The following is a 72,089-nucleotide window of genomic DNA, read 5'->3' on the forward strand; positions in this document are numbered from 1 at the left end:
GATTGGAAATTAGAAACAAGAAACAAAAACCAAACTGGTCACCAGAATTAGTTTGAGACACACTGGCCTACAGTATAAGAGAATCTTCCCTGGGCCTTCTGGAGTGATAACCCAAGAACTGCAATCCTCCGTCATACCCAACAGTGCCCTAAGACATAAAAGTATAGTAAGGAGATCTTCCAGAGCCCAACAATAAAGGCTGGCACAGAGAGAGTAGGAAGTTGATTCCTGGCAAACCAGAAATCCTGTTAAATGGAAATTTTCTTCCTCTAAGCATTTTAATTTAGAAAATTTTTGCTGTAATTCTAAGAAATGTGGGTCCTCATTACCTTTGGGGAGAAAAACTGTATACTAAGGAAAAGGCACACAAAATCCTTATAAAATGTGGACCTAGAGTACTGAGCTAGATCTCAAGAGGGGTACAGTTGTGTCAGCTGGAGTCGCAGTAAGCTGGGGTCGCAGTAAGCTGGGAGCTCACTTGGTGTGTGAGAGGAGTTTGTTATAATCTATCTAGGAAGGCACATGTGGCATGAAGGTTAAAAATACTTAACTCTGGAGTCAAAAACACTGGCTTGCCACTTACTATATGACCTTGAGCAAATTATTTAACCTCTTTTACATTCAACATACCTGTTGCAGTAGAGAATCTCCAAAAAAGGAGATTCCTCCTCTACCTGTAGGTGCTTGCCACTCCTCACATCAAGAGGTAGAATCTAGCTCCCTCCCCTTGAATCTGGGCGGGCCTTGCGACTTGCTTTAGCCACTGAATGCAGGAAAAGTGACATTCTGGGACTTCCAAGCCCAGGCGTTAAGAGAACTGGCAAATTCTGCTTCCTCACTCTTGAAGAACAGCTGCTATGCTGTGAGAAGTCCAGGACTGACTCCCTGTGATTAGATACCTGGCCCATGACAGGCCATGTTGGACATTACAAACCCAAGTGAGCTCCCAGATGACTGCGACTCCAGCTGACACCACATGGAATAGAAAAACCAATCAACTGAGCCCAACGAACCCCCAGAATCGTGAGAAATAGTAAGTTATGGTTTGCTACGCAGCAATAGAGAATTGAAACATCTCTAAAATGAGGATAAAAACAGAAAAAAAAAAACAGTATAAAGAGTGGTGGTAAGGAATAAAGTAAAATAATGTACGACAAGTGCTTATAATGGTGCTTGGCACATAAGTGCTCAACAATTGGCAGCTGTTACCATTTGAGGAGCTAAAATGAACACATGTGCAGTGTGTAACTGCAGGCTGTCTGGGAGGGAGATTACATTCAGGGTCTGCTGCCTTGCAGGCGCTGAGCACCAGAAGGCACAGAAGGTGGCAAGGCAAGGCTTTGTGGTGAAACAAGTATTGGACCTGAAAGATGGAGACTGCAGAATGATGGTTTCTAAACCTCTGATACAAGGAGACCCACCCATGGACTGCCGGGCAAGAACATGTGTCTGCACCAAAGGCTGAAGACCGCCCGGCAGAACCCCAGAGGTCTCTACAGAGTAGATGGGTGGCTGCCCGTACCTGGGGGGAGGGCAGCGAGGGGGAATGGGGAATGACTGCTAATGGGTATGGGGTTTCTCTGGGAGTGATGAAAATGTTCTAAAATTGGCTCTGGTGATGGCTGTACAACTCTGTGAAAATACTGAAAATCATTGAACTGTGCAATTTAAAAGGGTGAAATGTATATAAAAAATGTCTCACTAAAGTTATTACTACATAGTAAAGAGGAGAGTAAAAATGAAGAGGGTGGAGATGACAAAGGAGCAAGAAGCATTCCATAGGGTTGTCTGGGGCTAACAGATGCCAGCCTATTTGGCGTCAAGAGGAAGAGCAGGCATTTTCAGATAGTGAATGAACCCAGTGCCAGCCAGGAGCTGTGTACCCTGGAGACACACCCTACTCTTCCAAAGGATCACGGGAATTTTGCATGACTATTTGACGGCTGTGTAGCTCACTCATACCTGTCTTCCTTTTGCTTAAGCCACAACCTGACCTCTGCTAATCACATGGCTTTTAAAAAGAGGAAAACTTCCTAGTCAAAAAAGATAGCAAAAATGCTTCCTGATGGAAAAGCAGATAAAGGCCTACATTCAGACAGACCTCAGAGGTGGATGAGGGGGATTCCGAAGCTTAGCCTACCCCAGAGCCCCAGATGCCAACTCCACATTTGAAGGAGGTCACCTGAGATGTGAGATGGGCAGTGGGCAATCTCTTCCAGGCCACAGTCCCCCAAAAGCAGCTACTCCCAACCACAGCCACTTCCTGGGAAAGTTTTCAAATCCTTGGACTGCTGCCAGAGCCAATGCAGCACACCAATAGTCCCCCCAAACCAGGCAGTATCATCAGCAGCAGCATCCTGGGAGCTGAGTGCATTCCGAGTTATATCCTGTTAAATCCTCCCAACAAGGCCCACCAGACTGTGCACCAACATCCCCCAGAAATCCCCATCTCTTCCTGCTCAAATCAACCCTGCAAATCCTTGTTTTATAAGTCAATCCATATAATTCCTATAAAAGAGGGGATGTTCTTTTAAAAAAACCAAACTACTCCAGAAGATGGGGCATCTGAATAAGAGGAAACATCTTTTAATCTTGGAGAGAAAGAAGGGTTAGAAATAGAAATGAAAGAGTTTGACTACTTGTGTCACCAGGGTAGGGACATCAGAAGAGAAACCGCTGATGGTCAGGCAGACTTTCAGCGGTTTGCCCTGATGGTCCTGCCAAGTCCTAGCCCCACAGTGCCATCACTAAACAAGGCCAGAAGCCCCAGACCAAACACAACTTGGTGTCTTTCCCTCATAACCCATGGGTCCTTCCTAATGCCAAGAGGACCTGAGATGTTAATATGCATGCACAAACTCAACTTGCTCTTCTTAGGTCCAAGCAGTTTTAGAATTCAACTGTTCAGGGTGCCTGGCTGGCTCAGTTGGTGGAGCATGCAACTCTTGGTCTAGGGGTTGTGGGTTCAAGTCCCATACTGGGTGTAGAGATTACGTAAAAATCTTTTATAAAAAAAGAACTAAAGTATTCAAGAATAGTCTTGAATACAATTTTTAAAAAAGATGAAGAATTCTGATTTCTTGGGGACCTACTCTCAGCCTTTCCTACTCAGTCCCACCCTACTTTGGCCCCTGAGGGAGGGTCTCCTGAACTTTTGCACTCCTACTTTCTCCTGATCTAGGGTAGGGGATGGAAAACTTGCAAGTGGAAGGACAAAAGGGAACCTCATCTTTCCTCAAAGCAATTCTCTCATTACCAGGGAACAATGGGCAAATGAGTTCAACTCAATAAACAACATTCACCCATCGAATGCACCGGAAAACTCAACAGGTCTTAGGAAACATGTTTTGTAATTCCACTATCACAAACTCCACCAACACACTGCTTTCATCCAACTCATGAATATTTACTGAGCACTGGACCCAGTTGTAGCTGCTCCCAGCATAATGCAATTGTTAAACATCAGTTATAGACTTACTGTGTACCTGTATCAGGTGGCACTGAGAGAGGCACCTATAACCTAGACCTAGGCCTTGTTCTCAAGCCGATGATATAACAAGAAATAACTGTTAACCACCTTGACACTTACTGCATGTCAGGCACTGCTTTACAGATACTAATTCCTTCCTCAAAGCAGTGCTTCTGTCTCCCCATGTTGTTCTTTTTTTTTTCTTTTTAGATTTTATTTATTTATTTGAGAGAGAGAGAATGAGAGAGAGAGAGCACATGAGAGGGGGGAGGGTCAGAGGGCGAAGCAGACTCCCTGCTGAGCAGGGAGCCCGATGCGGGACTCGATCCCGGGACTCCAGGATCATGATCTGAGCCGAAGGCAGTCGCTTAACCAACTGAGCCCCCCAGGCTCCCTCCCCATGTTGTTCTTAATCCCATCTTAAAGGTGAGAAAACTGAAGCTCAAGATGTCAAATAATTTCCCTGAGGTGAGACTGCAGGAAAGTGGCGAGGTGGCATTCACACCCAGGCATTCTGGCGCTCCATCTCCTCAGCTTCAGCAGCAGCAGAAGCCACCAGCACAGGGTCTGGCTCACAGTGGGTACTCAACGGCGGCCTGCTGAGAGGAGCTGGATGGTTAATGTAACAGGCAGAATAAGAGTGTTTTGCTGGGGTGCCTGGGTGGCTCAGATGGTTAAGCGTCTGCCTTCGGCTCAGGTCATGATCCCAGGGTCCTGGGATCGAGTCCCGCATCGGGCTCCCTGCTTAGCGGGAGGCCTGCTTCTCCCTCTGCTTCTCTCTCTCTCTCTGTGTCTCTCATGAATAAATAAATAAAATCTTTAAAAAAAAAAAAAAAGAGTGTTTTGCTGAAGGTGCCTCAGGCACAGACAATAAGAAGTTCCTTAATTCTGACTGAGAGGAGCCTAGAGGGAGGAAGTGAACCCTGGAAAGGGAAAAGGGAAGAAGGGGGCATTTCAGGCTGAGGGGAGCACAGGATCTGTGTGACACTGAGGCAGTCTGACAGCTGAGATCCGGTGATTCTATCTGCCGGCTAAAGGTATGTAAGCAGATCCAAGCAACAAGGGTTTGCTCGTCATTAGTTAAACGGTGCATACAACAAAGCACTAGAAAGAACAGTAAATTTGCTAATTTCCATCCTGGGGGTAAATAAAAGGAAAGAAAAAAAGGATCACTGGTGGGTAATGGGAACGTGCAATGGATTTCAATATTGGAAGAACCTGTTGTTAAAGCAAACCACCAGAGGTATTCCCTAGTCACCTTCTACAACAGTTCCTAGGAAAACCACTCACCAACTCATATCCCCCAGATGTGCAGGTTGAATCTCATTAGGAATGGGTCCCAAATGATAAGGCCTCTGGGCAACCAAGAATAATCAGCATCCAGAACGGACTATAATAAAACCTCAATAATTCAGATTTTACTGAGGATATTATTTTTCTAAGTAACTGGCCTCACTAGCCCTCAAAAGAACAAACCATGGTACTACCTGGCCCCTAAATTGAACACTCCCAATTTTTCCACACCAACTGTAACGCATGTAAGTGTAATATTTTAAACCTTCACATGCGTTTCTACAGTTCCAGTTTCAAATAAAGGAAAACAGCTTTAAGCTAATCTTAATATCAGTAGAGAATGCATTAAATGGTTCTACAATAAAGTTTCCTACTAGGGCTTAGTAAGAATGCCCCCTTCTTAAGTTCCTTCAAAGAAATTTAAATTCCACAGATAAATTGCAAGCCCAACCAAAAATCCCCTCCCTGCCCTTAAAACATGGAAATAACCTATTATTTAAACTCCCAAATAAAACTGCAAACTTCAACAACCTTTCCAATATTTTCTTCTGCTAGGTTTCCCTCTCCCAAAGCTGATTCTGACGGCTGGGTGGGTTGGTGGGTTCTGGGTTCTTTCCTAGCAGACACATCTGAGTTTCTCAAATCAAGCAAAAAGAATGAAAATAGAAGTATACATATTTATAGTATTTATATCACTAACCTGTGATATTTGTTATATTCTGCCTTTAAAAATGCACGATGAAAAACGCAAATTGGGAAAGACTTAAGCCACCTCCTCCTATGAACGATGCAAATGAAGGCCCAATCAGAAAATACCTCCCACCCACCACGAAAAGCATGTTTTAAGTGACTAAAGAACATTTCCCTTGATTTCTTTCTCTTCCTTGGTTCACCTCATATAAAATACTCATATCTTCACTGTGTGATAATTCTTCGAATCAGATACTTAAGATCTGTGCGCTTTTGTGGTATGCATGTTATACTACAGTAAAAAATGTTTTAAAAATAGGTCACATTAACTTAAAAAAATAAGTGTTGCTAGGAAAAACAGCAGGAAATCAGTTTCCTCGCTGCTTGCACCCCCGCACTACCTGCAACCACTTTACAGAACGTCGAAGACATGAGACCTGCTTATCTAAAATTCTGCCATATGTCCTCAAAATCTCCCCCTGCTTCGCTCATTTTTGGGCAGCCCATTGGGGCACCAGCCCTCCCTAGCTCCTAGCAGTTGCAGCCTCGCGGGCTGGGAGACGCAGTGGTCGCGCTGCCACTCGAGGGGGCCTGCGGCCCCACCAGACCCCTGGGCAACACACCCGAGGCCTGCGGGAGCGCCTGCGGGTTGGCGGGGGAACCCGGCCCGGGGCTCGCGCCCGGCCGCCCAGACGGCGCTCCGCCCCTGTCAGTAGGTGATGTGCCGAATCTGCCCCCGGGATGCCGCGAAGCAAGAAGCCGGGCCACCTTCAGGGCCGGCTGCAGCTGCCGCTCGCGCGCATTTCCCAAGACGCAGAGTAGGCGAGCGCGCAGGCCCCGGCGACCCCCCGGAGCCCGCTCAGCTTTCCCCAGTGCCCCCCACGCCGGCTGCTCCCCGAGAGGGGGCCGGTCCCCCGGGACCCCTGGGGCACCCAGCGTGGGCCCAGATTCCCCACACCAAACATACTTGCCACCCACCCTAAGCCACCCCCAACTGCACCCACTCACTCAGGCCACCTGAGAGGGGCCCCTGCCACCGGCACCGCGAGCGTCACCACCCTGGGTACCGCACCCAGTCGACCGCCGGCCGGCAGAAGGGCGTTTAGCCCAGCACCGCGCTGCGTCCCAGCCCCGCGCGCTCCAGAGCCGCTGCCCTGCGCGGCCCACGGTGGGTCCGCCCCGCCCCCCGGGGGGGACCCGAAGCCCCCACGCGCCCGCCGCACCCCGGGGGCCCTACCTGAAGGTCGGTGGTTGGGCGGGGAGGTCCGCACCGCGCCCGACTCGGCCATCTTCCCGGAAAGCGGGGGTCCCCGCGCAGCCCCCTCCGTCCCGCTTCCAACCCCGCAGCTGCCGCCGCGCTCCATCGGGACCCGCTGGCCGCACAGGCGCACTGCCGGAGCCGCCGCGCCGCACCGGACCGGCGCGCACCCGCACGCGCACGCGTCCTCCTCACACAGCGTGCGCACAGGGCGTGCACGTGCGAAGTGCGCACCGGTTCTCACGCCGCGCACGCGCACCGCGTGCACATGCGGGGGGCACACCGGCCCTCACAGGGCACATGCACGCGGCGGGTACGGGCAGCGTGCGCGCTAGTTCTCACAGAACGCGCACAAACCGCGCGCACTTTCGATGTGCACACCAGTCCTCACACAGCGCGCAAGCATCATGGTTCCTCAGACACTGCTTACACGTAGTGTGTACACACCAGTGTAAACGCACCTCCCCACAGTGTGCGCACACCCAAACCGTTGTACACATAAGATGCAGTTTCTGACATTATGCACGCATCCTCACAGAGTTGTGAACACAGTGCACACATACCACGTGCACACGTGCTCACCCAGCACGCACGTGTTCTCACACACCGTGGACACACGTCCTCACACAGCATGCACACGTTCACACACACTAGGCGTCTACACACATACATACTCAGTACTGCTGCCCTGGAAACAGTTCCTGGGTAGGGCCTCAGGCAGGTGCCACTGGTGCAGACGCCCAACCGACCCTCCCGCCAAGCGCATTAGGTTTCAGTTCTCAAGGTGGATGGGCGGCCTGTGCTAGGTTCTCCCTCAGCCCAGCCAAGACGTGCGGCGACCCAGGACGGCTCTACAGTAAGCCTGCTGGTCAACCTTCAAGGCAGGGCAGGGGCATGCAATCGTAGGGACCTACGACTTCCAACCTTCCGCCTTCCAACCATGCCCTCACTCCCTGGCAGATTCCACCGACAGCTACTCTATGGTTCCTTTTTTCCGGGGGAGAAAATAATGCCCAGTTGAGAAATCTCTGCTGGGACGACACACAAGAAACTGTTAAACGTGTAGTAGCCTCAGGAGTAGAGGTCGGGAAAGGGTGTGTGTGTAGTGGTGATGATGGGGTTCTCCTGGACATCCTTTTCCCCTTATCACTTTTTCAGAAACATACATATTGAAAAAGATATCTTTGCATAGCGCCAGTTCAAGCTTCCAGGTGTTTACCCAGGTATAGCCTGCCAAGTGATAACTGATTTCAGTGGGGCCCCAGGCTGCACATTTCTCTGTTGGGACAGTGACCAGCCCTCTGAGGTTTTAACTCCCACCCCTGGGGGAGAGATAAATGCCTGATTAAAAAACGGAATTAAGCTGAATAAGAGCACAAGATTTCTATTGGGGATGATAAAAAAACGTTCTAGAACGTTTTTTGGCTCCATAAGTACACTAAAAACCATTAAACTGTACATTTTAAATGGGTGACCTGTAAATTATACGAATTTTTAAAAACCCACCAAACTCAAACCCTCAGGAACCAGCATCTGAATTAGTAGTGAGAAGCTTGGAGAGTCCCTTTGTGGCAGAAAAACATGACGAACGTGTTGGTGGCACTCCCAAAGGTGCGCTGGGAATAGGGCGTGACCGTGGTGAGAAAGCCAGAAGGGGATTTTAGACACAAATGGGCAAGAAAGCAGGCAAGTGGGAGCTGGTCCCTTGGCTGTAAAGAAAACAGTTTCTAACCCAAGTAAGATTGAGCCAAGTTAATTAGGGCATGGGAGCCATCTTCACTCCCCCCACCCTCATTTTTTCTTACAGACCTTGGGTAGTAGTTCATAATTCATCCAACTCTTGAGCTCTTGTCTTGCTGACATGCCGGAATAGCACCCCATCCTACTTTTATTCTATTTTTTCCCTATTTTTACTTTCTATTCCCACTTCCATTCCTCCAGTCATAGGCACCTCACTATTTTTGTAGCTCCATTTTCCAAATATATAGTGTCGTGAAGATATGCATGGCATTAATTTATATAAATGATAATTGCACAATAGCTATCATTGTTTTTCCTTGCTTGGAATCGTCAACATCTATTCATTGCAGCTGTATACAAATTAGAAATAGGTCATTCATTCTGGTTTACTCTTTTCTTTTAAAGATTTATTTATTCTAGAGAGAGAAAGAGAGCACACGAGCAGGGGGAGGGGCAAAGGGAGAGGGAGAATCCTCAAGCTGACTCCCGGTGGAGGAGGAGCCTGAGGTGGGGCTCGATCGCAGGACCCTGAGATCATGACTTGAGCTGAAATCCAGAGTAGGCAGCTTAACTGACTGAGCCACCCAGGTGCCCCTTGGTTTATTCTTGTTAAATTGCCTACTCGATCCTTGTCCATCTTTTTATTAGTCTACTTGTCTTTTTCCTGTTGATTTCCAGTTTTTTTTTTTAAGATTTTATTTATTTATTTGACAGAGAGCGAGTGAGCACAAGCAGAGGGAGTGGCAGGCAGAGGGAGAGGGAAAAGCAGGCTCCCCGCAGAGTAGGGGGAGCCTGATGTGGGACTCCATCCCAGGACCCCGGGATCATGACCAGAGCCAAAGGCAGTCGCTTAACCAACTGAGACATCCAGGCTCCCGATTTCCAGGAGTTTCTTGTATTCTAGATAATTCCTTATAGGTTTAAATGTTGCAAATTCACACTAGTCAATTAACCTTTTATTTTTTTTTAAAGATTTTATTTATTCATTTTGAGAGAGAGAGCACAAGCAGAGGGAGAGGGAGAAGCAGGCTTCCTGCTGAGCAGGGAGCCCGACGCGGGGCTCGATCCCAGGATCCTGAGATCACGACCTGAGCTGAAGGCAGCCACTTAACCAACCATCTGAGCCACCCAGACGCCCCAACCTTTTCTAAGATTAGCAAAATTCCTTAATTTTTATGCCCAAATCCATCCATTTATAAAGCTTCTTATATGAAAATAATGTCAAACTTACAGAAATGTTGTGAGTTTACAAAGAACACTCATATACTCTTAACTCGGATTCACCTATTGTTAACATTTTACCCCACTTATGTGATTTATCTTTTTATCCTCAACTGGTTTTGAGAGTAAATTGCATACATATGTATGGCCCTTTAGCCCTTATTACTTCAAAGTGTATTGCCTAATAAGAATATTCTCTTAGACAACCATACTAGTTATCAACCTCAGTAAATATAACATGGATACAATAATTTTACCTAATTGGCTGCCACTTTAACCACTGTAGAGGTACTAATACGCAATCTGTGGAGAGGCACTGTAAAGCCATGCAAATATCCTACTCCTTGTCAAAACTTCCTAAGATTTAGCATCCATCCATAATTCTTTTTTTTTTTTTTTTAAAGATTTTATTTATTTGACAGAGAGAGAGAGCGACAGCAGGAACACAAGCAGGGGGAGTGGGAGAGGGAGAAGCAGGCTTCCCACTGAGCGGGGAGCCCGATGCGGGGCTTGATCCCAGGACCCTGGGATCATGACCTGAGCCGAAGGCAGACGCTTAAAGACTGAGCCACCCAGGCGCCCCTCCATCCATAATTCTTGATCCTAGTCTTTCCCATCGTTAAAAAAATTAATCAACTTTTCACCTTATGGTTTGTACTTTGAGGTATTTTTTTAAATGCAGCTATAAAAGGCCAAATTATGGGATGTTTATTGCAGCCCTTCAATCCCCGTGGAGATGGGAGTCAAGGGGGAAAGGGATAAATTCAAACTGCAGTCCTCACATAGTTAGAAGGAAGTAACAAAGATCAAAGAGGTATTGTTTTATATTTCCCTGGCCCCGAGATCATCTATACCTCTACTCTAAAGCAATTTACTTTCAGTCTATGGTGTGATAGGGATCTTTATTTACTTCTCTCTGTAAAGTGTAGCTTCTCAGCACCATCCATTAAATAATCTATCCTTTCCCCCATATTTCAAAACCACTTTTATCATATATCAAATTATCATATATACATGGACTTGGTTCTGAGCTCTCTGTTCTGTTTTTGTTACTGCATCTGTTTGTCACTATGGTGTGACTTGTTATTTGACCAAGAGGTCCTCTTTCCCGTTTTTAGAATTCTTAGAAATTCATGACTTCCATATGAACTTATTTTAGAATCAGGTTTTTTTTTTTTAAAGATTTTATTTATTTATTTGACAGAGAGAGACACAGTGAGAGAGAGAACACAAGCAGGGGGAGTGGGAGAGGGAGAAGCAGGCTTCCTGCCAAGCAGGGAGCCCGATGTGGGGCTCGATCCCAGGACCCTGGGATCATGACCTGAGCCGAAGGCAGGCGCCCAATGACTGAGCCACCAGGCGCCCCAAGAATCTGTTTTTCTACAACACTCCCCCATCATGATTGAGTATTAATCGGGATTATATCTAAATCAGAGGGGCAGCTGGGTGACTCAATCTGTTAAGCGTCTGACTTAGGCTCAGGTCATGATCTCAGGGTCCTGGGATTGAGCCACATGTTGGGCTCCTTGTTTGGCGGGGAGTCTGCTTCTCCCTCTGCCTCTGCCCCCCGCTCATGCTTGTTTTCTCTCTCAAATAAATAAAAATCTTAAAAAGAAAGAAATCATAGATTGCTTTGGGGAGAATTGGAATTTTTTTTCAAAGAAAATTTTTTATTTAACATGTATTATCTGTTTCAGGGGTACGTCTGTGATTCATCAGTCTTACACAATTCACAGCGCTCACCACAACACATACCCTCCCCAATGTCCATCACCCAGCCACCCCATCCCTCCCACCCCCCTCCACTTCCGCAACCCTCAGTTTGTTTCCTGAGATTAAGAGTCTCTTATGGTTTGTCTCCCTCTCTGATTTTTTCTTTTTTCCCTCCCTTCCCCTATGATACTGTCTTGTTTCTCAAATTCCTCATATCAGTGAGATCATATACTTGTCGTTCTCTGATTGACTTATTTCGTTTAGCATAATACCCTCTAGTTCCGTCCATGTCATTGCAAATGGCAAGATTTCATTTTTTGATGGCTGCGTAATATTCCATTGTGTATATATACCACATCTTCTTTATCCATCTGTTGATGGACATATAGGCTCTTTCCATAGTTTGCTTATTGTGGACATTGCTGCTATAAACATTGGGGTGCATGTGCCCCTTCGGATCACTACATTTGTATCTTTAGGGTAAATCCCTAGTAGAGCAATTGCTGGGTCATAGGGTAGCTCTATTTTCAACTTTTTGAGGAACCTCCATACTGTTTTCCAGAGTGGCTGCATCAGCTTGCATTCCCACCAACAGTGTAGGAGGGTTCCCCTTGCTCCGCATCCTTGCCAACATCTGTTGTTTCCTGACTTGTTCATTTTAGCCATTCTGACTGGTGTGAGGTGGTATCTCATCGAGGTTTTGATTTGGATTTCCCTGATGCCGAGTGATGTCGAGCACTTTTTTCGTATGTCTGTTAGCCATTTGGATGTCTTTGCAGAAATGTCTGTTCATGTCTTCTGCCCATTTCTTGATTGGATTATTTGCTCTTTGGGTGTTGAGTTTAAGTTCTTTATAGATTTTTGGATACTAGGGCGCCTGGGTGGCTCAGTCGTTAAGCGTCTGCCTTCGGCTCAGGTCATGATCTCAGGGTCCTGGGATCGAGTCCCGCATCGGGCTCCCTCCTCCTTGGGAGCCTGCTTCTCCCTCTGCCTCTCTCTCTCTCTGTCTCTAATGAATAAATAAATAAAATCTTAAAAAAAATTTTTTTAGATTTTTGGGTACTAGCCCTTCATCTGATGTGTCATTTGCAAATATCTTCTCCCACTCTGTCAGTTGTCTTTTGGTTTTGTTGACTGTTTGCTTTGCTTTGCAAAAGCTTTTTATCTTGATGAAGTCCCAATAGTTCATTTTTTGCCCTTGCTTCCTTTGCCTTTGGGGCATTTAAAAAAAATTTTATTTATTTATTCGACAGAGAGGGAAAGATCACAAGCAGGGGGAGTGGCAGAGGGAGAGGGAGAAGCAGGCTCCCTGCTGAGCAGGGAGCCCTCTGTGGGGCTCCATCCCAGGACCCTGGGATCATGACCTGAGCCGAAGGCAGCCGCTTAACCGACCGAGCCACCCAGGTGCTCCAGAATTGGCATTTTTTATAGTATGTCATATCATCTATGAATACAAAGACTTTCTATTTGGGCCAATATGTTGAAGTATTAGTGTGCTGGGCTTTTTCCATTAGATTAACTTCCTAAAAATCTAGTTACACTTGAATGGTTATCTTCAAATCTATTATACCATCTAGGGGCGCCTGGGTGGCTAAGTCGTTAAGCGTCTGACTTTGGCTCCGTCATGATCCCAGAGTCCTGGGATCAAGCCCCACATCGGGCTCCCTGCTCAGCAGGAAGCCTGCTTCTCCCTCTCCCACTACCCCTGCTTGTGTTCCCGCTCTCCCTCCCTGTCAAATAAAAATCTTTAACAAAAAAAGAAATAAAATCTATTATGCCATCTAGTTGTTAGTCTAGTGCAGTTCTCACATTTTTTGTCTGAGACCCTTAACCAGCAGGGGTTGGCAAACTATAGCCCATGCATGAATGAAATGTAGCCTGCCACCTATTTCTGTTCACGTTTTATTGGAATATAGACACACTCATGTGTCTACACAAACCTACAAAACCTAAAATATTATCTGGTCCTTTAGAGAAGTTTGCCAACCCCTACCCTTATACCTAAAACGGAGACTCCTTTCCAAATAACTTTTCTATCTGCTAATAGTGGTGGATGTTGTTTTCCAAAACTTCTTAAAAAAGTAACCCAACCTTGGGCTTGAACTCATGACCCGAAGATCAAGAGGCATGCTCTACCGACTGAGCCAGCCAGGCACCCCAAATTTTCCAAAACTTTATTTTTTTTCGTTTTTTTGTTATGTTAATCACATTCATTTTTGAGAAAATGATAACCACAAACCCAGGTTTGTCAATTCTAAGTAAAAATAGTGTTCCATGAAAAACAGTGGCCAATTCAGCTTGCAACGCAATCACACAAGGGTTTTTCCTCGAGACAACTGTTACTATTCACAGTATGCAGAAGTGCTTTATGTAGCACTTCCTACTTTGTCACATTCAATATTAAAAAGGTGTGAACTCAAGGGCTGGATTTAATTAGAGTAATAATTTTTATTGCTACTGAGGGGCATTCTTAAGTAAAATTGACTTAAAAAGATTTGAGAGCGCGTATAAGCAAGCATGAGTGGGAGGGGCAGAGAGAGAGAATCTGAAGCAGACTCCTCACTGACTTCGGAGCCCAATGCGGGGCTCGACCTAATGGCCCTGAGATCATGACCTGACCCAATACCAAGATTCGGACATTTAACCAACTGTGCCACCCAGGCGCCCTGTAAAACTGGGCTTTTTAAGAAGATTGTTTCTGTATTTGCTTCTGATAGATAACCTTTCTTAACAAAATTCCAAATATTCTTAGATTTCTAAGGTATTTAAAATCATAAATATGCATTGTTTTTATTAAATTTGCAAAAATCCAACTAATTCTATACCTAATACTCCAGTGGACCAAATCAGCAACGGAGTATCAGGTATAGGGGACTTAAGTCAGATTTTGTCCCTACTTTTTGATCTGCTCATTATTAAGTTGTGAACTGAACAAAGCCCGGATTCAAACAGAAAAGACATTTGTATTTATTTATTTGACAGAGAGAGCATGAACAGGAGGAGGAGCAAGGGGAGAGGGAGAAGCAGGCTCCCCGCTGAGCAGGGAGCCCAATGCGGGCCTCGATCCCAGGACCCCGGGATCATGACCTGAGCTGAAGGCAGACACTTAACTGAGCCACCCAGGCATCCTGAAAAGACGTTTTTAAAAAAGTGAGCAGGTTGGGGAAAAAAAAAAGGTAAGCAAGTTGACCAGAGGATATCTGCTTCATCCATGGGTCTCTGCAGAGCACAAAATAAGGTCCGTTGAATGTGATTTGGGCAATTTGAGGTCATTATGGAAAACTGATCTACCATTAGGAAACATCTTCTGCACAGGTTTGTAACAAACTCACTCACCCACAAAAATGCAACCCCATATTTGGAGTCTGAATGTATTCATTCAAATCAAACAACCAAAAACACAAAAATAAAACACAAAGTATACATTTTCCCTCAATCACAATTGGTTTTCAGAAAAGAATCATGAAGTTTAAATAGTTAAAAAGTCAAACAGTGCAAAAAGAATCAACTGCATACGGTTAAAAGTTATTTCATATTTTATTTTCTAATTGTAATAGTTTGCATCCATTTTTTTTTACATAAGTCCAAATGATGGGACTTTTTTACATAAGTCCAAATCTTCAAATCAGTCAATACTAATTAGCTGTCATGAATCTATATAGTAAAAGAACTCATTAGACTTAAGAATGAAATATGACCAGAGCTATCAATATTAATAACTATAAACTTTCTCTAAAGAAATATAGTTGGTATTTTGCAAAACATCCATCTTTAAGCAATTTAGAGACTTGTTAGTCTTATGCTGAATTAAATGAGGGTGGTAACATTATTTTATATATTGTGTCAACATGAATATATGAATATATATATTCTACTAGTTTCTTTTATTATAGGAACCAAAGACTGCAAGTGAAAGAAATAGTAAATAGAGAATATAAAAGATGTGCATATTTGCTCTTACACAGTCCTGGATACCAAGTGAAAAGCGGCAGACACCGCTCTAGGTGCAATACACCTATGGAGACATAATTAATCCTCCCACCAATTCTGCAGGTACTATTCTCATCACCCCCATTCTTACAGGTAAGGAGCCTGAAACTCACACAAGTGAGAGAAGGTGCCCATGGTCACCTGGAGGTTAAGGGCAGAGTGGGGGTTGGGGCACAGGCCTCCTGACCCCAGGGCCCATGCTCCCTTCACTCTCTATCACACTGCCTCCTAAGTTCCCAGCAGCTGGGGGGAAGAGGATCCACTCCAATACTCTCCAAATCCCTTGGTTCACTCTGTACCTGAGAAGTTAAGTGTCTCAATGCAGCTGTAGTAAGACTTAAGATTTTGTTCTGAGTAGGAAGAAATAAGCAAGGATAAAAAGAATGATAGTTCAAGGTAAATCAAAAACACAAAAGTAGTGTGTACAAGTTCATGGGAGTCCAAACAGTATAAATGAAACTTCCTCTTGCTAAGCAGGACAAAGATCTAAACATCTCCTACCAATATGAATCTTAATTGTTAGAACAGGTAACATAAAGAACCTCACTTTCATTCTGATACTTTAACTGTCAAGCTACAGTTAATACTGGATACTTTAAAATCTGTAAACAAATCAAATCAAGTATAAATCCAGCTAGGTATTTTTATTTCAAACATGCTTTTACCTACTTGATTACTCTGTTGTTCTGAAGTCAGTACTCACAGCAGTTTATATCTACTAAAGATGTTATTCACCATCCTATAATTTAATATTTACACAAGATAGATGAGATTAAGTTAAACTACAAGTCACAACGAGTTTTGTAACCAACTATATTCACAGCCATGATTCTGTAGATGTGGTGAGTAAACCAATGGCCATTCCTTAATAAAATACACGAATTTTCATCATGCATAGTTTACAGGATCCTTAAGAGGATCTCTTAAGAGGCTGGATGTTCAAAAAAGAGTCAACAGTCAAGCAATTAAATCTTGGCACGTCTTTTTTCACACAAATGCTTGGTTTGGTTGTTGAGCCACCTTAGTAATACAATTTATTTATACTCTAACTGGTAGTAGAATCAACACTGCATGAAAAATGCAAGCCCATCAAATTCATTAGTAATAATTATTATACCCGCTTAGCAGGAAGAACCATTATTTTGGATTTCAAACATTTTATTTTCTTTCAGGGCATACCTTATAGCTCTGTTATGGGAATCAAAGAGTATAACCAAAAAAACCCCAAAACCAAAAAAATAAACGAAAACCAAAAAAATACCATACAAACCAAAAACCAACCAACCAAAGAAATTCAACAAAACACCACACATACACACACCAAAAAAAAACAAAACAAAAAACACCAAGGACTACTTCCATTTCTCATTTGAAATATAATCAATAAAACTATACAAATTTCACATTAAATTTAATAAAACAATCCCTCCAAGTAGTGTTGCGTATGACCTAGAACTTTACCATTTTATAATCATTATGATTTGAGATTTTCCAGGATGCAATGGCACTAGATTGAGCTTTTACTAGGTAGGCAAGGAAAAAAAAATATCACTAACACACACATAAATGGGGACCATAGTTGTAATTTAAGAATCTTTAGACGAACCATATTTGTTAGAGGAGGTAAGTAGAAAAGCTAATGTGTGAGCTGTACCATCCCTACCATGAACTGTACCACAGATGTAGAGTTACAACATTCTTGGTAAAACAACACGGAAAAAGAATCTATATATACACCACAAATTTAGCAAAACACTTTTTGTACAGAAGCCTAAATATCTTAGTTTAGATTTTGATGAAGGTAATCACTAAGTTGATTCTTCAAGGCTGGTTTCTTACAAGTCTTAAAAAAAACAGCTCATGGTCTCGGATGCATTCCCTCTAGGTTAAGTGTTCAGAACTCCAGAGAATAAGAAACATGAATTCCAACTGTCTACTCATTTCTATTCTTTGATTTAATAATGCTTTATAGTACCTCAGATTCTGATTCCAGAGTTTGCACACTTAGGAATAAGCATGAGATTAGAGAAGATTTGCTTATTTTCTGAAGCCACATGAAGGTTTATTTCCCTTTGTAGTACTTTTCATCATTGAAAACACCTCTGGAGACCGGGAGACTAGAAGCTTCATTACCTTAATGATGGACCTCTTCTTTTAAAGTTGCCTAAGATTTCAATGTGGCTAGTGAGGTCTAAATAGCCCAGCCATCAATTTCATCTTTGTAGAATTGAAAACAAAACTAAGTAAGGGAAAATCCAAATTCCCAATAAAATACAAGCAAAACAAATCTTTACACACAATAAAATACATCCTAAACACCAAGTAAGGGTATAATATACTCTGCAGATGACATTGTCTTTATTATATTTCTCAGCTGTAGCTCTCCCATTTAAAATGAGAAACCATCTTTTCAGTAAATTGTTATTCCCCTCCTCTTTTCCCAGCTTAGGGATAGTTTGAAAAAGGCTTAATTTGTACAGTTGTTAGGAAATTAAATTTTCATTTATACATAATTCAGTTGTTTATAAAGCACTCAAAATTGTAGCTTATAGGTATATGACTTCTGAAATAAAATGACACTTTAACAATATTTTTGTTCTTTAAAAATATTCTACATACATGCATATGATCCAAACAATCTTTTCTTGTTTGGGAAATTTCCTATGCATAGTAAGGAAAAAAACTGCCAACTATATATAGCAACGTTTCAATGTTAAGATGACTGGGTGCCACCTACTGTTCAATTCCTGTAACTACTAACCTTACAAATTAAAAATTGCTATTAAAACCCAGGTTCTAAAACCTGCATTTTGGAAATGCTTTTTTGCTGATACATTTATAGTGGCAAAATAAGATCATGAAAAGAATGTACATGATATCAAAATTAGTACAAAAATAGCCACATGCTACTTAAATATGAAAAACAGACCTAATCATTTTTACTTCAAATACAGAGTTCTGCCTCCTTTAAACTGTATCAAAATCTCAAGGGAACATCAAAGTAAATGGAATATACAGTCAACAGGCTAGTCAAAGTTAGGGCTTAATCATAATCCATAATGAGTGTAGGGCAAATAGTTAATTCAGAACATTCATTTACTTACGGGAAGGGGTCAAAGTAGGAAAGGCAGTAATGCATTTCTCCCCTCTTTTTAAAAATAGTAGATGTGGTCTTTTACCCATAAGCTCCAATACATCAAAAGAACAAAGGGGGTTTAACTTTTCACTTAAGAGAATTCAGCATTACCAGTTTTTAAAGAAATACCTTAGAAACAAATCAGTCTGCTTTAGCAAATTGCACTCATGCTAATTAAATTTTAATCTTCTTTAACAGGTCACAGCCAAAATCCAAATTGTTGGAACAATCCTCAGAGAAATTGGAATGTAAAATGTTGAATTCAATTTAGATCTGGAAGGGAAAAGAACATCAGATCAAATGAAAGAATTCTTATATTCCAACAGTCTACCACATAAGGGAGGCTTGCACACCCTAAAGCTATCTTTGAAGAGGAAATTCTACACACAGGGTTTTTCTCAATTACAGTTTGTTGCCAGTAAATCTTTACAACCATGTCATGCTATGCAAAATATTCTTAATAAAGTTTAGTGTCTCCTCCCTTTTGTGTTAGTGATGAAAGATTTTTTATTCTGGGGTGGGAGCAGACACAGGAGTATTATCTGAGAAAGGGGCAAGTCTGACAGTAACCAAATTCTCCTCTCAACCTGGGTACAGGAAAAAAGGCTAGTGTACCTATGAACCATCTGGAGAAATGTCTTGGAAAAGTAGGGTTCTCAGGTGGTAACAAGGCAACCCTCGCAAAACGTTCAAGATAACTCAAATTCCTTTAGTAGCCACCATCTTTTACCATCTCTTTCCCTGCCAGCTTACTGGGTCCAATTCCAAGGCATCACTGGCACAGATTCAGAATTTTTTTTCTTAGAAAATCTTAACCCTGTCTAGATCCTCAATTAGGAAAATGTAATACATTTTCCTAAATGAATACAGCTCAGTGTATTCAAATTCAAATTCATATTCAAAAGTGTTCTCTGATTAGGTTCTTAATTTCCAAAAGAGACCTTCTACCCCAGCTCTAAAAATGTTTGGATTGCCCCTTAATTTACAACACAATTCCATGTCAGGTTCTGGTCACAGAATATAATCAATAAATCTACTGTCAAAAGTATCATTAATAATTCAGTCACAAGAATTCTGTGGCTCAGGGTCTCTAAAGGGAGGTACATTAAAAAAAGAATGATGTATTTATGTAAAAATTCATAAACGCATATACACATGGAGGATATATACTCAAATCCTTAATTCACCCTGAGTATTCTAAATGGTCTGAAGATGCATCAAAATATAAGATGGATTGATGGATGAATAAAGATATAGTTAAGATAGGGGCGCCTGGGTGGCTCAGTTGGTTTAGGCGACTGCCTTCGGCTCAGGTCATGATCCTGGAGTCCCGGGATCGAGTCCCACATCGGGCTCCCTGCTCGGCAGGGGATCTGCTTCTCCCTCTGCCCTCTTCCCTCTCGTGCTCTGTCTCTCATTCTCTCCCTCTCAAATAAATAAATAAAATCTTAAAAAAAAAAAAGATATAGTTAAGATATATGATAAATCAGGTATAAAAATATTAATTATAGAATCCTGGTAGTGGGTATCACTTCTGATGCCTAACTCAGACTTCCTGAAGATCAGCCTTAGTATTTTTGAAAGGCTCTGGTAATTGTGTTGCACAGTCCTAGGAAATACTGCCCCAGGTACACTAAAATTTCATCTTTGAATCAAACCAAACATTAGCATAATTATTTTTAGAGTTATATACACCGGTGGGTTCTCAATGACATTTTTATTTTAAGGAGTTGAAAAAGAGCCCACACTGGAGTTAAGAATAACTTATACTACTACTACAATTATTTACATTGCCAGAAACTAAGTATGAATTTCATTTAAATACTGTTAACAGCAAAAGGGCATTTGTTCGTGTGAGCATCACTGCTTTACCTTTCAGAAAAATAATACATTTTCCTAAAACACACCAACTCCAAACCAAGAGTCTGGCAACAGTGCATATCCAACAGATTGGCATAAGTAATTGGCAGAAGGTCTCAACTTTTTAAAGATTATTTATTTTAGAAAGAGAGATCGGGCGCCTGGGTGGCTCAGTTGGTTAAGTGACTGCCTTCGGCTCAGGTCATGATCCTGGAGTCCGTGGATCAAGTCCCGCACCAGGCTCCCTGCTTGGCAGGGAGTCTGCTTCTCCCTCTCCCGCTCCCCCCTCTTGTGCTCTCTCTCTCTCTCAAATAAATAAATTAAAAAAATCTTTAAAAAAAAAAAAAGAGAGATCACACATGTGGGGGAGGGGCAGAGGGAAAGGGAGAGAGGCGCCCCTGGAATTACAACATATGTTAAAAGCCTTGTTAAATTTGAGACCTTTTGGGGTGTGTGGGTGGCTCAGCTGGTCAAGCGTTTGACTCTTGGTTTTGGCTCAGGTCATGATCTCAGGGTTGTGGGACAGAGCCCTGCGTTGGGCTCCATGATCAGGGCAGAGTCTGCTCGGGATTCTCTCTCTCCCTTTGCCCACCTCCCACGTGCTCTCTCTAAAACAACTAAATAAAATCTTCTAAAAAAATGTTGTAATTCCAATGCTTCATATCAAGCTGTTCAAACAAGATTCTTCTCTTAACATACTAGTATTTCAATTAAGGCACGTTTCTTTGAGAAGATCTTCTATTTCTTACAACTGTCTGCTAAATTCAGAAAGAGCTATCTCTTTAGATGCTTTTAAACAAGTTATGATTCCAATGCCTAGCATTCATATCGCCAAAGCAAATACTCATCTTTTCTGGAAGAAATGTTGAAAATATTTTTTTTTTTAAGATTTTATTTATTTATTTGACAGAGAGAGAGATAGCGAGAGCAGGAACACAAAGCAGGGGGAGGGGGAGAGGGAGAAGCAGACTTCCTGCCAAACAGGGAGCCTGATGTGGGACTCGATTCCAGGACTCTGGGATCATGACCCGAGCCGAAGGCAGATGCTTAACGACTGAGCCACCCAGGCGCCCGAAATGTTGAAAAGATTTTAAGAATTTTCAAAGTTTAACAGTTTGGCTAGTTGTCTTCTATATTACACTGAGTATTTTAATTCATGGACAAATCTTGAAATATACCCTAATTTAAGTATTCAACATTTTTAGTTTAAAGGAAGATAGGAGAAAAGGCTGGTTTCTCTGTGGATAATTCAGAAACAAAAGTTGGAAAATGCAAGATGCATCTACTTACATCATCGATGTCTTCATCATCATCACCAATGTCATCAAACTGAATTTCATCATCATCTCCAGGACCAAATGTATCAGTTTCATTGATTTTAGCTAAAGAAACAGTAACAAACACACTCATATAACCAAGATGATATTAAAATGAGTGTGCACTAAAAGTGGTCTGATATTAAATGTTGAAGTATAAAAAGACTTGAGTCAAACATACCAATTCAAGTATAGTTGACATATATATTAATTTCAAGCGCACAACATAATTGATTTGACAATTATATACACTACAATATGTTCACCAGAATAAGCATAGTTACCATCTGTCACCAAAGTTATTACGATATTATTGACTATATTCCCCATGCTGCACTTTTCATCCCCATGGACTTATTTTAGAACTGGTAGTTTGTAACTCTTAATCCCCTTCACCTATTTCACCTACCCCCCCACCCCCCAGCAACCACTGGTTTATCTTCTCTATATTTATGAGTCTATTTCTCTCTTGTTTGTTCATTTTTTTGTTTTTTTAGATTCCACATGTCTAACTGCAATCATATGGTATTTGTCTCTGATTTATTTCACCTGGCATAATACCCTCAAGGTCCAACCATGTTATTACAAATGGCAAGATTTCATTTGCTTTTATGTCTGATACTCCAGTGTATGTGTGTGTCAATCATATGTTCTTTATCCATTTATCTATCAGTGGACACTTGAGTTGCTTCCGTATCTTGGCTATTGTAAAAAATGCTGCAATAAACACAAGGGTACATACATTTTTCCAAATAAGTGCTTTCGTTTTCTGTGGGTAAATATCCAGTAGTGGAATCTCTGAATTGAATGGTATTTTTATGTTTAACTTTTTGAGGAACCTCCATACTGTTTTCCACAGTAGCTGCACCAGTTTTCATTCCCACCAACTGCACACGAGGGTTCCTTTTTCTCCCCATTTTCACCAACACTTGTTATTTCTTGTCTTTTTGATACCAGATATTCTGACTGGGATGAGGGGATGGTTTTGATTTGCATTTCCCTGATGATTAGTGATGCTAAGCTCTTTTCACAGGCCTATTGGCCTTTCTACGTCTTCTGTGTAAAATGTCTATTCAGGTCCTCTGCCCATTTTTAATTGGATTATTTGGGAGGATTTTTAGGCATTCAGTTGTAGGAGTTTGGTTTTTTTTTTTTTTTTGAAGATTTTATTTGGGGCATCTGGGTGGCTCAGCCAGTGATCTCCCCTCTGTGATCTCTCACTTTTGCTCTCAAATAAAATCTTTTAAAAAATAAAAAATCAAGATTAATTTTTTTGAGAGAGAGAGCGCACACACGAGCAGGGGGAGGGGCAGAGGGAGAGGCAGACTCCCCTGCTGAGCAGGGAGCCCGATGTGGGGTTCAATCCCAGGACCCTGGGATAATGACCTGAGCCTAAGGCAGATGCTTAATCAACTGAGCCACCCAGGTGCCCCAAGTTGTAGGAGTTCTTTACATATTTTGGATATAAACCATTTATTAGATACATCATTTGCAAGTATCTTCTCCTATTCAATAGGTTGCCACTTTGTTTTGTTGGTTTCTTTCACTGTGCAAAAGCTTTTGAGGTTAATGTAGTCCCAACTATTTATTTCACAAAGATATTTTTAGTAATGCAGGCTCCAGTTACACAAATTCTGAAACTATTACAATTTCCAGCTATGCCCAAAAAAATGGTTAGAGCACATGCTAACAACTTACCAATCACCAGACACTCATCAATCAGAAACTTTAGTCAAATCATGATTACCCCTAAGCAATGAAAATGAACTGGGAGGTGCTGGTCCTATTCCCCAATATACTAGCATTTCCTAGATTGAAAATGTCACGGAAATAATTTCAGTAGGATTTTCATGCTTAAGTATTGTTTTCATAATATGCAAGAGAGCCAAAACAAACAAAAAACACTACAAAACAAAAACATCAAATGAAAAAGGTAGGCTTACAAAGTAGTATGTAAAGGACATTTCCCCTTTGGTGAGGTTATGAGGGACTTATTTTTGTTTTATTTAAGCTTTCCGCATAACAATGCGTAACTTTTGGGGTGCCTAGGTGGCTCAGTCAGTTAAGCGTCTGCCTTTGGCTCAGGTCATGATCCCAGACTCCTGGGATGGATCCCCATTATCGGGCTCTCTGCTCAGCAGGGAGTCTGCTTCTCCCTCTCCCCCTCCTCTCCCCACTCATGCTTGCTTGCTCTCTCTCTTGCCCTCCCTCTCTGAAATGAATAAAATCTTAAAAAAAAAAAAAAAAGAATGCATAACTTTTGTATTGGTAACAGAAACAAAGAATGTTGGTTTTAAAAAATCCTATGGGATCTTATGATACTAGGATAAGAACTGAAAACTTTATAAAAATCAACAACAGTAACTACTATCCTTGCTTTACATTTAAAGTAGATGAACAATGACAATCTCTTGAGAAAGTTACTGTGAAATAAATACTGTAACAAAAGTATTCCTGATTGGTATTAGGCAGAAGTTCAGAGTTTATAAAGTGTAACTCCACACCAGAAAGTGTATTTATTAAGGACAGAATCCCAGTTACTTTTTTCTTAAGGTATCCAGTATTATGAAGTATAAGCAGGCATACTTAAAATGAACCATGTAAGCACAAAAGTAAATATGCAAAATTCTACCAAAATTCCTTCACCTAAGTAACACCAAGTACTAACACCGTATGACAGGTCAATAAAATAACTCAGACATTACCATGCTCTGGAAGCTCGCCATATGCCTTCAGACTCCTAGCTTCATCTGCATTGTATTTTAAAATTACATCGGCTTTATTATCCTGAAAAAGACAATTAACTTTTAGAACCAATTATGCCAAAATATTATTTTCCCAAATTATTTTCAAACTGGATAAATTAAAAACTGTCATTACAATCTCTTTTCACATTTTAAAGTTTTCTCCTATCCAGTGCACTTGTTGTCATGAGCACTGGGTGACGTTCCATATACACTATAATTTCCATAATGTTGAATGACTATATTGTTAATTATACCAGAATTAAAGTTAAAAAAAAATAAGTATTGGGCGCCTGGGTGGCTCAGTCGGTTAAGCGACTGCCTTCGGCTCAGGTCATGATCCTGGAGTCCCGGGATTGAGTCCCGCATCAGGCTCCCTGCTCAGCAGGGGGTCTGCTTCTCCCTCTGACCCTCCCCCCCTCATGCTCTCTCTATCTCATTCTCTCTCTCAAATAAATAAATAAAAATCTTAAAAAAAAAAAAAAAAGTATTATGGGCACCTGGGTGGCTCAGTTGGTTAAGCATCTGACTTCAGCTTGGGTCATGATCTTGGGGTCCTGGGATGGGGCCCCTGCATCAGGCTCCCTACTCAGCAGGGAGTCTGCTTGTTCCTCTCCCTCCCCTTCTGCCTCTCACCCTGCTTGTGCTCACTCTCAAATAAAAGCTTAAAAAAAAAAAAGTATCAAAGCAAACAAAACTTTTAAAAAATAAAGTTTTCTCCTATCCTCTAAAAAACATCCTCAGGATTATATAGTATGAAGCTGCTTACATGCATAAATGAATGACGATCAACAAGCTTAAGGAAGATATTTACAGATCTCACTTTAAAAAGAGAACTGTACAAACCCAATCTTTTCAAGTTATTTACTACTATCCTTTGATTAGAAGTCTTTTTTTTTTTTTTTTTAAAGATTTTTATTTATTTGACAGAGAGAGACACAGCGAGAGAGGGAACACAAGCAGGGGGAGTGGAAGGGAGAAGCAGGCTTCTTGCCAAGCAGGGAGCCCGACGTGGGGCTCGATCCCAGGACCCTGGGATCATGACCTGAGCCCAAGACAGACGCTTAACGACTGAGCCACCCAGGCACCCTATAAGTCTTTGGAAATACAAAAATTCCCTGGGACCATAGTTTACAGGGTGATTAAACAGTCTAAAAAATTGAGACTGTGTAATCCCCTAAGGAAATTAATATACCTTTCCATGAATCAGTGGTTCTTAGAATATGAACTGACTGGAATCTCCAGTGGAGCCTTTATATTTCCTGAAGATTAGTAGAGATGGAGTGAAGCTCATGAATCTGTATTTTTAAAAGCTCTTAAAAGAGTGTTTCTGAGGCAAATGTCCCACTGAAAATTACTGCCATAGAATGTTCACTTTCCCATTTGAAAAGAACCCAACTCAGTTAAGGAAGAAAAAGTGTTGAAGTTGATTGTTTCAACTTCAAAAAGTTCTTTGGACCTAAAAGCAGGTCCTAATGACTACAAAGAGCATCAGTGATGCAAAGGCAGTGTGATTCAAACCAGTACTTCTCGAACTGTAATGTTTATAGAAGCTCAAAGGTAAATTGTTAAAATGCATATTCCAATTTAGGAGGTCTGGGGTGGGGTCCAAAAACCTGCATTTCTGACAAGTTCCCAAAAGCCAGTGATGCCACTGGTCCCTGGATCACCCTTTAAGTGGCAAGGGTAGAGAAGGTGGTTTGTGGGAGATTTAAGAATCAGAAAGTTGGTCTTGGCTGTCATTTTATAGTCAGAATGGTACATGTTTTCGGAGCCCCTGGGTGGCTCAGTCGTTTGGCATCTGCCTTCGGCTCAGGTCATGGTCCCAGGGTCCTGGGATTGACCCCCGCATCAGGCTCCCTGCTCAGCGGGAAGCCTGCTTCTCCCTCTCCCACTCCCCATGCTTGTGTTCCATCTCTCGCTGTGTCTCTGTCAAATAAATAAATCAAATCTTAAAAAAAAAAAAAAAAAAAAAAGAATGGTACATGTTTTCAAACCTTGGTTTCCTTATCTGTCAAACAGAGAACTAATTATTCTTCCTACTTCTGGGGCTATTTTTAAGATCAAAAGAAGAAACGACATCAGAATGGTATTTTGTTTGATTTGTTAGAGAGAGAGTGCACCCTTGTCGGGGGTTGGGGGGCAGGGCAGGGCGGACACAGAAGGAGAGTATCTTTTTTTTTTTAAAGATTTTATTTATTTATTCATGAGAGACAGAGAGAGAGAGAGAGGCAGAGGGAAAAGCAGGCTCCCAAGGAGCAGAGAGCCCGATGTGGGACTCGATCCCAGGATCCTGGGATCATGACCTGAGCCGAAGGCAGACACTTAACCATCATGAGCCACCCAGGCGCCTGAGAATCTTAAGCAAGCTCCACACCCAGCAAGGAGCCCAATGCAGGGCTTGATCTCATGACCCTGAGATCATGACCTGAGCTGAAATCAAGAGTTGGATGCTTAACTGAGCCACCCAGGCAACCCAAAATGGTATTAATTAAAGCTGGCTTTTTTGCATTGTTCACATTTTGGGCTGGGTAATTCTTTGTTGTAGGGACTGTCCTGTGCAATGTAGGATATTTGGCATCACCCCTGGGCACTATCCATTATATGCCAACAACACTGCCTCCCCCAGTTGTGACAACCAGAAATGTCTCCAGACACCGCCAAATGGTCCCTGGAGGAAAAAATTCACTCATGGTTGAGAACCACTAATTTAAAATGAAGATTTTAGTTCTTTATTCTGGAATATATATCTTAAAAAATCAAAGTAGGATCAAGGTTATAAAAACAGAAACATCACTCACAATGTGATTAAATATATGGTGATGAGTTCCAATAGGTAGAAACCAAACGGACTACAGAGACCCACAATGAGTAGTCTCCAGGTTGAGATCATGAAGGGGAAGTACCATTTTTTCCTTTAAGTGCTCATTCAAATTTAGAGCACATACTTCTATCATGGTTTGTACTGTAATTACTTGTGTGCCTGTCTTATTTTTTTCACTACCAGGCCATAAACACTTTCTGGGATGGGAGCTTGAGTCATTCAGGTGTATCCACTACAGTAACAGTTTCCAGATTTTGATTTCAACACGTATAAATTAAAAAGAAAAATTGCCATGGGAGGTCCAACATAAGATTAAATTTTTATTTTAACAAATAAGAACACGAACAAAACCACCACTATATAACATCACTCATTCCAAAAAAGGGAACTTTTTAAATATCAAAAAAGGAAAAACAAGACCATTTAGCTTTATGAAAAATTCACATTGCCTGTTATTTTTTCCACAGTGAAAATGTAGACTCCACAGAATGGCCATTTGGGAACCACGATGCCTAGGGTACCTAGCACAATACCTAAAAAATGTAACTGGCCCTTATGAAATGTTTGTTGACACAGTGGTGAGCAGCATGCTGGGATGAAACTGGTCAAATACAGTCATGACGGAAGTTCTAAGCATTAATGGCTCACAAAATTCAACCAAGTGAACAATGAGGAAAAAAAATATATATATATACACATATATTTTTACCTGGTAGTCTCGGAGACCAACCAATATAATGTCTGAAGTATTTATCCAAACCTATGAAAGAAAGTCACTGCATGTCATATTTAAAAATAAAGAATCAAAGCAACATTGAGTCAGTCTTTCCATAAAATACTATTCACCCAACTGTGGGTGAAGTACCTATACTTGGTAACGGGATTAAAAAATACCCATATAAAAATCAGAGTTGGAGGGACTTTTACCCAATTAATGTATCTGCCTCAACACCCACTATGATAGGAAATTAATCATTCCTTTTCAAGGCAGCCCATTCAGGAAATTTATTATCACCATAATACTTAGTGTAATTCATATTCAAATTTTCTTAACACTCTTTACAACTATTGCCCCCACCCTCAAACCAGAATCCAAACATGGGCCACCTACCCCATTTAACCATTAGGTTTCTTTCATCTCCATTCAACTGGAATAGTCCCCCCTCGCCCCCTTTAAGGTCATTAACATTGTACTAAGACCAGGCCATTTGTTTTGCAGGTCTCCCTCAATTTGGATTTGTTGATAGTTTCTTCATGATTAGATTCAGGTTAAACATTTTGAGCAGAAAAAACATAGGTGATGCAAATGTGTCTTTAAATAGACTCCATATAAAACTACCATCAAGGAGTTGGCTGTTTTATTATAGGTAAATCACTGTTCTACTGAAATCTTTGGGGAACTTCCAAAAATGAGGTCCTTGACCCATAAAAACTATAGAGCCATTTTCCCCTCTTACTCACAATTTTAAAGTAAAACAAATTTCCACACCTACCTTTTTTCTCAATTTCCCTCTGATGTGACATAACCTCTTTACACCATCAAAGCACATCGCTTCTAATCGTCCATTTCCCAACATTTTGATTACTTGAGCATACTCTGGGGGAGGGAAAACAAAAGTGTACAGGAAGTGTGTTCAACTTTTCATAACATCAACTTCAAAGTCTGCACAAAATGGACTAGAACAGTGGTGCCTGGGTGGCACAGTCCAACTCTTAGTTTTGGCTCAGGTCATGATCTCAGGATTCTGGGATCAAGCCCTACATAGGGCTCCATGCTCAGCACAGAGTCTGCTTCAGACTCTCTCCCTCTCTCCCTCCGCCCTAAGATAAATAAATAAATCTAAAACAAAACAAAACAGACTAGAACACATAGGTATATTGGTTAGGAACAAATATGTGTAGTAAAATAAATCCTAGGATTAATAAACACTAAGCTAGTTAATGGCAGAGCCATAATCTAGACTCCATAATGTCATTTCTATAACAAGCTATCTCTGCTATCAGAAATGCTTTAATTATCGGGGCACCTGGGTGGCTCAGTCGTTAAGCATCTGCCTTCGGCTCAGGTCATGATCCCAGGGTCCTGGGATCAAGCCCCGCATCGGGCTCCCTGCTCCGTGGGGAGTCTGCTTCTCCCTCTCCCACTCCCCCTGCTTGTGTTCCCCCTCTCGCTGTGTCTCTCTCTGTCAAATAAATAAATAAAATCTTTAAAAAAAAAAAAAAGAAAGAAATGCTTTAATTAACTATTCATTTTGAATAAGCAGAAGGACTACTATCTTCATAACTGTATGCTTTATTTTTGGAGACCAAGGCAGCATGTCTGTAAACGTACATTACACCTCATCAATCTCTCACATTTGGAACGTCTCCCAAACTTGAATCTCCTTTCCCTCAGATCCTTTAGAGGCTAATCTCAACACAATTTTTGGTACACCTGGCAAATACAAGTAGCTTAATGTTAGTAACGTCTTTGTTATTTTTTCAAAAAAGATTTTGAGAGAGAGACAGAATGAGCATGAGAGCGAGCGAGCGAGCATGAGTGGGGGGAGGGTCAGAGGGAGAGAGAGAAGCAGGCTTCCAGGTGAGCAGGGAGCCCGATGTGGGGCTCGATCTCAGAACCTTGGAATCATGACCTGAGCTGAAGGCAGGCACTTAACTGGCTGAGCCACCCAGGCGCCCCAGTAACATCTTTGTTATATTAGAAGTCATTATTCTAAAGTTTTTGTAAAGCCAGAAAGATGTTCTCAGGCAAAAATGCCCAACTTTTAATCAAAATCTTTCCAAAAGGAAACCCAGGAAGCCACCTGGTTTTACTGCCATTTGGAAAACTGAGATGATGAGCATTAGCTTGCACATGGGCCTGTCTGTTCTGCTCTTGTCATTAAATGACAGAAGACCTGGGGCGGAGGCGGGTGTTGCTTCAGAACCTTTAGCTTACTCAAGTTGTACATAAGACTGACCCCCAAAGGGAATATCCGCTGATTTTAAGTATACTGAGACCTAACTTTGAAAGGCTCAATTGTGGGGTTAACATGCTGAAGTGACTTGCTCAGAATATACTGAACCTAGAGCCGCAATATGGTGGGCCAATTCAAAGGCAGCTTCTCCCACTCCCCCTGCTTGTGTTCCCTCTCTCACTGTGTCTCTCTCTGTCAAATAAATAAATAAAATCTTAAAAAAAAAAAAAAAAAAAGTGAGGAAAAAATACGAAAAAAGTGGTGGTCATAATGAAGTCAACTGCTAATGGAGGCAAGCCTAAGGCTAAGAAACAAAAAAGTCTTTTAGCCACAAAACACTCTTCATTTTTAGTGGCTTATATAAACACGGCCATGAACAAAATCCACCAAAGTTCTATAAAAAGACAATCAAAAAAAGTTCATTAAAATATGCCGGAAATTACTGGGATAACTGGAAACTTCAAAAACAGATTATATACTAGATATATAATATATTTATGTTAAACTATCTGAGTGTGATTTAATTCTATTGTGATTATGTACGAGAACATCCTGAAGAAACATAATGCAGCAGGTAAGGCAAAAGTATCATGTCTGCAACCTGCAAGCTTTAAAATGGTTCAAGAGACACACACACACACACACACACACACGTGAAGGGTTTAAGGGAATTCATTGTATTAATACTGCGACTTTCCCAAAGGTTTGAAATTGCTCAAAAATATGGGAAACTAGTGTTATGCATCTTAGTTTGGAAAAGTCAACTGTTCAGTTTCACTGTATTCTACGTCCTGAAATTATATGCTAATGGCATTGAGAAGTGAGGGAAAGGCCTCTAATTCATCCCTCAAAAATCCATGGTCTAATAAGAATACTACGAAGCACCATTTACTATCAAAAAAGGTCTACTAAATCATGCCAATTGTTAACCTCAGCCTTTGAGGCTTAATTCCCTCTGAACCGTACAATTCATTCTTAATTATGAGTGTTCATGCACAAAACAATGAAACCCAGACATTTACAGAAATGCCTCCAATCCTCATTGCACACAGGATACCAGGGAATGATTACAGGCGCTCTAGAGAGGTGTGGAGGGCTGAGGAACAGAGAAGGGCAAAGAGGGGCACAGGATGTCATTGCTCAGGGTTATGAATAGTTCTATCTTTCATGTTTAGACATTGAAATTCCGTATTAAAAAAGAGAAAACTGTTACTAAAAAAAAACCCTCACAGAAATGCTTACCTTGTCCGTCTTCTTTGAACACCAGCTCTCTTTTTTCAGATTCATTCTCATTCTTACCTCTGCGTCTATTTTTACCTCCTTTACCTGATGGTTTTAAAGAAAGAAAAAGACGTTATCTGTACAATAGTATTAAAGAAATAAATGACTCACAACATGCCTTTAAAAAATCATTTAAATTTAAAAATTCACCTCATGTGGCCACCCAATCATATTAAATTTAAAATTTCCAATCATATCCAACACATCACTTGCCTACCCTTCTTAGAAATTCCTTTTGGGTTATTTCTGACATAAAATACAAATAAACCAAAAGAAGGTATTACATAAAATTATATAGATCCCTGAGAACATCTGCATTCAATGACCAAAGTTCCTGGACCATAATGACCACTTGGTTGAGCACATTTCTCAGTGAACCCCTCCTACAGTGACCCACAAGGGCCAGGGTGGGAGATATAACGGGTTACCCATAAATTTCTAAATAAAAAAGCTCCCTCTTTTACCAGACCTCCCCATGAAAAGTCTGAGTTCAATCAAGTAGGATGACTTGGGGTGGGGGCTGGGGGTAAAGTTATAGCTCCTGGAATAGGATACATTGATTTTGTGGTGGAGGGAAAACAACTCTGGCTGCTTTGACAGTTTTATCTATACCTGTAGGATTCACTGAGCAAAGTATTTGAAGTTAAAAACACAAGGCACTAATTCCTGAACTTGGAAACAACCAAGATGTCCTTCAGTAGGTGAATAAACAAACTGTGGTTCATCGACACAATGGAGCAATAAAAAGAAATGAGCTATGGAGTTCCCGAAAGACATGAAAGAACCTTAAATGCAAACTGTTAAGGGAAAGAAGGAACCCATAAAGGCTGAACAGTATGATTCCAACCATACATTTTGGAAAAGGCAAAACTATAGACACAGTAAAAAAAAAAAAAAAAAAAAAAAAAAAAAAAAAAAAAATCAGTAGTTGCCATGAGTTGGGGAGGAGAGGGCAGATGAATATGTGGAACACAGAGGATTTTCAGGGCAGTTAAATTACTATTCTGTATGATACTGTAATGGTGGATACATGTCATCATACATTTGTCAAAACCCACACAATGTACAACATAAAGAATGAACCTTAATGTAACCTATGGACTTGTTAGTAATAATGTATCTATGGCTCATGTAAGATGTTAACAACATGCTGGGGTAATATAATTTTAGTTTCTGCTCATTTCCCTACAAATGTAACTAATCTAGGGTGCCTGGGTGGCTCAGTTGGTTAAGCGACTGCCTTCGGCTCAGGTCATGATCCTGGAGTCCCAGGATCGAGTCCCGCATTGGGCTCTCTGCTTAGCGGGGAGTCTGCTTCTCCCTCTGACCCTCCCCCCTCTCATGTGCTCTCTCTCATTCTCTCTCAAATAAATAAATAAAATCTTTAAAACAAACAAACAAACAAACAAACAAACGTAACTAACCTAAAAAAACAAAGTCCATGGGCACCTGGGTGGCTCAGTCAGTATGCTTTGGGCTCAGTTCATGATCTCCAGGTCCTGGGATAGAGCCCCACGTGGGGCCCCCCCAGCCCCCCTCATGTGCACTCTCTTCAATTAATAAAATCTTAAAAAAAAAATAAATAACAAAGTCCAATAAAAAACAATAAAAAGCAGCTACCCTATGACCCAGCAATTGCACTACTGGGTATTCACCCCAAAGATAAAAATACAGTGATCCGAAGGGGCAAATGCACCCCAATGTTTATAGCAGCAATGTGCACAATAGCCAAACTATGAAAGAGCCCAGATGTCCATCAACAGATGAATGGATAAAGATGTGGTATATATACACAATGGCATATTATACAGCCATCAAAAAATGAAATCTTGCCATTTGCAATGACGTGGATGGAACTAGAGGGTATTATGCTAAGCGAAATAAGTCAATCGGAGAAAGACAATTATATGATCTCATTGATATGTGGAATTTGAGAAACAAGGCAAAGGATCATAGGGGAAGAGAGAAAAAAATAAAATAAGACGAGAGAGAGAAACCATAAGAGACTCTTTTTTTTTTTTTTTAATTTATTCATGAGAGATAGAGAGAGAGGCAGAGGCAGAGGGAGAAGCAGGCTCCCCGTGGAGCAGGGAGCCCGATGCGGGACTCGATCCCAGGACCCTGGGATCATGACCTGAGCTGAAGGCAGACGCTTAACCGACTGAGCCACCCAGGCGTCCCCATAAGAGACTCTTAATCTCAGGAAACAAACCGCGTTGCTGGAGTGGAGGGGGTGGGGGTGATGGGGTGGCTGGGTGATGGGACACTGGGGAGGGTATGTGTTGTGGTGAGTGCTGGGTGTTGTGTAAGACTGATAAATCACAGACCTGTACCCCTGAAACAAATAATACATTATATGTTAATAATAATAAACAAACAGTGGGATGTAGGAAAAAAAACAATAAAAAGCAAGGTGCAAATAGGATGCAATCAGCAAAATCCAGACTGCGGGAGCAGGGTCGGGCCTGGTTAGTACTTGGATGGAAGACAATTTGTTTTCAAAACAAAGCAAGCAAGCTGCATACTCATATTTGCTTGTATATACATAAAATACCTCTGGGAAAGGCATATACAAAAAAAGTTAACAATGACTGCCTGTGAGGAGAACTGGTTTACAATGGGACATGTTTAGGAAAGAGATTTCACTTTTCATACTTTTGAAATGTGAATGGTAAATATACTTACTATCAAAAAAACCAAAAAAACCACTTCAACAAAAACTGTACCATGAAGCAGGCCTAGCCTAGCCACGAAGAGGAAGAGAAAAACAGGAGGAATATTTCTGAGATGGAAACAAGAGAATGATAACCAAATGTAGAGGGAGGGAGAAGTAAAGGATGAAAGGGGCTTTCACAAAAACCTCTCAGGATCTCAGTTACAAACTATGTAAAATGAAGGAGTTAGAACAGAAGATCCAAATACCTCTACATTCCTACATTCCTTCTACCATTTAGGATTCTAGAATTCTATCTACTGCTGTCCTTAAAAAACTGTAATTCTCCCCCTCCCCTTGTTTTACACACTTTAAATGACACTAATGATCATTTCCCAACTCTTCTTTTTCTGACTTTTAAAGGGCCACTCACACTATTCTTGACTTTTACCAGCCACCCCCCCCCCCAATTATGCCTATTCCTCTGGAGCTTCATTAATTCCAAATTCCCACTTTCTGTTAACCCACTCTTTAAGGAAATTAATTTTTCTCACTTATCACTTCTATGCTAATAATTTTACATCTAAGCCCACTATTTCAACCAAGCATTGGTCTCCCTATTTCTAATGGCTCCAGTGAATGGGTTACTGTCCTCTCAAGCTCGATTTTATTCAAAACTCGACTTTTATTTTTTACAAAGCTGGTCCTAAATCAATATCCTTGTTTCTGTCAGTGACAACATGATCACCTTAAAGAATATATGTATCTCTCAACCTACGAACACACCAATCTACCTCTTAATATTTCTCTTCCACTATCTTATGCTTTAATCCAAGTAGATTTTTCACTGTCCCAGTAACTCACCCTTCACAACCTATGCCTATGAGATAGGTACTATTTTGTCTTCATTTCCCAGGAGATGATCGTCTTTGAAAGGTTAAGTGACTTATCCAAGGCTATATCATAAGAAGTGAGATCTGGGATTTGAAGTGAGTAGTAAGACCCCACCCCAGTTAACTATACTCTTAACCACTATACAATTAAGCCACCCATTTTACTTGTCACAATCACCCTATGAATAGGTCATTTATCCCCAGTTTATCACGGAGTTCACTGAAGCTCAGAGAATTAACTCACTTTTCATATTTCAGTGTGTGGGGGTGAAGAGATTCAAACCTAATCTTTTTTGTTGTTGTTCTTGGCCCTCACATTAAGGGTACCTCTCTGAAATAAGTCAAGCAGAGAAAGTCAATTATCATATGGTTTCACTTATTTGTGGAACATAAGGAATAACATGGAGGACATTAAGAGAAGGAAGGGAAAAATGGGTGGGGGGAATTGGAGGGAGAGATAAACCATGAGAGACTATGGACTTGAGAAACAAACAGGATTTTAGAGGGGAGGGGGGAGGGGGGATTGGTTAGCCTGGTGATGGGTATTAAGGAGGGCACGTACTGCATGGAGCACTGGGTGTTATATGAAAACAATGGATCGTGGATCACTACATCAAAAACTAATGATGTATTGTATGGTGACTAACATAACATAATAAAATTAAAAAAAAAAAAAAAAGACCAAATGCAACATTTGAAAGAGTTTGTAAACTGTTTAAAAAAAAAAAAAAAAAGGGTACCTCTCTCCAGCATTTTGTTCCTATTCCAGAACCTAAAACCACACTGGTGGCCTTTTTCAAAACGTGGGAGAAAGGCTGTAAGTGGTAGTGATATTAAAGAACTCATGGGAAGAACCTGGAAGCAGCAAAAGGTTCACAGCCCAAACAGAATCAAGAATGTGCACGCGGCCACTACAAAGACAGACACATAACTTCTAGAACCAAGTGCATGTTATCCGTCTTGGGGGAAGTCTCACAATGCTCTGTGCTATTGTCAGGTGGGCCTCTATAATTTCCTGACCCACCCAGTGTCCTTAGAGTTCAGTATGTGAGGCATTCTTAGGGGTCATGAAAACGGATTTCCTAGAAAAAGTATCTTCTGCTCCATGCCATTCATGCCAGATCTTCAAACCAGAGTGAAAGCTCCATTAGGGCAAGGATCCTACCAGCTTTGTTTACTGAGTTATACACCCAAGTTGGGCAATTCTTTGAATCAGTCCAGAGTACTCGTCCATACATTCCTAAAGGAGCGGCAATTTTAAAAGCAAAGGTAGTAACTTCCTCAAAGTGTGGGAGTGCCTTACCTCAAATAGTCTTCGAGTGGACCAAAAGATACCCTTTTTCCTGAGGTAATAAGCTAAAAGTATCTAGAGGATTCTAGAGGAAATAAGCTGGTAAGAATCAGTCCAAAGCAAAAGTCATTCAACACAGTTTGTGGTAATTTATATCTTTGTGAAACCATCACCAAAATTATATTCACAAGGCTTCTGGCTTTTCCAATGAAGAAAAACAAAAATAAACATGAATTTAATTCTACATTAGTAAACCTCATCTCATAAAATTCAGGGGTCTTGGAAAGCACTAACATAAGAGATTGGTTTTACAAGTACTGAAATGATAAACAACAAATTCAAAATGGTGACTACCTCCCAAAACAGAGGAAGACAGGAGGAGGGGACTGGAGATGGGGACACAAAGGGCTTTAAATGATTCTGTGTTTTAATTTTCAAGTTCAGAGTAATAGACTCCCAGGTGTTTATTGTATTATATTTTTTGTATGCTTCAAATATTATTTATAGAATGATCCACTGCTTGCCAATTTATCAGAATTAACCATACCCCGATCACTAGCCTCTCTATTTTACTGCCATGTAATGGAATATAACCTTCAAATAGGCTAGTGAACTAGATGTGATTTAATGTAGAAGTCCTGTTCCCTGGGAACCAAAGGGGAACCTATTATTCATCTGAGTAGAATCAACCAAAAGGAAGGTGACTTAATCCAACAAATATTTATTGAGCATCTACTAAGTGTCAATTCAATGTGATTAAGACAGATACTATTACTGCCCATTAGAGCTTAGAGTTTAGTGAGGGAATTGGAAATCTCATCACTAGAATAAAGGTGAGAATAAGATACTTACTGAGGTGATCCAATTACCATCTAAGGAAATAAAGGATTGGACAAGTTAGAAGAAAACTGACTTTTTAGAACTCTATTTCACCCAGAATAATTAGCAGTAATATGCTGCAAAAAGGACCTGCAAGTTAGATTTCTGAGGACAGTGGAGTGCCCTAAGGGAACTGCACCAAATCTTGCAAAGAACCCCAACCAAGTACCCCAGGGGATAGAATCCCTGGAGCCAGCTGTGAAGTAGAAAAGAGAACAGAAGTAGGCCTGGGTCAGGGAAGGGGTCTCAAGGATGAGTAACCAAAGGAAACTTCTTGTGGTTTGTGTAATATGTTCCTCTCCTGAAGGAAATACAATGTTTCCTTGTTTCTATTGATACAATTACCTTAAGAAATATTTATAAAGATACAATTTCCTTGGGAAATTATAAAGATACTTAAAAGAGAAATCCCCTTAAGTCTAAAAAAAAAAGGATAATTTCTTTAGGACTCCTCTGCTTTTAGGTATATTAGACCTTCCATTTTGGAAATTCCAAATAAAATTTATCTTCGAGACAAGTAATTTGTGGACGTTTAGCCTCAGAATGGAGGGAACTTAAAAAATTAAAAGGTCTTTACTCCGAACACATTTATACAAGATATGAGACAAAAATAGAAAACTTGGATAAATACGGAACAAGTGTTCTGGGGGTTAAAAAAAAAAAAAGTTAAACCCCGTAAAGGGATGGGGAAGAGTAAATCTCTAGAAATGAACCTTAAATAAGTAAATATACATCAAGGTTTCGTCCACTGTTTACAAGGGAGAGGGAGTAGTCTCAACAATACTCAACAACTATCCATAAAGAAACCCATACAGGAGTACCTGGTCACTTAAGCAGGCATTATCATTTTAAAGTTAAGAACTGCTTTCAGGGCTTAACTCCTTGCCCAGGAAGCCAAAGGCACTCATTTGCGAAACCCTGGCCGCCTCAGGGAGGTCTCCCCCACAGGTCCATAAAGCGCCGCGGTCAGTCTGGCGCGAATCGGGAGCAAAAGCCCACATTCTCCCGCAGGAGGCCCTACAAAAATGGCGTCGGCTCCACCCCAATGTGACCAAACTGGAAGACAGGAGTAACTTCCCAGCTTCTCTCCCAAGCCCCAAATCGCGTCCGTATCGTGCAGCCGTGTGCAGGCACAGCAGAGAGGAAGGTCACTGCGGCCTGGGCAATCCGGAGGCCGGGGGCAGGGCCGGAGAGACCGGGTGGAGTGGAGTCGTGGTCCCGGGGTCCAGGCAGCATTACCTTTATTCTTGGGCATGGCGGTGACGGAAGCCTCCCGGCGTTTCCGACTCCTATCCTGCGGTTGGCTGCGGCGGCGGGAGCAGCGACTCCTCCGAGGGGCCCCCGGGGCAACGCGTGGGACCTCGCGGTACCAAGCAGGCAAGAGAGGCCGGCTCGCGTGCGCGGGAGAGTCTCGCGACCGAGTTCTTCCGAGATCCGCCTGCGCCCACGCTCAGCCGCAGCAAATGGCGTCGCGGCTGCTTGCGTCGCTTTTCCCCGCCTCCCAACGCCGGCTGGCCCGCCCCCCTCCCGGCCCTACGGCGCAGGCGTGGCCGACTGACCCCCCCCCTTATCCCCCCCCCCCATTGTTAGAGCGGATGGTGACGCGCTTTTGGAGCGTTCGCGGTAGTTCACAGGAACACGCGGGGGGCGGGACAGTGAGCCGAGAGGAGAAGGAGTCAGGGAGGGAGTGGGCGGGGCCCAGGCGTCATAATAAAGGGCGGATTCAGGTGGCGCCCGCTGCTGGCTGACATCAGACTTCTCTGCTGCTTTGTGACAAGCCCGCGTCTCGGGGTTTGAGCTACTGCTGACTCATTAACGAATCTCACAGCTAGTTTTAACTAGGCCCTTTCGCCCACCCAACCTGGTCGGGAGCCTGAGGGGAAGGGCAAGGCTCTCCGGTCATCTCCATTACCAAGGCATAATATTTGCATGACATTTGTTATTACTTTAAAAGACTACATCTGTTGCTTACTATTACCATCAGTTAGCAGAATGTCTGGCATAGAGTAGGTGCTCAATATACACCAGAAGGGAGGGAGGGGAGAAGACATAAACTCAGGGTTAAGGCCTGAACTGTGCCCTCCCAAAATTCGTATGTTGAATTCTTAACCCCTAACATCTCAGAATGTGACTGTATTTAGAAATAGGGTCTTTAGGGGCACCTGGGTAGCTCAGTCAGTTAAGCGTCTGCCTTTGGCTCTGGTCTTGATCCCGGGGTCCTGGGATGTAGCCCTGCTTAGGGCTCCCTGCTCAGTGGGGAGTCTGTTTCTCTCTCCCCCCCCCCCCACTCCTGTGCATGTGCTCTCTCTCAAATAAATAAAAAAGTCCTTTAAGAATTAAAAAAAAAAGGGTCTTTAAAGAGGTAATGAAGTTGAAATGAGTTCATTATGGTGGGCCGGAATGCAATATTGACTGGTATCTTTATAAGAAGAGATTAGGACACAGGCACAGAGGGGAACACCGTGTGAACAAGAAGGTGGCTGCCTACAAGCCAAGGAGAGAAACCTCAGAAGAACCCAACACTGCAGACCTCTTGATCTGACTTCTAGCTTCTAACACTGTGAGAAAATAAATTTTTGCTGTTTAAGCCACTGTTTGTGGTATTTTGTTATAGTAATCTCTGCCAACTTACACAGCTGACTATACAGAACATATAACTTCACTTTTAAGTAAACTTATTTTATTTTTTTTTAATATTTTATTTATTTACTTGAGAGCACAAGCAGGAGGAGCGGCAGGCAGAGGGAGAGGGAGAAGCAGGCTCCCCACTGAGCAGGGAGCCCGATGCGGGGCTCGATCCCAGGACCCCGAGATCATGACCTGAGCCAAAGGCAGATGCTTAACCGACTGAGCCACCCAGGTGCCCCAGTAAACTTACTTTTAAATAAATCACTTTTCTGAAAACATTAGGGTGTCAGCATTATCTTTCCAGGGAAATGGACATACCTAAATGACAGAGAAATACAGTACAATTGTTGAAAACAGTGGTTTTATACCAGAGACATCTGACAGTCTCTGGAGATATTTCTAGTTGTCACAACTGGCAAAGAAGGATGATGATGCTGGCACCTAGTGGACAGAGGCCAGGGATGCTGGTAAACATCCTACAGTGCACAGTACAGACTCCCCACCCCCAAACAAAGCATTATCCAGACCAAAACACTAATAGAGGTGAGTATGAGAAATCAATGACATGTATTTCTCAGAGGGAAACTGAAAGACGATGGGGGACTTAAAGTTCTGGGTTTCTCTTTCCATTTGCAATAATTTGTAATATTCACAATTGAGGATGAAGGATATCTATGAGATTTATTTAAATTTTGCTTTGAGGCCAATTGATTATGAACTTGGGCTTTGAAGTTAGAGAGAGCTGGGTTCAAATTCAGCTCTGCAGCAGCTTATTACTCTATGACTATGGACAAGTTACTTAACCTATTTAAGTCTTAGTTACCTCAACTGTAAATTGGGTATAGGAATACTACTTACCATATTGCGTGATTGTGGGAATTAAATTAATATAATGCATTCAGTGTTTAGCAGTTGTGCCTAGCACCTGACAAGTAATCAGTCAGACTCCAAGTGTCTGGAAGTTCAAATATGTAAAAACCAAAAGTCTCTGCCAATTACTCAGTATAAAACCCCAAAGGAGAAAAAAACCAGGCTTTATTTGACTATCATACGATGGTTCCCACATTTGACTGATCATCAGAATCATTTGGAAAGAGGTGAGTCATGGGGCCATCTGAGGGAAATGACTACTGGGCAGAGGACAAAGACCCGGAGCAGGAGCATGCTTAGCGTGATGTGAAATGTTGGGGTTCAGGAGCGAATGGTCAAGAAAAAATTCTTGAGATGTCTTGGTGCAAAAATTAAAGCATGGGGACAGGACCTGTGGGCAGAAAGAGCTGCACTGGGATTGTGAGGAATGTCTGATTATACACTTTCGAGTTGGGGGGTGTTAAGGATGGCATAAGTCTCTAAGGAATTTGAAAGTAAGGTTTCCAGGACCTTGAGGGGCTAGCTGTTGTTAGGAAAAGGTCATTTACCACTATCTGGTAAAATCTTAGTTATGAGACCCTTCAGAGGTATATCAGTGGGCCGTATGTTTGGAGGATGATTGCTAACATATATCTTGGTGGGGGGCGGGTAGAGAAAAAGGAAGTTTCCAAAGGGATTTTTGGAAGGATCCTAGAGGTCTGGTTAATGTCAAGCTAAGGTTGCCTTTTGCCTTTAGCAAAGTATTAACACTGAGGCAGTTGAGTTCCAGAAGGAAGGTCACTCTGCCTGTCTCAAGTATGTGTCAATGGGCTGTAAGTTTTAAGGAAGTTTAATTTTTTTTCATTTGCCTTTGTTTTCCACATCAGGCATATTCAAGAAATAGCAAGAAGGCCAATGTGGCTAGAACGCAGTAAGCCAGGGGGAGTTTGGGCAGATAAAATCAGAGAGGTAAAGGGGACCAAACCACTTGTTATAATCCTTGGTAGGTTTTGAACAGATCATTTCAGCTTCTCTATTAAGAATAGATTGTAGGACACCTGAGTGGCTCAGTTGTTAAGCGGCTGCCTTTGGCTCAGGTCATGATTCCGGGGTCCCTGCTCCGAGGGAAGCCTGCTTCTCCCTCCCACACTCCCCCCTGCTTGTGTTCCCTCTCTTGCTGTGTCTCTATCAAATAAATTTTAAAAATCTTAAAAAAAAAGAAAAGAATAGATTGTAGAGGGGCAAGGGAGGAAACACACCATGCAAGACGCTACTGCAATTGTCCAAGCAAGAGACAGTGGTGACTTGGACTAGGATATAAGGTTTCTTTGTGACATGATGACAATGTTCTAAAATTAGATTATGATAATGGTTACACAACTCTGTAAATATACTAAAAAACAATGACTTATAGTCTTTAAATGGGTGAACCTTAAGTATGTAAATTATATCAATAAAGCTGTTAAAAAAAAAAGAACTGGGAAAATGGATGACCAAGGAAAAATGAAAGAATTGACTGACATGGTACTGAGAGCTTAGCTGAGATTAGAAAACATAAACTTGCAGTGGTAGCAATTTGCATAATTGTATGGTTTTTTTTTCCAACATATCAGTTACTGCTCAGTGGATATAGTATAGAGACAAGGATGTAGAGAATTTCAGGGTGCTTCTGAGGTAGAAGTTCAGATGATTAACTATAGGGCCATAAGGTTCAGCCTGGTAGCAGAGGAGCTAAAAATGAGGATCGCCAGGGCATTTGGATGCCTCAGTTGGTTAAGCATCCAACTCTTGATTTTGGCTTGGGTCATGATTTCAGGGTTGTGATATTAAGCCCTGTGTCGAGCCCCGCGTCGGGCATGGAACCTGCTTAAGATTCTCTCTCTCCCTCTGCAGTCACCCTCGTCTAAATATAAATAAATAAGTAAGTAAATAAATAATAACATGGTCACCAGGAAAAAAAAAAAAAAGAATGAGGATTGGGGGTGAAAGGGTGGGGAGAAACAAAAGGGATAAAATTCAAATTCCTTAATATGACTTATTATTTCTGATGGTCTGACCCCTCTCTCTTGAACCTTATGTCATGCTTCTTATGTTTTAGATTCCATTCGGACAGAACTTTTTATTTTCTTGAGTGCCTCTAACTCTCTCTGTACATTCTATTCTACCCTTCCTTCCCCTTTTAGGTTGCAGCATAATCATTGTTTTCTTAGAAGGCCTGCCCTGCCCTGACCCTTAGGCAACTCTGCTATATATACCTATAGCATCCTGCACTTCCTTTACCTAGCTTTGCTAGTGTCAATCCATTTTTTCAATTTAGGGTGGGTTAACAAAATTTAATACCCGGATCTACAAAGCTGCAGAAGAATGACCATGGCAAAAATTGCTGCTCCACATTGGCTTGAGGAGCCAAATGTTTTTCTAGATAACCACAGTAGGCTGGTTAATGGACCCCAAAAATGTCCATGTCCTAATCCCTGGACGCTGTGAATATATTATCCTACATGGCAAAAGGAATTAGGATTGCAGATGCAATTAATGTTGCTAGTCAGTTGACCTTGAGATGGGGAGATTATCCTGGATTACCTGGGTGGGCCAATCCCATGAGTCCTTAAGAGTGGAAGAAAAGGTGGAAGAGAGGAGTCAGATCCACGTGAAGAGGACTCTACCCACCATTGCTAGTTTTGAAGATGGAGGAAGGGGGCCATGAGGCAAGGAATGCAGCTAGCCTTCAGAAACTGGAAAAGGCAAGGAAACACTTCTCTCTTAGAGCTTTCAGAAAGCAATTCAGCCTGTCCAACACCTTGGTCTTAGCCCATTGAGACCCATATTGGACTTCTCACCTACAGAACTGTGAGACAATAAATCTGTGTTGTTTTAAGCCTCAAAGTTTGTGGTGATTTGTTACAGCAGCAGAAAACAAGTACATTAACAACCCTATGTTGCCTCTGTATAATACCAAGTAGACCTTGAAGCTCTCCATCTTAACCTGAATACCCAAATTAATCCAAGTGGATAGTCCCTAAACTATTTTAGGCTGAATTGTGTCTTCCTCCAAATTCGTATGTTGAAGCCTTTACCCCTAATACCCTGGAGTTAAAGTCTTTAAAGAGGTAAGAGAGTTAAAATGAGGCTGTTAAGGGTGAGGCCCTAATGTAATATGACTGGTATCCCTGTAAGAGGAAGAGACAGCAGGGGTGGAATGAGCACATGAAGAGGCAGCAAGAGGGTGGCCGTCTGCAAGCCAAGAAGAGAGGCCTCAGAAGAACCCAACCCTGCTAGCACCTTGATCTTGACTTCCAGACTCCAGAACTCTGATAAATTTCTGTTGTTGAAGCCACCCAGTCAGTGATATTTTGTTATGGCAGCCTGAGATGAATAAATACACCATCATAATACAAAACTACTCAAAATGTCAACGGGGAAGGAAAGGGCTAACCGTAGGCCTATAACCCATTCCCTCTCTACCAGGAATCAATGACCTCAATCAAATTCCCTTAAATGTGCCAATGATATTTACTAACTAGCAGAAAGAAAACGAAAAGTCCTTATCTCTAAAATGCTTTTAGTAAGATACATTTTGTCTATAGAGATGGCTTATTGTAAAACATGGAATTTATGGATTGATGAAGCATGGTTGGCTGGAGAATGGGGACTCATCATTTGTGTAATTAATGAGGTATAAAAAGGGGATGTTGCAGAACCAAATGACTCCCTTTGTTTAAGCAATGTCTCCACATTGCTCAGAAGGAAACTCGTCCTTTAATTCTGAGTCCAAAATGTACCATAATGAGGAAGAGCAACGGTATTTTGGAGTTAAGTCTGATAATTTTGGACGTCTCCAAGAAAAGATTATTTCACCTATGCCTGGTGATCACTCTGTATCCTTTGAATCATTAATCACGTTTGGTATTGGGTTAAAGATCAATGACTCATGTGAGTCTGATGTGACACTCTTTGGGCTAACCAAGACTTTGCATACAAAAATTATCTTGCACTTCTTAACTCAGAAATGTTCCCGTTTTAAGTTCTATCAACCCAGTTTGATAAATTTATAATTTGGATAGAATTTGACATTATGAAGGATTATCATATAATTGAAATAACCTGATAAATGACATACATGCATTTATTTGAAATTTTATTATATAAATTTTCTTTTTTTTTTAAAGATTACAAAACCTGTTCTGTGACAGGAATACAAGCAATATTGTTCCAGGATTATTCATGGATACATCTGAAAGAGCTTAGATTACACATTAATAGTATGATTTGAAAACTTCCCAGATTAAACTCTTAAGTAAAACAATTTAAAGTATTCAGTGATAATTAATCCTTTACAAGCATTTCATAATTATGGCAGCAGTGCCAAGCATCTGATGCAATTTAACCACCAATAAAAGGTACAATACATAGGAACTCATGATATGGTACCTTGGGCTTCTGGCATGCCTTACTAGAGAGAAACTAGTATAAAGTAAGATCATGTATAATAGTAGAAAAATATTTGTGATTTTTTTTCTTTTTTAAAAACTGTTTAAGTAGTTGCCCACCCCATTCCCACCCAAGGCCAAAAATGCAAAATAATTACATCCCTTAGGTGTACACCTTCCCTTTTGCTTAGGGTAAGAGTTAAGATAAACCTAATACATGTACACAATTTTAAGAATTAAAAACTCATCACCCATAATTATTAAGGATGCTAAGGAATGGCAATTAAAAAAAAAAAAGCTTTAGATGATAAACTACACTTAGAGAAACACAAACCAAAACCTTTATCCTTATACCCTTGCTTTGTATTTAAAAGTTCTACTTTACACACTTGTTTGAAAAACTCAGTATACAGTTCATTCAGTACTATAGTGATACTAGGAGTAAAGATTTTCACTTCAATTATTGAACTAATCTACTTAGAGAGACTATTACAGAGACTCTCCTCTCACATACGTTTACACATATTGTACTCAAATGGTATGTGCTCTAAAAGAGGTTTTCTTGAGGTTTGCATCTCTGAACCTAGTCTCTAAATTTTCCTTTCCACTAATCTCTATTCAATGTCATATACTTTGCTAGTTGCTCTGGGAGAAGTCATGGACATTTAAACAGCTTATCATGCACTTCAAGGTTATATGGCAAAATAATGAGGAAAGTGCCGTAAGAGGTAGGAAGTAGACTCTCATCCCAACCCTTGGTATGCCCTGTTATGAACAGTTAAAAGACTAGAATCAAAGTGGTAAATGTGAGACTGACAGTAATACAAGGCTTAAGAAAATTAAGTCGACTTAATTACTAGAATTCTTTGAGAACACTCAGTCACATTGGAACCAGTTACAAGTCACTTGACCACACAAAATACAGCAGTGTCAGAAGTACATAAAGCACACTGTAGATACAAATTCTTCTTGGCCATCCATATTTAGGTATTATCATTCTGTAGATTCTTCACTAGAAAAAGTGGTTAAGCGTAGCTCTGCAGAATACCACAGTCCCAAGAAAGCAAATTTCATTCCTTCATTAATTGGTCTCCACCAATGGTCACTTGGGGAAACCAGCAAAATATAAGCAATCTGGAGGTGAAAAGAGGACTATTTTCACTGAAATATAAATACTGAGTTAAGTCAACTTATCTGTGAATTAAATAAAACTCAATGTATACATCTAGTGTGAGTCACATGGAGCTGGACCTTTCAGAGGGACAGAACTCTAGGACTAGATCGGAACCTTTTGGTTTAAGCACCGAGGGTCAACCATGGAACCCATCGTATTTCTTAAACACAGAAAACAGACCTTTTCTAACTCTTTACATTCCTGAGATACCTGTCCTAATGCCTTCACAAATCTCATAAATGCTTGATACCACTATGAGAATTTTCTCTATAAAATATGGTAAAGCAAGCTGAAAAATTTTCCATCATTTATAAAGGCCAGGAAGTAGAGAATATCAAAGCCCTGTTGAGATATGTATTGCTGACTTCCATGGTGATTAAGTACATCTATACCAAGGCTCCCAAATCTTAAATGTTTCTCTGCTCTCATCCCAGGCTGGACCTGCCCCAGTTCCTTTCCAACCCAATCCATTCTGCTTACTCACGAAGCCCTTGCACCCCCCTCCCCCTTCAAATCTTTCCTGGGCTGAGGGTGCAGGGAACAGCAAACAGGCCAGCCCCACCTCTCATAATGTCCCCTGGCCCCAAAAGCAACTACTTCTTAAAATTAGGTGGGAAATGGCTGATCCAAACCCATACTTTGCAGCCTACCACATGTGAAATGTGAATCTCTACTGCATACACACACCCCCTCCAGACACTCACTAAGTGACTTTTCCCCACACATTAGCCTGGCAGCATCTTGATTCTGTGCCTTGTCAAAATCATTACATTTTTGCATTTTTGGGGTTGCTTGTGAATAAATGAATCCGTATTAAATCTGTTAAAGGTCTACCGTACTTAGAAAAAAAGACATCTCTATAAATTAGAAGCTGAAATGACTTACATAAAAAATTAAAAGGACAAAAACTTACCTTAACATCATCACTTGAAAGGGAAGATACAAAACACGTGGTAGTGTAATCCATATTTTTCAGCATGTGCTTGGAAAAGTTAAATGCAATCTACCATTCTAGATATTATTTTGGATTATAGGATAAGAGGAGGTTTGTAAAAGTGGCCTGATGGTTTAGTTCTTTCTTTCCCATTGAAATAATCTTTAAGACTGAACTAAAACCTTCTGGGAGAAGCCCTGGTAACTAGGGGAACTAAATGGTGAAGGGCCCAGTGGAGCTGGACTCAGTAATTAATGGAAAGGTAAACCCAGGGCAAGCATTACACAATTGTTGGCCAAGTTTGTCTGCCATAAGTCAAAGGCAATAGGAACACCAGGACCACAGATGAAATAAATTAAGCTCACGAACTGCATTTTAGGCAGCAAAAGCCTTCAGTTTTGTGAACATACGACTTGCTTTTCTCCAATAAAATTGGCAGCTGGAGTAGGCAAAGAAGGCAGTATCTTTGAAAGCAATAAACTTGCCATTCATCTACCAGTAGAGTATTGTCCTAAGAAATATGTATTTTTTTTTTTGAACAACTCTGCTCCTGGTTGGGTATTAATATGAAGGGAAGGCAGCATGGTGTTATGAGGGAAAAAAACTGAATGGGAAGTTAAGGATTCTAGTCTTTGCTTTGGGTCTTAGGTACTTTACATGCAATATGAGAGTTATTTAGATAATTTATTATCTAAATTAGATAAGTTATTTAGATAATAAATTATATAGATAATTTATAAGGATTTACACATTTACTTCTGGTTCTAAGACTCTGATGGACAAAACACCTAAGCAATTATGGAATAGCATCAGTGTCCAAAATTTGACTTTTTTTTTTTTTTTGCTCAGAGTTACATTAACATTTTAAAAGTGACAAGAATTTGGGATGGTCATGGTTTGAAACACTGAATAGAGGAGAGAGAGAAAGAAAGAAAAAATGTTTTCTTTACAGGCAATGGGAAGCAGTTTTTGATAGTTAGCATTCATATACTCAAGAATTTTAATAAAACTTTCTCCATCTAGATCTCCTGCATCCTTCTTCCTATACATTTTTTTATTTAGAAGATAAACTTACATTTGATTTCTATGCAATAATCATTTTGTGTCACTTAAGCAAAGTGAATGTTATAGATTTTCCCTTTCTCTTTAGTTGCATAGAGGAGAAATTAAGGAATAATAAGTGGCTTCTAAGACATTTAACTAAAGTACGCTTTCTTGGCTTTGTACTCTCAAAGAAAGATTTAAAGCTTCGGGCAGGTAAAAAGACTTCTGATATAAATGGCTCAGTACATGGCTAAGAGATCTGTTGGGCACATTGTTGATGAGGTTAAGTTAAATCACTTTTTCCTTGTTCATGTTTTTCATATTACATATCAATGTCTACTAGGTAGCTCGACTAAAATGCAGGTAATAATGGATACAAAAGTTTCTTTAATCAAATAGAATTGTGGAAACTACCCAAATTAGATGTGGGTAATGAATACTGTAATCTAAGCAGACCCAGTGACCACTATGAAAGCTGATCATTTCTGAAGTTAAAGGAAGCATTATATGGCTATAAATTATCAGAAGGAATTCAGAAAACACTCAATGGTGAACATTCACTTAGGCTACTTGAGCTATGATTTCAGGTGAGAACAGATACTGTTTGATCAAGAATGTTTTATTCCCTCGAATAAGAAAGTTTAAATCCAATTTCATAGAGAGGCTGGTGGCCTTTATTACATTCAAATTAGTGTTTAATATAGAGCATTGTAATGGGATAGAACTCATTATGATTTACCTTTTTTCCAAAAAAGCATACTTTTCTTGCAGGTATACAAGAACAGGTATCCTGTTATTCATACGCTAAATTCTGCAATTTGATCTATTTAAACATGAAAGATCTAATGGGACTTGAATGACCTGTTGTTAAATTTTCCTTCGCCAATATCTTCACCATAACTCTTAAAGGCCTTTGATGTATATTGGCAAAATCCCCAATTATATGCCAAATACTAAGTATGGATACTATTCAAGATCAAAAGTGCAAGAACTACTTCCTTAATTAAGGAAAAAAGAACCGTAAGGAGTTGCAACGTATACGGACTAACTTCATAGGTGTACTCTTGATGTCATGCCACACACACGTGATAACTTTCTCTACCATAACAGCTCTCTAAGTTAGTCTGACAAAGCACCTGACTTTAAGAAACAAATGAACGAACCAGTGAAACAGACATGGGGAAAGATATATACATTTTGGAAGTATTACATTCAACAGCTGTTCCACAATCTGGCCATTTTTAGGGCTGTCCAACAATACTGTTAATCCAGGTGAACTATTTAACCCGATTTAATAGTCAATTGGTTAATAATAATAGATTCCAAGTTAAACAAAGCATGTATACATTAAAGAAAGCAGTACAGAAATGTACTGTATATGAACTGTTTACAAAAACATACAAAATGTTGGATGGCACAAGGGATACAGTGCTAATAGAAACGGATTGTTTAAGCTAAGTGCTTAACATAAACTGTCCATCCCTATAACTAACAAAGAATATTTCAGGGACATGAAATATTTCCTATAAAAATAATGCTATATGGTGTAGAGTACTTTATTCAGTGTATTTTTAGGTGGTATTCATATGTTCATTATTCTTGTTGATTCAGTGAATATGTCTTCATCACGTTTCCATTTTCATTTCACCCGAAGCTCCAGGAAAATCTAACTTGCTAACAATCATTTAAAGCGAGAAGAGACGGAAGCAGGAGCAGCAGCAGGAGCAGCAGCATTATGGGTACCAGCTGGGACAGTGTGTGCTTGCAGGTGTCTCTCAGGTATGCGCTACCTGTCGCCAGAACTTGTGCTATCAGCTTACACCATGGTACCAAAGAGCTCACTGAGGTCACTTCACAGGGCTGTGGAGGTGATTTTTTTAATACCTCTCCGCTGAGCAAGAGTAGAGCGGCCTACTGGTTCCAAAACTGGCGACTGATTACGGTTTAAAGCAGAATATGTAGCTGCCATAGCACCCTGAAAACAGGAAAGAGAGGTCACAACACAAATGACAATGGCTAGTCACAAGTACACAGAATATGAAATGCCGACTTTTTCCCCCCCTAGATAATTTCTTCATATGGAAATGTATATACATTTAACTGGGCTTATAATGAAAATAACCGTACTGGTCAAACGCTCTGATTTAACTAAAATTAAAGAGGCAAACGTGGGAGGCTGAACTTGGAGATGAGAAAGGACAGGGATGGGCTTATAACAAGCAGGCCTCACTTTACTCAGGACTATTCAACTTTTTGTTTCTTTGCAATACTTTAACACGAGAGGTGGCAAAGCATGCTCTTTTGGAACCTGTTTTGCCACTGCTGACAACCTCAGAGTTTGCTCTGGGTTTTGCGTAGGAAAGCAAAGTATACACAAAAGTTAGGAAATCCATAGGCCTACGTGATTGATAAATGCAGAAGTCATTCTTAAACTAGTTTTATTATATTTTGGTGTGCTTTGACTTTTTCTTTTCTAAACCGCTCATTGTAAGAGAATCTCACTTGAGGAAATGGATGCCGGCTGAGCGAAAGGGAAAAAGGTGCTGTGGGCATGGAGAGGGAGGCTCACAGTGTTCTGGAGGACATGCAGAAAACAGTGCCTGAATGGGGCAGCTCACCTTGACTAGATGGGGTGCGTCCTGTCTGTTTAGTTGGTATTGTGGCAGTTGGTCCCAGTGGACGATCCAAGGATGTCTGAGCACAAGGGCAGCAGTCAGTCTCTGATGAGGATCCACATGAAGCATCTTTGACACCAGGTCCTGTAAAGGGAAGAAGAAGAAGAATAAAACAAGCTTAAACTTTTGTTTGTTTTTCTATAGCACTTGATACTGGTCAGCATTCTTCCTTAGCTTTTATGACACTATTTTTTCCTGGTACCAAACCTTGAGGTTCAAAGCAATTTGGTCAACATGACAATTTTTCTTGTTTTTTTTAAAGATTTATTTTAGAGAGAGTGAGCGAGAGAGACAGAGAGAGAGAACTGCAAGTGAGCATGAGCAGGGGGAGAGGCAGCGAAAGAGAGAGAGAGGGAGAGAATCTCAAGTATACTCCCCGACATGGGGCTCAATCCCACGACTCTGAGATCATGACCTGAGGTGAAATGAAGAGTCATACGCTTAACTGACTGAGCCACCTCGGTGCCCCCAACATGGCAATTTCTTTGCGGGGAAAAAAAAAAGGCAAAAACCTAAGTCTCTGTTTTCTCCTCCCTGAGTAACAGTAATTTTGGTGCATTACAAAGAGTAAATTTACCACATTTATGTATCTTTAAGTACTTTGGCTCCTTTTTCACTGAGATATTCTGGTTTTTCTACACTTTTGTAGGTTTATTTCTAAGTAATTTTTTGTGCTGCTGGTAATAATGAAAAGCAGAACATAACTGTCCCAATAATAGGAATTTAACTGGAGAGCTCCAAATGCCCCCTCCAAAAGATTAGAGTTCTTTTTTTTTTTAAGGTAGGCTCCATGTCCAACGTGGGGCTTGAACTCACAACCCCAAGATCAAGAGTCACATGCTCCACCGACTGAGCCAGCCAGGTGCCCCAGATTTTTATTTTTCCACTTCATGGGCATCACACAGGCATTATTAAAAAAAAAAATCAGAAATACAGAGAAGCAAAAAGAACATGAAGAACGCCCAGAATCCCACTCTTCCAAAGAAAATGCTTTCTATCTATCCAAATGCTTTCCTATGCATGTGATCCATATAATTGCTAGATAGTTTTATACTCTCTAAAATAACAACAGTTGTGGGGCGCCTGGGTGGCTCAGTTGGTTAAGCGACTGCCTTCGGCTCAGGTCATGATCCTGGAGTCCCGGGATCGAGTCCCATGTCGGGCTCCCTGCTCAGCAGAGAGTCTGCCTCTCTCTCTGACCCTCCCCCCTCTCATGCTCTCTATCTCATTCTCTCTCTCATATAAATAAATAAAATCTTTAAAAAAAAACAACAACAACAGTTGTGACTTATAAAAGCCATCTACAACTTGTTTAATTTTTCATTCAAAATATAGCTATTGAGTATCTATTAAAGGCCAGGTATTCTGCTAGGCATTGGGTATTTAGCAGTGAACAAGATAGAAATGAACTCTGACCTCATGAAGCTTTCAGCCCAGTGAGGGAGAAACAAAGAATCAATTACAAAGCAAACAATAAGTTCTTTGATGGGATGAATAAAGAGGTATAGCTAGAGGAACACAAAGAGACAGTGACCTGAACAGGATGGGGTGGCTTAGAAGCGACTTCTTTAGAGGAATGTTAGATCTGAAGGATGAGCAGTAGATGGATTAGAGAAGGGGAGGAGGAAACAGAGCAATTCAGGGAGATAGAGCAGAGTGTGTTTAGAGGAAAGCCTTCAGGGACGAGAACATGCCACAATTAAGGAACTAAAAGGAGTGCAGTGAGGCTGTAACAAAAAATGCCAAGTAGAACATGGCAGCAGATAAGTGGGAAAGGCGAGAAGGGACCAGACCATGAAGGCCCTGGTAAGCTACATTAGCAAATCTGGACTTTGTCTGCAGGTAAGAAATTATTCAAAGCAAAGGAGTGATACAGTCAGGTTTGTACTTTAGAGAGCTTACGCTCACTAAGTGTGGAGGAAAATGGATCGGAGGGTGCAAGCCTGAAGACTCCAATTTGAGACTCGTGAGAGATGATGGCTTCAGGGAAGTATAAGAGACGGAGAAATATGGATGGTATTGAGGTACTTAAGAGAAAGAACCAACAGAACCTGGTCGCTGACTGGTACTGGGAATTGAGGAGATGTTATTCCAAGTATTCCTCTGCTGTTATTTACAGTTTCTTATTTTTAGTTATCATTAACAACTAAGAACAGGAACAAGCTACGGAACAGAATTAGAAATAAAAAGTGAAACAATCAGGAACTCCCCTTCCAAATTCTTAAAGTGGGAAAATGTGCTTCCAGGATATAAAAGGTTGCAAAACTGCCCAGGGGCATAACAAAACGCTATTCCTTCCATAGGTCTCATCACTCTGCTCAGATAAGCTCATTCGTGCTCATGGCTTTAGCTACTACAGATGATGACAACTCCTAACTCCACTGTCCACCCAAGACTCCTCTCCTAAGATCTGCATCCATATAGCCAGTTGCCTAATGGACATACATCTCTTAATTATATATCACAGTCGCATTTCAAATTCTTCATGTCCAAATCTGTAATCATCACTCCTTTCAAAACCATTTCTTTTGTATTCCACATCTTGGTGAAGGACACCACTACCGACTTATTTGCCTGAGATGGAAATGTGGACTACACGCTTACTATCTGCTTCTCCCTTGCTTCTTTTTTCCTTAAAGATTTCTTTATTTATTTTGAGAGAGAGAGAGAGAGAGAGCGAGTGAGATAATCTCAAGCAGACTCCGTGCTCAGCACGGAGCCCAATGTGGGCCCTGAGATCATGACCTGAGCCGAAACCAAGAGTCAGGCGCTTAACCAACTATGCCACTCAGGTGCCATTCCTTTGCTTCTTATGTCCATTTAACTACTGAGTCTATTTTGCCCCCTAAATTTCTCTTTCATTTGCCTCAAATCCTGCTACAACTGCTCTAGTTTAGGTCTTCATCATTTGTGACCTGAAATATTGTAAAACCTTACAAATAAAACTACCCTTAATATTAGGTCAGTGAGGACTGAATGAAATAATATAGGTATATGTGTTAGCACAGTCCTTGGCACATAAGTGCCCAGTGAATTGTAGCGATGGTACTGTTCTTCTCAAAGCCACATATGACACATATGGCCCATATGACTGATGACATTCACATGTGCCACTTGCTCTTGAGGCAACACATCAGACTGATAGAACTCTCCCTCCCAATTTTGTGGGTATTCACTGTACCATATAATGCTTGTAATCTCAAGTCTTAACTCGACAAATTAGCAAAAGTTATCAGTAATAACGTGATATTTATAAGAAAGGCTGTGAGTTAGATCCAATTTTTTTGTGCTCTATTTTCATCTCATCCTCAGCTATCTTTCTCTTTCATTCAAAAAAGCATACTGGAATGCAAGTCAATGAGAACCAAATTATCAAAATTAAAGCAAGTTAAGGTTATCTCTATAATTTATTTAAAAAAGAGGCAATGGGTAAGCTCCGATACTTTACATGGTGACATTACTTAATAAGTCTCACAACTGATCATGACAATTTCTGGCAGACTCCAGAGATAAGAATTACTGCTCTACAGAACAAACTTGAAAAAGGAAAATCTGATCACTATAATGCTTAATATTTTTCAACAGTTCTCCAATACCTAGAATAAACCTGAAATCCTGAGCATAATCTACAAAGCCTTTTATAATTTGGGTTCATCAGCTACCTTCTCATGTGTACCCTGTACTAGTCACAACAAACTGTGCACAGCAACCTGGAGGCATTCTGCCATTTTCAGGCTGTCCTGACCACAAAGAGCATGTGCTGCTCCCTCAGCCTGGGATGGAATACATCCTTCTGCTCCCTAAAGCTGCCAGGAAAATCCCTTCACTGCTTCTGGAAAGCTTCCTGGAAATCTTTCTGACCGAGCACCATCTGTGAACTTCTTTAACACAGAAAATGTACCACTGTAACAGCACACGTGACACTCTACTGTATACTTCTGGCCATCTCCCAACTAGACTATGAGCTTCCTGAGATCAGGAATTCTATCTCAGTCACATCTTTGATCCCTAGACCCTCACATATTAAGCATGTTGTAGGTGCTTAATACATGGATTAAAAAGAAATCCCAGAAAAAATCAATCATCTGGTTTAAGAAATATTGTTAAAAAAAGGGGAAAGGCTAACATTTCATTTTAAATCAGTTACAAAGCCAAATATCATCTATGCAGACATTAAATTAGTTAACAGAGGCTTCATGTCTATGCCAAAAGTATCAACCTACATTTTTGACATACCCTATTTACTTATGCAATCATCTCAACTTGGGCTTCCATCTCTAAGAGAAATCAGCAAGCACTTTTACCAGTATATATCTTCTTTATCTCCTCTACGTTTTGCCTTATTCAGAAGTGGAAAACTTTGCTTTTCTTTTTCGAATTTTTAAGATTTTCCCTCTTGTTTTTACAAGAGCATTTTCTATGAATAAAGTAAAACTAGAACAGAGTTGGAAATCAAGTCTGCCAAAGGATTGCAGATCTTCCAGTGAGAAAGGCTTTTCAAATGGATTTCAAGCAGACACTATAAAACTATACTACCATTTACTGTGAAAAAGATAAGGCCCTTTTCTACATAATATGGACCAAAAATAGAACATGGTGCAGTTATTCTAGGGAATAAGGGCTTTGGAACCAACTGCTTAGTTTGAAGCACCCACATGCTCCCTGTATGTAACCATGGACAAATTCACACAAAAATTCTGCCCTTGGTTTCCTTCTGTGAAATGGGGATACTACCACCTATTTTACAGGGTTTGGAAGAGGATTAAATCTTTTTTTAAAATTTTTAAAAATTTATTATTTATTTGACAGAGAGAGAGACAGCGAGGGAGGGAACACAAGCAGGGGGAGTGGGAGAGGGAGAAGCAGGCTTCCCACTGAGCAGGGAGCCCGACGCGGGGCTCGATCCCAGGACCCCGGGATCATGACCTGAGCTGAAGGCAGACGCTTAACAACTAAGCCACCCAGGCATCCCTGGAAGAGGATTAGATGGGATGATTTAGGTGAGGTCCAGTGTGAGGCACAGAACACACAAATCATGAAGATTACCGCCATTATTATTATTATGGTTAACAGATTTATATATTTTTTCTCCCAAATTTTTATTTAAATTCTAGTTAGTTAACATATAGTGTAATATTGGTTTCAGGAGCAGAATTTAGTGGTTCATCACTTACATATAACATCCAATGCTCCTCACAACAAATGCCATCCTTAACACCCATCACCCATCTAGCCCATCCCCTGCCCATCCCTCCATCAACCCTGAGTTTGTTCTCTCTCGTTAAGAGTCTCTTATACCACCATTATTATTCATCATGTTTGTGAGTAAGTAGTTTTAGATGTATAGGTAATAAAGCCAAACCAATACCTTCTGGGAAACAAAATAATTGGTCCATTTTTGAGTTCAAGTTATTTGGTAACATCACTTCAAAGTAATACTTCATAAACAAAAGTTTGTAACTATTATTTTTTTCTCACCAGGGATTATGAAAAATTATTTTCTCAAAAGCTTATAATAGGGGGCGCCTGGGTGGCTCAGTTGGTTAAGCGACTGCCTTCAGCTCAGGTCATGATCCTGGAGTCCCAGGATTGAGTCCCGCATCGGGCTCCCTGCTCGGCAGGGAGTCTGCTTCTCCCTCTGACCCTCCTCCCTCTCATGCTCTCTCTCTCTCATTCTCTCTCTCAAATAAATAAATAAATAAATCTTTAAAAAAAAAAAAAAAAGCTTATAATAGGAAGCCATACTTACCTTTGCTGTGTCTGAAACAGAATTCCAGTAACCACCACTGAGTGAGAATTTTCCGCTGCCTATCCGTGCCAATATTTCCTCTGGTGTATCATCAGGGCCATTTGCAAATGGAGTGTAACTAATTTATAATGAAATTAAAATGTTAATGAATAAAATTTCTTTTTTGGTTGGTAATCTTCCCATTTATTTGCAGTGTTCAAGAGTACTCCGGGTAATTAAATTAATGTAATACTTTACTGAAATCTCCTAAAGTAAAAAATATCAACATCATGAAGCTCCATTAAGCACCAGGTCAAGGTATAAGCTATGAAATATTAATTAGACTTAATATATACTATAAATATTTTAAGATATGACACATAAGAATAGAATATTTAAAAACAGTGTATGTTTACAACATAAGAGTACAAAAGAGATATGGAAAAAATCAAGTTAAGACCTTAAAACATTAACAAATGGTACATTAAAGAAAATCAGTAATGATACAGTTATAAATGTGGTGCATATATATATATATACACACAGAGAGATACACACACAGGACTACATTATTAGATAACATGAGAAAACATGAAAAGAAAGACATTACAACACAGAGATTAAAAAAAAATAGAAAAAAATATTGATGGATAAATGCTTACAACATATGGTCCACTCACCCAGTAAGCATTGTATAGAGGAGGACACCAAGACTCCATATATCACAAGCAGCATCATAGCCTTGTCGTTTTAAAACCTAGAAAAAGTAAAAATTAGTATTAACATACTACTGTTTAGAGATTTGAATAGGCTGTGAAATGCACTATCTTCTAAATCAATGTATTTAAGAAAAACCTCAAAAGAACATGGTTAACAAACAAGGCAATATATTAATCCTATTCTATAACATTCTACAACTCATAATTCATATATATATATATAAATTTGATTTTGGTATTTGAATTAGCATTTATTGAGTGATGCCATGGCAGACAGAGGACTATAAAATAAAATGAAGGTAAGTTTCTTTTTCTCCCCCCACTGCTTCCCTCTAAGTTTCTTATTTATTTATTTATTTATTTATTTATTTATTTATTTATTTATTTATTTAATTTTTTTTTTTTTTAAAGATTTTATTTATTTATTTGACAGAGAGAGACACAGCGAGAGAGGGAACACAAGCAGGGGGAGTGGGAGAGGGAGAAGCAGGCTTCCTGCGGAGCAGGGAGCCCGATGCGGGGCTCGATCCCAGGACCCTGGGATCATGACCTGAGCCGAAGGCAGACGCTTAACGACTGAGCCACCCAGGCACCCCTAAGTTTCTTATTTAAATGAATTTATATTCATTTTGTATGAGGTTGCAGAAGTGGTTACATAAAACAGTAGTTTTAGGAACACATAAAAGTACAAACAATATAATGAAAAATTACACTTTTACATATATAAAATATGATTCACTTGAGCACTGAGTAATCACCAACTATTATCAGGCATGAACAGTGATAAATACAAAACACTCTTGTTTCCTTAAGAAAATTAGACTATGGCAGGGGAAATAAACATATAGTTAATAAAGCAACATATTATAACAAAATTATGCCTAAAGTGGTATAGGTATAAAGATGAGGAAACAATTCATTCATTTTTGTTTTTAAAGATTTATTTATTTTAGAAAGAGAGAGCGAGAGCAAGAGTGAGTGCGGGGGAGGGGGAGAGGGAGAGAGAATCTCGAGAAGACTCCCCGCTGAGCATGGAGCCTGACATGGGACTCGATCCTATGACCCTGAGATAATGACCTGAGCCGAAGTCAACAGTTGGACACTTAACCGACTGAGCCACCCAGGTGCCCCAAAACAATTCATTCTTGATATGGAGAGAGAAGGAAGGCTACGGGGCAGCCTGCTTGTACTGGGCCTATAAGTAAGAATTCAGGAGGCAAAGGGAGGAGGTAGAGGAGAGCAGAGGACACTCCAAGAACAGAGGCAAGAGAGCAGAGCATGCTTAAGGACAGGCAAGGATTCAGTGTGGCCAGATGTCCAGGTAAGGGATACCAGAGAGAACAAAGAAGGGCTTTTATAAATATCTTAAGGATTTTTCCTGCAGGCAATCTGTGGTCATTGAAGCATTAAACAGGGAAATAAAATAAGTAGATGGGTATACCAAAAGGATAACTCAAGGTATAGAGGAAATGCTGGCAAGAAGACAAACTGGAAACAAGGCCATCTGATAGGAGGCAATTTGTAGCAAACTAAGTGAAAGGCTATGAGGAACCACACTAAGGCAGGACATGGAGAGAAAAAGATGTAATGATAAAATAGGAAGGACTTAGTAGAGCTGGGATGTATGGGATAAGGGAAAAGGGGTCTAAAATATTCAGGAATCAGAATGGAAAGGGTTTGGTGACTGACCGGATGTAGAGAAATGATGGAGAAGGAGGATTTCAGGAGGACTTCCAAATTTTAACTTGAACGACTAAGTGGTGAATCTGAGACAAAGAGTTAAAAGGTCAAGTCTAAGGATAGTTTAATCATGGAAGATTTCCTGAAGAATATGAATTTAGAGGCTTTGAAGCAAAAAAGGTTTTGAAGCAAAAAACATTTGAAACAAAAAACATTAGGTTTTGAAGCAAAAAACATTCCAACATGCCAAGGCAAAACAGCTACATGGTGATTTCCAGAAGCAGATTGCTTGTCTGAAGCAGGAAAGAGGAAAAATGAGATGGCTAGATGAAGTGACCATGCTTGGACACCAATATGTGTGAGAAGCTGTGGCTATATGGACAAACAAGCAAAAAGTCTGTCCCTCATTAGTTCTAGTCCCACCAGGAGAACAGGTGCAAGTAGTCTTTTTAAAAGCATTATTTTATACCTCAAAAGTAACAAAATTACAAAAAGTTTGGAAAATAGAGGGGGGAAATCCAGCTCTACAATCCAATTGTCCTAGCATTACCAACTGTTACCATTTTTTGGTGAAATATCTAACGGTAAAAGCAGAGACTTTGCAGCCATATTACCTGGGCTCAAATCTCAATCTGACCTCAAATTACATAACCTCTCACTGTGCACCTGGTTTCCTGTAAAACTCAAAGAGTAAAAGGTCTCACTTCACATAGTTATAAGAGAAAAAATTATTATATGTAAACTCTATTTGTGAGGATGAAATCAGCTAATACATGTGACTGGCACAGAAGCTTGATATTAGGGTTAACTATTATTTATTACATAGTTCACAGTTACATTTTTTTTTAACATAGTGATAATAAAAAGGCAAGAAATCTTGAAGGCAAAACAGTGGACTTTAGATTTGCTACAATGGGGAACCAAAATTTCTTAGGAAAAGAAGCAACTTGATCACAGCAGTGCTTGAAGACTTCAGTAAGTCGATGGCTCTTCTGTGGAATGATCACAGAACCAGAGAGGGAGCAGGGTGCAGCCAGGCTGTGGCAGTCATTTGGGCTGTGGTGAAGGAAGCAGGGGCTAGGATGGCAGTTCTGTGAAAAGAAGAACCTCAAACTGGTTTCAGGGGATAACAGAGATGGTACCTAGTTACGTAGCTAAAGACAAGAAGAGACCATGATGCTTTAGCCTCAGAAATACAGGAAGATGGTGACAAAACCAGGAAATTAGAAGGATATTAGGAAAGGATGAGAATAAACTAGTTTCCATTTAATTCCATGTGCTCACAGCACAAAAGTGTCAGTGATAGCAGACCGCTACAGATGTGTGATTATGTAGAAGACAGAAGGTAGAGCAACAAAAGGACTGTAGTGGACTAAGTAGTAGGGGGCTGAGGACAGGATGAATTACCATCAGAAGAAAAAGGGTTGACATTTTAATTATTTGTTCAGTAAGTCTTCAATGGAAAAACTATTAACTATTCTATATTAAACACAGCAAATGAATTTTTAAATATACTGAAATACTGGAAGCAAACAATTTCACAATTACCTCCGGTGCAACAAAATTTGCAGTATAACAAGGAGTCATGAGAAGACCGTTTTCTGCTCTTAGCTGTTTGGCAAAACCAAAATCACAAATTCGAATAGATTCTGGATTGCCAGATTCATCCACATAAAGAATGTTGCTAGGTTTCAAGTCTCTGTGAACCACCTAATTGAAATACAAATTGAAGAGGTACATTAACAATACATTTCAATTACGGAAAACTCTTTATTCACAAACTGTCAAGCAACGTACTTAACAAGATGATGAGTGCTGACCTTTAAATTATCTCATTTTAAAATGCTGCTAATGTAAGTATAACTCTCTAACACAGAACTGGGGCAAGGAGAGAAGGAAGAAAAAAATAGTATGTACATCCCTCCTCTTTGTCCAGTTGAGTAAGTGGGTTAAGGTAAAATGCAAATAGCAATAATATCTGTCTCTAGGTTATTCATTCATTCAACAAATATGTACTGAATGCCTATCATGTGTCAGGGTATTATATAAGGAGCTCTAGATACTATGCTCAACAAGACCCATAAGATCTTTGCCTTCCCATGCTAGGAGCTTACACAGTAGTGGGGGAGGCAGAGAATAAACAGGTGACAGATGGGTCTCTACAGGAGGTAACATCTGATCCAAGACCTGAAGAACAGAATGAACAAGCCAGAACAGTGGGGGATGGTCATTCTAAGTAGAGGGAACAGCATGTATGATGGATGTATACAATAAACATATGCCCACAGGCTCAATGGAATAGGCATGGGGTTCAGGAGTAAAAAAGGAAAAAAAAAAATTCAGACTTTAAGTATTGCCTATTTGATATCTAAGTGACAATGTCATACATACAAAAAGATATCGTTTCCTTTAGAGTTTTGTATTATTTTCCCCCTTTAGTTACCTACTTGAATAGTTCTCGTACATAAGCCTTCTGACATTCCTTATTAGACTTATATGTTTCTTCTACCGTGAAATTCTGAGTCTAGAGTGTAATCAATCATCTCAGTTTTAGTTCCTAACATTGAGAACATTACTTCTCCAGACCATCTGAATACTAATTACTGCTGAGGCAACAGGAAAAGAACAGAGAAGACTCAGATGACTGCAAAGTCATCAATTCTTCAGTGAATACAGAGTCCCACTAATTTTGAGCTAGTGTACTAGGCAAATCTTGACCAGCTAGAAGTCAAGATGCTCTAGGATGAAATTAATACATTGCACTTGTTAGCTTCTATGAGCAAAGACAAAATGAGAATAATGTATTGAAAATAAACCCCTTAAGAAGTAAGCTCTTAATTTCCTTTTATTTATTTTTAAAAGATTTTACTTATTTATTTGACAGAGAGAGACACAGCGAGAGAGGGAACACAAGCAGGGGGAGTGGGAGAGGGAGAAGCAGGCTTCCTGCGGAGCAGGGAGCCTGATGTGGGGCTCGATCCCAGGACCCCGGGATCATGACCTGAGCTGAAGGCAGACGCTTAACGACTGAGCCACTCAGGCGCCCCTTATTTTATTTTATTTTTAAAAAAATATTTTATTTATTTATTTGACAGAGAGAGACACACAGAGAGAGGGAACACAAGCAGGGGAAGTGGGAGAGGGAGAAGCAGGCTTCCCGCAGAGCAGGGAGCCCGATGCAGGACTCGATCCCAGGGCCCTGGGATCATGACCTGAGCTGAAGACAGACGCTTAACGACTGAGCCACCCAGGTGCCCCTCTCTGGTTCTGCTTCTAAACTTGCAATGGACCCAGTTCTCAAGAGTACAGAGTGGCCTAGCAAAAAAGGTGATAGGTCTTCCAGGTCAGAAGACCTCACTTACTTTTTCTTGGGAAGCATAAGAATTTAATATAAACAAGTTAGGATTTCAAAGTATCACTTCAAGCTCGGTGGGAGAAGTTTACATAGAGGAAGAACAGCAGAATAAGCTAATAACAGTTATTTTCCATTAATGCATAAAGTAACTTCCACCTTTGTAATTTTAGTTTAAACATTAAGGAAAAAAAGGTAAAAAAAAAAAAGGTAAAGGTATGTGTGTGTATGTATACATATGTGTGTGTGTGTGTGTGTATATAAAATGTTAAAAAGACTTACCCCTTGTGCATGAAGATATTCAACAGTTTTGGTTATAGTAAACAGGACAGCACTGGCCTCTCTTTCAGAGAAAAATTTCTGTCTAAGAATTTTATCCAGCAATTCACCCCCTTTCATAAGTTCTGTCACTACATACACATATTTTCCATCATCATATACCTGTAAAATTAAACATCAAAATGTAAAAAATTATTTGAAGCTTTATATGTACTCAGAACAAAGTTTAGCATATTCAAGAGAAAATTAAAACTCATTTTATAGTCAAGGAAAATTTTACTTATCACAGCCAATAGAGGGTATAAAATCTGCAAACCATTTTATACATATAAGAATATTAAAATACAAATTGATTAGATTGAATGTCAGAAAAATAAACTGTAATTTCCTTCTATGAAACATAAGTCATGGCAATCAAAGTAACTATGGGCAGCGTATATCAAGGGGCACTGAACTTTTGCTCTCAGGGTTTGTTTCTCTTGATCTTTTTATCTACCGATGACAGCAGGGACTGGTATAAAGACACATGCCTGTGATTTTCCTGGAACTTCTACAATTGCAGAACTGTATTTACATACGCAGTACAATGAATTATCCTGGTTTTGATTAAACTGAAAGACAAGTTGTGGCAAGAATTAAGTAGGAAGATTAAGTAGCAAAAAGAAATTCCATCTAACCCCACAGAAGCATGCCAGTTTACTCCTAATGTAGAAATAGAAAGCTCATTGTAATTTTGGATTTGTACTCCAGGCAATCCCGAACTGAAATAACCCCTTTATTAAACTTCAGTTCCTTTTATTCCCCCTCACCACAGGGCTACTATACACTTTTTATTTAGTTCCATAAGAGGTACCATGTACTAGGGCCCCAAAAATGGAGAAAACAAGGTACCCGTCCTCGATGTTTTTATTCTAGTAGAGAGAAACAGACATAAAAACAAGAGTTAAAAAAATGTTGGAGATACTGTAATAAAAGTAGGGAAAATTTTAGAGACTTTGGAATTTGAAATGAAGGAAGGAGGAAAGATGTGAAAAACAGTGACAGCTTAGGGAGTTTATAAGGCAAGGATGAGAGAAAATATTTTCCATACCTCCTTTTTGATTTACTTAGTTGGATTCTTGGAGATTATATCAAAGAGCCACTTAAAGCTACACAGCTTCACATTTAATGGCACTAAGCTAACATTCTCCTTCTAACAATGAGCAGGGATAAATTAATCTGAGGAAATTAGGAGTTTTGGTTATGAAGAAGGGAGAGTAAACTTTGGAATTCATGAAATCTCAGAGGTGAAAGGCGAAAGGCACCTTAGAAGTCCTGTGGCTTAGTTGGCCACAGGACGTATCAGGTCTACAACCCAGATACAGTCTTTGAGGCTCTGTGGGCACCACCAGCAAGAGAAGATTTAATGCTGTCTGGGGAGTTCACACCCTTTGCCAACAGCTCTGTTATGATAAAAAAAACAGAGGCAGCAAGGAGAGGATACTTTACTTGTCTGGGGTGCAGTGATGCGCAGGACAGGCTTCCTGGAGGAAGTAATGTTTTAGCAAAGTTTTAGATGCACAGTAGTTAGCCAGGCAAAGAAGGGAAGTGGTAGTATTAATTGAGGAAACCATAAATTCAAAGATAGAATGGCATGAGAAAAGGAGGAAAGTTTAAAGATGAGCACATAGTGGAGCATGGTTGGAGCATGGGGTGGAGAGGAAGTGTGAAAACCAGTGCAGACAGAGGAAGGTAAGGACTGGAGGTGAGAGGGGGTAGGAAATGTAGGCTGAGGGGTAATGTGGTTCCATGTGAGTGTTTGCTCTCTCTGGCAGTACTGTGGAAGACAGTCTGGGGAGTCCATGAAGCATGAGACTAGTCAATCCCCAATACTAATTAGTACACACATGTTCCAACAAAGATATCAAAAGCAATAATGTCAGCTACACTTTTCTTCTTAAAGCAAAAGTATAAAAATTAACTATATCAACAGGTTTTTCTTTATAACTGAAATTATGCTATATATGTTGTCCTTAAGTCAATTTTTTAAAAACTTACTCCTATTAGGTTCTTTGTCTACCACATGATATTTGAAAACATTCCAAATGTGAGCTGGACAACTGATTCAAATGATCAGAGTTCAAGAATCTACTACTTACGTCCTTTAGAGTAATGATGTTTGGATGCTGTCCATAACGAAGAAGAATTTCAATTTCTTCTGTTGGGTCTCTCTTGCTTTTATCAATAATCTAAAAGGCAAATATTTATCATAAAATCTCATGAACTGTTAAGGTCACAAACCTTAAGAATTTACAGCTACAGACTTTAGGTATTATCTTACATAAATACTGGACATATGAGCCATTTATCAACCAATTTTATTCAAGTACCTGGCCAGACTGTCTAATCAAAATTTGAAAGCCAGTCTAAGTTTAGGACTTTCTAAACACTCAAAAGCCTCAAGAAAAGGTACCAAGAACATATCTTTCTTCCATCCTTGAATGTCTTAAAACCTTGGAAGCTCAAGTCAACTTCTAACCCCTATCAATACAGATAATTAAGAACAAGATGTATCTGCAACACCACCACTAACATCTGTTTATTGAATTAACTTTACTTCCTTTAATAAAAGTCTTCAATGGAATAACCAATTAGTTGGTAAGCTACTTAAAATACATAAAAAATTAATTCACAGCTAAGTAGAACAAGCTTATTTTTGAAGCTAGGCAGAAAGCTAAGCAGAAAACCACACCTAGAATTTTACTTGGCTAGAGTTAAGTTTAATTATTATAATAAAGCCCTTTAAAATACTAATGTAGCTTTCCAACCCTTTTATGTCAGCTGCTTCTTAAAAATACACCTCTTAATGTTTTAATCTGTTAAAGTAATATTATATTTTTAAAAGGACAAGTTTGGCTTTCATTTTGTCCAGAGGGTAGTCTGAAACAAATTTTGTGACCTTCATATTTTCAATTTTAAAAAAGCTTAGTAATTAATGTACACAATAAATACTCAATTGCTCCAGCAGTCAAGGAAAGAGCTTGCAACTCAGATAGCCAAATCTGCTATCTGAAATGGATTTAGTTGTAAAACAGTTCTGTACGTGGAGAACAGGGAATACAAACATTAGGTGTACACTGTAATCAAATGCAAATGCAAATGTGTGGAATTAGGCAAATGGATGATTAAGACGAAAGGTGTATGGAATAGACATCCTAATTCAGGGGATATGATCCGGGAATAGTCTTTTGAAAACTAGAACACACTGGGAGGTGTTATTCCCAGCAACATTCTCTTTGATCTGTTAATCTGAGCAGAGTTTACGTCACATTCATACTTGTGTTTGTAGATCTTAGATTTGTAGTAATTTCAGTAGAATGAAGTTGTGCTGGGATTGGTTTTATGAATCAAATTTAAGTCACAAGAATCCACAAATAGCTTGAAGATATTCTCAAGGTTTTGGTATACAGCTTCTGGTTTCTGTAATTCAAAGGGGGCCTCAGGGCACTTATGCTTTTTTTCTGATGTGTTTATGGAGGCAAGATACACCCTTAAACTGCCCCTCATGTACACTACTCACCTTCTCTCCTTTCATGTAAGCAATCTGAAAATTCCTATGTACCCCAGATTTCACTATGAGCAATGAGTAGGAGAAGAGCAAATTAACATGCATTTCTATGGTTCATCCTACGTCTGACAGAAAGCCGGACACTGATGATTTTTAAAACAATTACATCTAAGTTTAGAATAGTAATTACAATTTTTTTGTGTATGTGTGCGTCTTCCCAGATTTTTGCTATGCATATATAAAACACATTTATTTTTATTTTTACACAGTGAAATCATATTAGATGATAGACGGATGGATGTACTGAAATAATTATTAATGCCCCTCTCCTACTAACTAAACATGAGCTACCCACACTTATAGACCAGTTCTAAGGTCCAAAATAAGTTGAAAGCTTTAGATATTAAATCGCTTGTACTGGGAGAGTAGTGACTACCATCTCAAGAAATGAAAAGGCAGAGACTTGAATATAGCATTTTTTCACTTACAACTAAGGTTTGTAACTCAAACTTTATCATAGAGCCACGTGATTTGGTTTTTGGCTTAGAAAATTCTTATTGTCTTGACACCTGCTGAAATTAAAACAGCTAATGATAATAAATTTTATAACAGTAGTGGTTCACTTTTATTGGTTCACAGATCCTTTTATATGTAAAGGACAGTATGAACATTTTTGCCAGAAAAATGGAAACACATAAAATTTGGCATACAATCTTGAGGAATTCCCTGATACTTAGACCACAAAATGGGGGACTTTTTAGAGTAAAAGGATGTTACTAAAAATCAGGTCAGGTGTAAACTGTACTAATGCCTTGAGCAAACTGGAGGTACGCTACCTTGCCTTTAGTTTACAGGTGAATCCGTGGTTCCAGATTAAGATCCCTAAGGGTTGCTAGGCAAACATTTAAATTTACCTTTTTTAAAAAACAAAACAAAAGGCACATTTACCAAAGAAGAAGTGTTTAAGTTTAACTGGTACTGACACATGTGAATAATAACTGTTAGAGTTGCATTTTATATTTTATTTTAAATTTTTTAAGTAGGTTCCATGCTGGGCATGGAGCTCAACGTGGGGTTTGAACTCATGACCCTGAGTTCAAGACCTGAGCTGAGATCAGGAGTCAGATGCTCAACTGACTGAGCCACTCAGGTGCCCCAGAGTTGTATTTTAAATCTAAAAATATTTACCTTCACGGCAAACTCCATGTTTGTAGCTTTATGTATGCATCTCTTGCAAACAGAGTAGGAGCCAACTCCAATATCTTCTTTTACTTCATATCCATCAGTAAACTGAATACTGTTTCTGTGTAACTGCTACAAACACAATTACAAATTGACAAAGAGTTTTTTAATGACTATGGTACAATTCATAATAGGGGAATATGTTACCCATTATGCATTGTTGATGCTAACAATAAATATAAATGAATATAAGCAAAAATAAAAATGAATCTTTACAGCATTTATTCTTCTACAACTATGTATTTTAGAGGTGTCTACCATAAAACGTACAGCAAGAAATAGGCTTTTAATTTTTTTAAGAAGTTTTTTTTTTTAAAGATTTTATTAATTTATTTGACAGAGAGAGATAGCGAGAGATGGAACACAAGCAGGGGCAGGGGGAGAAGGAGAAGCAGGCTCTCTGCTGAGCAGGGAGCCTGATGCGGGGCTTGATCCCAGGACCCTGGGATCATGACCTGAGCTGAAGGCAGACGCTTAACGACTGAGCCACCCAGGCACCCCAAGAAATAGGCTTTTTAAAAAGCTTATGTTAAAAATAAAAAATTGAGTACGTACAACAGAAAATGCAGAGTTACTTGATAAGGGGTTGAAAAGCCCTGCCTGCGACTGAGCCCTATTCCACTCCCCAAATGGCACTAGGCCTTTGAAGTACTTTTGCAAATAGGGAGAAGTTTGAAGCCTCTGATATAGAAGAAAAGATTTAGGAGGATTCAGAATTAGAATATCCAGATTCTTGTCTCAGATGCCCCTCTGGCAGACTGCAACCCTGAACATGTGTTTTCTCAGAGGGTAATGGTGAGGATTAAATAAAAATAACATATTTGAAGGTGATACCTATTATCATCATTGTGGACTATCAGTAGCCATGCCCTCCATTTCCACCCTCAAGTCAAAGTTTCAATACAACTTCTGCTAGAGAAGCTGTTAAAGGGTTAAGGACTAGTAACACGTGGTAGGATGATGGCTAGCATATTAGTAGTTCCATAAGCAGGCTGAGGGAAGTTGTGCTGTCCTTGGCTATATTGAAAGGAGACCCCCCCCCCCACCAATGCCTATGAACTGTGTATAGGTTAACATTTGAATTCTGTAGAATATATGTTTGTGATTTCTATGTCAGGTACAGAAGTTACAACTTAAAAACTTGCCATACATCACATGCTTGCTATAGTAAAAGGAACAAACTACTTCAATCATGAACTTTATTTAAAAACCAGTGTTTAAATTGGTTTTCTAGAAAGTGGAAAGCAACTTAACTCGAGAAAAAACTTTAGAGCAAAAGCAACTTCATCATCAAGCAAATTCAAGCACTAATTAGTGCCCTAAAAACAATCAGTGCTTCAAAAGATATATCTATTCCCTCTTATGATTTGGAAGATTTATTAAATTTACCTTTCCATGATGCTGGGATGGGATGAAATAAATCTAATGGTTTTTACTACTTGTGTTTCTCTAATAACATTTACTAGTTCAGTCTCCTGTTACAAACACACAGACATCTGGAAACCTGCTTCTATTGTTTTTACCTTGTGCTCCAACTCTGATACACAGATGGGATAATGAGGTGGGGGACACCCTAAGATTGTGCCTATAACCACTTCTTTTAAATAGCAATGGGGGCTCCAAAAGAACAAGGACACAAAACTTGGAGAACATAAGACTGAAGTTCACTTTTATTTCTTACACATTTCTACAGCAGAAGTTGGTGAACTATATAGCCTGTGGGCCAAATCTGTTTCATTACTAGCTTTTGTAAATAAAGTTTTATTGGCACACAGCCACGCTCACTTATTTAGCTATAGCCCATGGCTACTTTTGTGCTACAATGGCAGAGTCGAGTAGTTGTAATGGAGATCATATAGCCTACAAAGCCTCAAATATTTATTAACTGGCCCTTTACAGAATAAGTCTGCTGAGCCCTGTTCCAAGCCATCAGGGAACCAGGAGACCTCAGTTCATCATAACTGACCTGACAGAGGCAGCAGATGAAACAAATTAGGCCAGATAAACATTATGAGGCATAGGAGAGGGTATAGATAAGATGGTGATATGCATCTCAACTCTCTTAGAATTTCCCCCCCTTTTTTTTTAAAGATTTTATTTATTTATTTGAGAGAGAGCGCAGAGTGAGGGAGAACACAAGCAGGGGGAGGGGCAGAGGGAGAGGAAGAAGCAGACTCCCCACTGAATAGGCAGCCTGATGTGGGGCTCGATCCCAGGACCCCAGGATCATGACCTGAGCCGAAGGCAGAGGCTTAACCAACTCAGCCACCCAGGCGCCCCTCCCCTTTCAAGTCAGATAGGTATCCAGGACTCTGGTGCATGCAATCTTTTTTTTAAAGATTCATTATTTATTTATTTTAGAGACAGAAAGAGCACGCATGGGCGTGTGCAAGCCGGGGCAGGTGGGAGGCAGAGGGAGAATCTCAAGCCAACTCCGCACTGAGTGCACAGCCCCGCCAGCGGCCTGATCTCACGACCAGGAGATCATGACCTGAGCTGAAATCAAGAGTTGGATGCTTAACCAACTGAGCCACCCAGGCACCCTATCTTTTTAAAGGCATATGAAAGGAATTCCTAAGAGTAACATCAATGATATAAAATGTATTATTTTAAACTGCCCACTTAAAATCAGCAGTTAAATCTAATTATTCACACAGTAAACTATATTTTACAACATTTCAAATTTTAAATTATTTATACATTCACTCACCTGCACAATTGAATGCACACCAACTGTCTGCATAGCTTGGCTTTCATCATCTGAGGTGATAGCAACAAAACTAAACCCCCGAAAAAGCTGATGTGCATTAGCACTAGGTGGAATACCCGGTGAATCTGAAAAGAATAATACATTACTAAGAAGGTAATACTCTGAAAGATAATTAAGGGAAGAACTGTTGACAGTATGACCTTTCTTACTTATTCTGGAATTCCACTTCTTAGGCATCCAGGGCTTCTAGGATAACTCAGTGAAACACTCTATCAGCTTTGTCCTGATGGCTTATTGGCATCACAACTCTAACATCCTAGTTCCTCTGAGCCCAGAAAATAGCTAACTCATTGAAGAATATAATAAATCAATGAATTACTAGGCTAATGTTATTCTAAATTAGCACTGTCTCATAGAATTTCCTATAGTGATGGAAATTTTCTTTATCTGTGCTGTCGAATATGGTAGCCACTGGCCACATGCAGCTCCTGGGCATTTGAAATGTGGTTAGTGTGACTGAGAAGCAAAATTTTAAATTTTAATTAATTTAAATTGAAATAACCACACGTGACTACTGGCTACCATATTAAACAGTGCAACCCTACATGATAACCTAACAATGCTACAGCTCCTGGTGAGGGGGAGATACAAGGTTCACCTACAGATAATTTAGGAGAAAAGAATTTAGTCTGGTAGTCTCAATATATAATATCCGAATCTGGAAATCTAAACTACAAGTTAAAAATTACTACATTTATATATATAAGGAACAAAAGTAATTTCTTTTTTTTAAAGATTTTATTTATTTATTTGACAGACAGAGAGAGAGCACAAGTAGGCAGAGTGGCAGGCAGAGGGAGAGGGAGAAACAGGCTCTCCGCTGAGCAGGGAGCCGGACGTGGGGCTCAATCCCAGGACCCCAGAATCATGACCTGAGCCGAAGGCAGCCGCTTAACCAACTGAGCCACCCAGGTGCCCCAGGAACAAAAGTAATTTCTGAGACAATCATGGTATGCAGTCCTTAAAATATATTTTATGACATGACATGTATGGTTACTCAAATTATTTGTGTGGAATCTACTGGCATTAACAAAAATAGAAAAATACTTTTAAAAAATATAATTAATATTCACTACAAAAACAAACAATAAAAGCAGAACAAATGTGCTATTCATAAATATAAAGACAATATTAAGCATACTAATATTTATAATCATACTATAAAGGCTAAGGGCAAGCAAAAAGCAAACAGGCAAATATACTTAAATATCAACTCCACATAAAGTTCTTTTTTAATATCAGCTTGATATTCTCAGCAACAAAGATTGTTTAGTGCATTTTAAACCAATGTGACAGTATTATACTGAAGAACTCTGCTAAGAGAACCAATCTGGGCAGAATACAATGTATAACTGCTCTCTTTTGAGATTTTTCCTCTATCAGGCCAAATTGTAATGAGAAAGCAAAGTAAAACATTACCATATATCATCAATTCTATGCATACCACTGTTCATGTATTTGATAAAATTTTGTTCATGTATTAATCAAAATTTCTAAGACTGTCTTATAAAAATAATAAATATCCACCAGTGTTTAACATAATTTATGAGGTTATTGACTGGAAAGCTTTATAATAAAGTGAGGTTTAAATGATGTACTCTATAGAAAATATATGCAAATATACTTTTTATTTCTTTGCTTGTCAATGATAAACCTGGGGTCTGGTACACCTAAATGAGAGAGTACGAGAGTGCAGAACACACCATTACATGCATACACACACTAATTTAATGAAATACAGATTACCATTTCAAAGATAATTTCTCTAATAATAGTCATTGTTTACGCAATTCTAGGATAAAGCATGACACAGGATATGAATCATTTTGA

At 40.1% G+C, this 72,089-nt stretch overlaps 2 protein-coding genes across 12 annotated transcripts in view; both read right to left on the reverse strand.

Annotated features, from left to right (window-relative positions):
* Positions 1 to 18,396: 18,396 nt before the first annotated feature.
* EIF1AX (eukaryotic translation initiation factor 1A X-linked) lies at positions 18,397 to 38,726 on the reverse strand. Its single transcript, XM_045875733.3, has 7 exons — positions 38,448 to 38,726; positions 31,454 to 31,537; positions 28,748 to 28,851; positions 27,964 to 28,014; positions 24,392 to 24,473; positions 21,661 to 21,752; positions 18,397 to 18,783 (listed from the first exon to the last, which is right to left on the reverse strand). The coding sequence occupies exons 1-7, from the start codon at positions 38,461 to 38,463 to the stop codon at positions 18,778 to 18,780; spliced, it is 435 nt and encodes a 144-aa protein (XP_045731689.1). The 5' UTR covers positions 38,464 to 38,726; the 3' UTR covers positions 18,397 to 18,777.
* A 6,080-nt stretch (positions 38,727 to 44,806) lies between these two features.
* The window catches only part of RPS6KA3 (ribosomal protein S6 kinase A3), a 116,113-nt gene continuing 88,830 nt past the window's right edge, over positions 44,807 to 72,089 (reverse strand). For all 11 annotated transcript variants that reach the window (XM_045875752.3, XM_064573864.1, XM_064573862.1 and 8 more), the window contains 9 exons: positions 70,200 to 70,324; positions 67,436 to 67,561; positions 64,839 to 64,928; positions 62,704 to 62,862; positions 60,618 to 60,779; positions 57,351 to 57,427; positions 56,692 to 56,809; positions 50,886 to 51,026; positions 44,807 to 50,242 (listed from right to left, as the gene is read on the reverse strand). In XM_045875752.3, the coding sequence (XP_045731708.1) occupies positions 50,120 to 50,242; positions 50,886 to 51,026; positions 56,692 to 56,809; positions 57,351 to 57,427; positions 60,618 to 60,779; positions 62,704 to 62,862; positions 64,839 to 64,928; positions 67,436 to 67,561; positions 70,200 to 70,324 (1,121 nt within the window). In that variant the 3' untranslated portion in view covers positions 44,807 to 50,119. The remainder of the gene's footprint in view (positions 50,243 to 50,885; positions 51,027 to 56,691; positions 56,810 to 57,350; positions 57,428 to 60,617; positions 60,780 to 62,703; positions 62,863 to 64,838; positions 64,929 to 67,435; positions 67,562 to 70,199; positions 70,325 to 72,089) is intronic.

This window comes from Mirounga angustirostris, unplaced genomic scaffold (genome assembly GCF_029215605.1).
Source record: "Mirounga angustirostris isolate CCGP_5_RB_7025 unplaced genomic scaffold, mMirAng1.0.hap1 SCAF_11, whole genome shotgun sequence".
NCBI classification, from domain to species: Eukaryota; Metazoa; Chordata; class Mammalia; order Carnivora; family Phocidae; genus Mirounga; species Mirounga angustirostris.

What these genes read in the sequence shown, in the direction of transcription:
- EIF1AX (XM_045875733.3), bottom strand. An exon ending in GTTCAAAGAAGACGGACAAG is followed by an intron (nt 28,852 to 31,453) that starts GTAAGCATTTCT and finishes TCCCTCCCCCAG; the next exon opens with AGTATGCTCAAGTAATCAAA. An exon ending in TGGCGAGCTTCCAGAGCATG is followed by an intron (nt 21,753 to 24,391) that starts GTAATGTCTGAG and finishes CTGTTTCTTTAG; the next exon opens with CTAAAATCAATGAAACTGAT.